The sequence below is a fragment of the Tribolium madens genome, unplaced genomic scaffold (assembly GCF_015345945.1).
Source record: "Tribolium madens isolate multiple individuals breed KSU strain unplaced genomic scaffold, Tmad_KSU_1.1 Scaffold_91;HRSCAF=231;Tcas5.2_LG7, whole genome shotgun sequence".
In the NCBI taxonomy this organism is placed as follows: domain Eukaryota; kingdom Metazoa; phylum Arthropoda; class Insecta; order Coleoptera; family Tenebrionidae; genus Tribolium; species Tribolium madens.
Genome location: NW_025401063.1, coordinates 9769266 through 9841354, shown reverse-complemented (window position 1 = coordinate 9841354; position 72089 = coordinate 9769266). Strand labels below are relative to the sequence as shown.

Genomic DNA, 72089 nt, shown 5'->3' with positions numbered 1-72089 from the left:
CTGGAAGATTTTCGAGTGGCCGATGTGTGCATAACACAATGCCCCATCGTGTATTTACATTGACCATCGGCTGTGCAGTTGTTGACTCGGAACCGCAAAAAGCCTACTTTGCCCACTCATTACCATTGTTCACGAGTGGGTCGGAAAAAATTCATTTATAATTCCTATCTTCTGCTTGTACCTGCGATTTTACGTCATTATCCCGTTCACATGGATATAGAGGGCAACCCCCTGCGATGCGTACGTTCGACCGTCGTTGGTGCTGCTGTTTCTCTTGTCGGACGTTCTCTGTATAAATAGGGAGCCGCTTGCTGATATCGAATTACGCCATTATTCTGCTCCAGCCACCCTTACCTGCCTCTCTCTGCCTCACCTTTGCACGCACACATGACGAGCTTTGCACGATGCTCATTTCGGAGCGATCGATTCAATGCACTCGCTCCTCAAATATGCACCACGAGGAAATTGGAAGAAAATAAGAAAAACGAATCAAAGTGCATAAAAGAACCAAAAACTACAAAATATAGGAAAAATCGCTAATTATGTATTTTAAAATTAAAGGATAGTAGGTATGTTCTTAGACACTCATTTTTTCTTTTATACAAAATTAATTGAAATAAGTTTCCAAACTATTACGTTTGAAATATGGGTGTCTTTCATTTATTATCACTTGTTATATGTACTAAACATATAGAGTGATTCAAAAATGTGTGGCATAATTTTATAACCACGAATACCCCTCCACAAATGATAATAGCATAGTATTTATTGACCCACCTCATAAAATAGCTTTCCAAAAATCTCATAAAAAAGTGATTTTCTGGAAAATATTTTTGTTATCGTTTATAAAGACATTAAATGTGACAGCATTGACAGCAATGTCATTCGTAGTTGATTTTTTCCAAGGTAACGGCACGCTCAAAATTCATAAATTCTGATTTTGCAACGCGGTGAAGTTTAAAACAAAATAACTCAAGAACGGTACCTACATTTTGGCGATAGGAAACAGAGTACCTTTTCATGCAAAAATAATTGGGCTTTCAATTTTTGGCATCAGTAAAAAGGGGTTAATAGGCCGAAAAAAAGTTATCACTCAAAAACTGGAATACATTGCCACCGGAAATGTATAGCTTTTACAAAACTCCCAACCATATCAAAGAGTGTCTTTTCGTCCCTTAACATGCAAGGTTTCATAATAATCGGGTAAGCGATAACAGAAATATTTCTAGAAAATCATTTTTTCAGACCGATTTTTGGAAAGCTGTATGCTATTTTTGTGGTGGTTCAATAAATATTGGGCTATCTATTCCCATTTGTAGAAGGGTATTCGTAGTTAAAATTATGCCACACATTTTTTAATCACCTGATATCTGGGAGTTGCAATTTAATTGCAATTGAGTAATTTAAATGGTAGTTGGTAATTTCTTTATGTAGTAGATATGATAAAGAATGATTTTTGAATCAATGTATAAAAAAAAGTTATTAAATTGGTGACAATGTTTGTTTTTTTATTTTGTTATAAGAAAATAATCAATGCTTCAACAATGGTTTGGTTAAGTTTATTTTCTTTTTGTTTATCGGCTGTCAGTTGTTTAAAAACATGAATCAAAATTACAAAAACAAGATGTGTATTTCCGACATCATTCCATAAATTCTTGTCATTTGCTTGTCATTTAGTCGAAGACAAAATCAAAGAGTAATTCAAGAAAAAAGGTTTTGGAAGCATGCCAAAGATCGCCTATGCTCACTTTAACGTTATTTAAAAATCGTTTATTTATAGATAATTGACAATGCATTTCTTGTTCAATTTTTTTGGTACGGTGTGAAACAAATTCGAGATAAAATTATAATAGAGAAAAATCTAATTCAAAAGTCGTTTTTTGTTATTTTGCATTCCATCAAGCCGTAGGATGTTTCTGGCGTAGTCATCAATTTTTGATCAACATTTTAAACGGCTGACTGGCAAAAGCGAGCCTGTTGACACTGCCCCGGTAACCTTGAAGCATTTTCTAATATGTACTCGTCTAGAATAAAAATTCCACGTTTAGCACGCTGCATTACTCTTAAGGCAATCTTATGCACATTTGAAATTTTTTATCGCTGAAATAAGTGAAGTGTATGAATCTTTGAGGCGAATAGGTGACGTAGGTATTTGCACTTTGCTGAATTGACGTCGCCTATAGAGTGCGTAAAAGAAACTGGAACGGAGTCATCAAAAATTTTAGGTCAACCACCATCATGGGAACTGGCAACTTCCGTTTCGATTTTTCCGAAAAATGTAATCACAAGTGGAAATATTTTGTTATATTACACCGCTGGGTAAATTCACAAGCGACTTGAATGACCGATATGCATGTTATATGCGACGTGCGATAGGAATTTATCAACAAACGCCGCTACTGATCTAATTCTTCTATTAATCTCCTCGGTGGTATGATGAACGACATCATTAAGCAATAAATACAACGAGTGGCTTTTATAACTTCCGTATGTGTGTCGGTTTAAAATATATGACGTTGACGATTTCTAAATCAGATAAAAAAAATATTCCCCGATGTATAGGGTGGTGCGTCTATAACGAGCCCCCCAGCGGCCGATCTCTTCGACTATAAATTACTCTTCGGGACAGCTGCTCCGAATCTAGCGAGAGTTAAAAAGCGTCGTTAAAAAATTCGATTTCTTGTAAAATTTAGTTGGAATAGCGTCTCAAGTTTGGCTTTTAGGTATTATAGAATATAAAAGATTGTCGATAATAGTTAACATACTCGTAAATGATAAAGGAGTTATTGCCAAAACTGTACCCCATGTATTTATGTGCACCTATTCGTATATATAGCCATAAACGTCAGTATGTCACCTGATATTCTCTCACATTTAGACATCACACGTTCGTAGGTACAGGAAGATCCCCAAAAAAATACAAATATATGCCAGGAATTCCTACAAATCAGGGGTTAATGCCACATAAACTATCAACGTTCTAATAGGAAGACACCACAATTTTTTAACGCGCACACAAATATAAAAATTTGGAGGAAACCCTAAGAAAGCGAGAAATTTTGGTGGTTTCAAGTTATTTTCGTTTAAGTGCGCAACGTACTGATTAACAAAGTCTAATTAAGCCTTTTTTGATTTTTCAAGATTTACATCCACAATCTACAAGGGAGTGGACCAAAAAAATATAAACAACACTTCTGCTCTTTAGAATTACACGCAATATAAAGTTACATGAAACGCGTTTCAAATTCATGTATGGGCCTCAAAACACATTACTTTTAAATATAATATAGCAGTATCCAAATTATACTAATGTTCAAATTATTTTGACATGCAGTTGCGTGCAAAAATTTTTTTTTTATGTGAGATAAATTATGATTTTAGGGTAGCTATTTTGAAATCGAACTTAGACATGTTGCAAATGTTTGCTTGTTTTTCCATTAAGTTCTTGATTGTACTTTAATAATTTTTAAAAACAGATCATATTACCTAACTGTGACTTTATAGTAGAAAAAATTTCTTTACTATGTTTTACTGTAATTATACATAAATATAAACATTAGTTTTTAAAGGTAAATTAAATATAAGATAACAAAATATTACAGTTTAATAATACAACAATTGAATTAATAATACCATTATTATCAAAGGCCGTAGATTTTCGGTTGTCCGCTTGACCTTATGAGCTGACAACCGAATTTTCTTTTGAAAATAGTGGCCTTTCTTTTAAATACATCGGAAAATCAATTGGATTTAGGCTGTAAATGAACTATGACCAATACATTAAAGATTCTCCTGCAAAAGTTATAGAACTGATACCATAAAAAAAGAAAAACTAATATTTTATTTTATTAAGTCAATTTATACGAAAATAATATTTTACAATTAAGATATCGTTAAATGGTTATAAGTTATACTTTGTCCATAGCTTAGATTAAGTTAAAAAAAACTCTTGAATAAACTTGAATATTATTAAAATTCATATTTCCTCTACACAAAAGTACGATTTCCAAAATGTTTTTATTAATTCTTTCTTATACTTAGACTTACTGCACTCGTAAAAATAAGTGTAACTAATTACATAACCTATTTTAAAATTTGAGACTAGTCATCGTTTTGACGAAAACCTTTAGCCCTCAATCAGATCCCATTAGTCTCGCAAAACTATCCTTCCCCGACGTCAGATTACATTATTCGCTCCCAAGTATTGCTCAGAACTCATCCGTTTGCCTCGTTATGCTGCAACATTATTAAATCGTCTTCCACCTCATCGACTCATGTTGACTTTGGAGGCGACTTGCGGTTTCGTCCGCATTGTTGATGCTCCAACAGGTTCACCTTTTCAAAACGATTTTTTCTGGCTTTATATAAAACTCGCCAGAGAACTGTTTACCAAAAAAATCCCGCATAGGCATGTTTGGGAAATCGAACAAAAAGAAAAGCATCACAGCGCCCGAGGCGGTTAAGCAGACGCTGCTGTGTAAATCTCAACATTGAAAATGACAGCCACATGATTGACACGTCCAAGCGACCGCCAGTTTCCACACTGACAACTGTTTCCGTTCTTTCAGTCACAATCGCGTTTTTGTCCCGCATGTAAAACTTTACAAAACAACCATTGAAAATGGACGAGATCCATCATGGGAAATCAGGGTCAAGAATTTCGGCACAAGGGAGAGAAACAATCGTTGAAATTAGGAAAATTTGCATCCGTGGGGTGGTTGTAGTGAGACAGCAAGTTGGGATTATAAGGCGGAATGACAAGCCAATGCGTTATTCAACACCTAAAAACATGGCAATAGGTATTTAAATTGTTGTACACACAAATTTGTCATGCGATACTACCAAACAATATTTCACAGTTGATGTTGCCACTCGTGTGTGGTGTGGTCATTCAATCCTTTACGAAACACATAAATCCGTTTTATTATCACTTTATCTACAAATTAAATAACCTAGCCATTTGAGGAATATGCCAAGCGGGACAAATTTTTTAATTAATTTTTACTTTTACTTTTTATTGTTATATTCTAATACCTTGTTGCATCCTAGTAACTTAAAATATTTCACATGAAACAATAAAACATACTCTTTTATACATGTATGTGAACGAAACGCCGTTAGCATCACCGAAGACTTTTATTTATATGCTATGCCGTGTAGGTAGAAAGAAAGGTATACCGGTTAGAAAGAAATATCTGTGTTGGTTTATCATAACTTTGTATAATAATGAATAGTTTATTTTTAATCTGATAAAAACAAAAATTTCATGTTTGAAAGTTGGTATTTTATCATTATTTCTCATGTAGTACGAAAATTACGTTACGTTCATAATTATAATTATTTAATTATTTTACAGCTATACGTCTGGCGTGGATACCACTAGAAATGTAGTTACTCATTATAGAGCTGCAATATCGCTCTGTTTTTAACACACGGGCGCCAAATACAAAGGGTCGTATACAAGCGAGGGGGATTAGAAAGTGTCTATCCAATAATGGCACATAATAGAGTCCACAGGGGCTAAATTAAATCACAAGAATGATTACACCGAACCCCGACGGGATGGTAAAAGTGTTGTAATTAAAACGTGCAAAGCTTCTTTATTGTAATTAGTTTCGGAAAAAGGCAGAGTTCAGAAAAATTCTTTTTACCTAAATGCCCGAAACATCAATAGGGATTCGTGTTACATCCTTCGAGAGCATCACAAAAGACATAGAAATGAACAACAATCAAAAGACCATTATGTCGGAAGACGATGGGGAAATCCTGTCGAAATTTTTCTCGGTCTTTAGGTAAAAAAATAGAGGAGGTAACAAACTATAAATCGCGATTATGTACAGAGTACAGCTATTTAAACTATTAGCAAGGTATCGAGACAGCTATCGACAGGCCTATTGTCATCATCTTGACAAAAAATGATCACAATAGACTTGTACCGGTGATTACGAGGATGCTCGAAAATAGATCGAATTACCTCGACCTGTATTAAGCGAATCAGCAGAGCTTGCTTGATCCTATCAAATTTGGAATCTACAAATTGTAGTCGGCTAATGTGTCCAAAATAAGTTTTCGGACCGACAAAAGAGAGTGATAAATGCAAAGCAGATTTCGTTTTAATTTCCCTAATAACAGAGATATAGGCAATTGACTGATGAACTAGATACCACACATCTGTTGTTACCTTGTATATCTAAAACACCCACCTAATATTAGCAAATTCAATTGCGGAGTATAACAAGGAACGAACCGAGACGTCCTCGACAAAGCACTATGAGGGGCGGCAAGGGGATTGTACAGACGCGGAGCGTCGCTACGGAGGTTTCCGATTACAAGGAAATCCAATTGCAATGGAATTTATAATTGTGTATCAGATCCAGTGGCAAATTTCATTATCTAGAGCGATAAGTGCTAACGTTATTAATACAAAGCTTTTACGGCTTAAGTATTTCGGTTTTAATAAGCTGAAATTGCGAGTGTTGTTGTCGTCTGTTTGAAACGGAAATAAATGGGCCGTGTTAGATTTTTTCAGCAGTAAATGTGTCGCTTTACTTTGTGTTTTATCGATAGTCCCATCTCAAAATCCCTCGTTATATTTTTGGGGGTACATAACGAGTATTATGTTGGAATGCTTTGCTGAATATCGGACGCTAGTTTAGATTTTTGATAATGTTATTTAAGATGTAGAATGAGTGATCTGGTCTATAACCGGTAGAGGTAGCTGTTAATATGGTGTCAAAGATCAAAATGCTTTGCTTTGCTTTGCAGTGATATTTATATTAATTTCTGATACATCAATAAAATATGGTCAATGTATTTACATTTTTAACAAATTTTTGAAAAGTTCAGGAGCATGTAATTCTTTTATAAACTTTATAAAAATAAATGAGGATATAATATACTTAATCTGAATTTTGTAAACCATTAAAAATTCTGTTTTGAAGAACAAAAAAACGTGTTTTTTTTATATGATTGAAAAGAATTGGTAAGTATATTGTTATATTCTTTCATAATAGTTATTTATAAATTATTCAGAAATTTCAGAAAAAATAATGTACCTAATAATTTTATCAACGTAAGAATAAATAATGATTATTCAAAAATAGTACCTATAAAATATTTAAGCATATACAGTGTGTTCAGCCTAAACCCCACTTTAGAAGTATTGGGAATTCGAATAATCGTATTTATTTGAAAATCGGTACATAGCCATAATCCATTAAGTCCTCCTAAATGAAAATATTTTCAAAATGGCGGCACTTCCGGTTATACCGGAAGTCGGTCTCAACTTTGTTATTTTAAATGGAAAGGTATATTTTTACTGCGTTTTTGGGGGTTTTAAGGGAGTTTTCATCAGCTTCCCTATACCTAATTTTAGACGTTTTTAAAGTTTTTCAATAAAATTTTGGATCTGCACCTTCCACTTTAAAAATCGGTAACTCTGTCATTTTTTAAAATTTAGAATTCGTTTTTTCGGCGTTTAAAAGAGAAAGCTTATATCTTTCCTCTAGTGTTTTTAAATTTAGAAAAAAAAAATAATAAACCCCTAAATTTTAAGGTTAAGAAAATAATGGACAACACATTGAGCATTAGTAGAATGATTTTGAATTTTTTTGTGTTTATTATGTTCTCATAACTTTGTTTAATTCTCCATAAATACAAAATAAATCCACTAAATCCAAGTTTGAGTAACTTTGTTTCTCCATATTTTGGCACTATTTGTCAAATAATAATTTACTGGCGACGTCAAACGTAAAACACTCAAATTTAAATTTTATTGAAAATGTTCAAATTGACCACCATAACGCTCAATGCATAACTGAACCCAGCAACATCTCGACAAATTTTAGTGCATAAATCGGGGGTAAAGATTGTTCGGAAAACCTCCTTAACATATTCTTTTAGGGTTTGAATATCAGATTATTTTGTTGTATTGGGTTTAACTTGGTTTTTGGAGTTTAATTTGATTTTGGATCATCTAAATAAACCAAGTCTCAGAGATTCCCCAAACTGAAAAATCAGGTGGAGTCCTATCACAAGACCTGGCAGACCATTCAATTGACCCCCTACGACCAATCCAAGTCACTTCTCCAATGGCTTAGATATGGTTACAGTTATACAGTTTTTAAAATTGCTGCACGATTGGGTGGTCCGTGGTTATAATTGTGCCTAAATTTGTCCTGGACAATTAAAATTGTCCCATTTTCTGTTCTACTGTCTCTTGCCATGTAAAACCATTTACCTAAGTATGTTTACTCTTTCTTAAATCCATTTTTTAGGCAACGAAATGTCAAAAAATTACTTTTGAAAAAATTTTAAAATTCAATTGCAACATTGAACAAATTTGGTTTTTCGAAAGTGCCATCTTGTGACACTTTGTATAAAAATTGCTACCACATTTCTGGGCAATTTGTATAGTTCTTCAAAGGTTAGATCTTTGGGTTAATTTTTGGCCGTTCAAATGATGTAATCTTGAATTTATAAATGTGCCGGCAGATTTTGCAACATTAAACTGATACCTGTTAAAAAAATCACCAATTTGTATCTAAAGGTGTATGTATACAAAAGATTTAACAAACTATAAACTATATCAAAGCCATCGCCGTCTCGATAAAAATAATCCTTTTCTCGCCTGGGCATTTTTTGAGTTCAACTGATTCCCGTTGGCGCTTTAATCTGGGGAAATTTTTTGACACATCAAGTTTTTTAGCTTAAAGGGTTCAACCTCATAATATCAATTCTCCCTGGCGTATCTGGTTTTGTTGTATCCTTCCTTCCCAGCTTTTATTAATTGCGTTATTTTTCTTTAATAATTAAAAATTAACTAAAAAAAAACTCGGAATCACTGCTTCAATGCATTTTTTACGAAATGCCTAGGCGGGATATTGATACATTTTATAAAGTGGCGGTGATCGAAGCAAATTCAATAACAAATTAAATCCGACAACGTCGGAAACAAAAGAACCTATACTTGAAATATTGATAGGTAGTACATGGAAATTGTCAGAGTTGTCAGCTCAGTTTTTTCTCAGAAAAAAAAGCTTGGGAAAAATCTGCATTCATTTTTATGATTATAGCTGAAGGTCTTCTATCAACATTCGATACTTGGCCTGACACTTTTGAATCATCCTATATAAAGCAATAGTCATAGTTAGATTTTTCGATGTGTGGTCTAAGTAGGTAATACTTAAGCAATCAGAAGATATTTTATATTAGCTACATTGAACCAATTATTTCAATAAATTTTTAAATACATAATTATTTAGAGAACTTCTTTCTCTTATTGTGTAATTAAACATTTTAAGTTCAAATAAGTAGGTGCAGTATAAATAATAATAATAATAATAATTAGATACAACTTAAAGTGCATATTTATTTTTGGCAATAAATTATTTAATTTATAGTTAATGTATAAATTATTTAATAATATTTATTGAGCTATCTTTTAATTTATTTCTTAATTTATAAGTAAGATCATTGAGTAAGATACATTTTAAAAATCATACGAAAATAATGTAAATTAGTGCTGGCAACCAGTTTATTTATACAAACATTAAGATTTTTATAAAAATGTCCCACTTTATTATAAAATATTTAAAATGTATGAAAATGAATACCCAATTTATTATGTAATATATGTGTCAAAATTAAAATTAAAAAGAGTAGGTACCGCTTATAAATACCTATTCAAAATTTCTGGTTAAATGATAATATAATGAAGCGAAGAATACCTATGTACCAACAACATAATATTGAAGTAAAAGGCAATCATTCATTATTTTCTTACTTTGAAATTTAAACGTATTATACTTTTTATTTTTGTCGCAATTAACCAAAAAAATAGTAACAACCTATAAATCATGGTAAAACAATGAAAATTAAAAAGCTTACCTCATCATAGGAGGGCAGGGGAGTGTAATCGGAATAGGTCGAAATGTTGAACAACATCGAACCCGAATGAACTAAAAGTCCGTCAAACCATACCACCAAATTGTAGTGAAAAACCACCCCGACAATTTAACAAACGATAGGTAATTTTCGTTTAATCGAAATAACCAACACGTCAGTGGGTAATACGAGACTTTCCCGTCGGGACCCCCCTGTCCAATTTAAAAGTCAAATATATACATCTACACTCTTATTAGCGGCTTTAAGTGAACAATTAAATTACAAGCTTTGCCGATATAGCTTACAATTTACGGGCACTTGTCGTCGACGACAGCGCCGCTACTTTCAGTGTAAAGACGAGCAACTAAGAGGAGGGGATGGAGGGGAGGGTGGCTTATGATGGGGAAGGTGGAGCGAAAAGACATTTTTACACACCCTGATTAGTTTGACACGCCCAGATAGGCGGGGCAAGTTTTGGGGGTCCTGAACGAGAAAAGGCGAAGAATTAATGAAGAGAGGAAAAATTCGACAGAGATTTTGCGCTCACCATATTACCGCCAATGCAGAGATAAAGACAAATTGAAATTGAATTAAATTTTCGTTGTGTTTAGTTATTGGAGCGAATCTGTTTGTGCTTGAAGCTTCCAAGCTAATCAATAAAGAGACAGGGAAGATTGTAAGGTAACGGTGTCGGGTCGATGTCATTTCTAAAAAAAAATATTTTTTTTCTGCCGAAAAAATTCTGTACACATATTATACCTACGTAAAACACATCAAAAAAAATTAGAAATAAAACTATGTTAGTTTTCTAGCACAAAAGCTTTCATAAAATTATTTACTAAGGACACCTACCTAAATCAATATTGCAGCTATACCACGACTTCATACAACGCTTTTATATGCTTTATTTAAATAAATAAGTATCTGTTAAAATATCTTAGATACTTGTGCAATGACTTAATAATTGTAATGAACAAAAATAAAATTTTATACAAAAGTAGTTTTCTAATTTAATTAATTTGGGATTGTTTTAGGTTAATTTTTGATTTAATTTTTTTATGTTTACCTCTTTTTTAATTGAGTTGCAAAAATTTTTACAAACCAAGAATTAGCTTACCTATACTTAGGGTAATAGAAGCAGATTTATTTCATTTTACAGACGTAAGAAAGCTTACGAGACCTTGTCGAGTAAACAAACACAATCCTTTCTTAAGTGAGTTAGGTATATGCAGGGTTCAGAAGGCAATCAGTGAAAATCACAATTTTCCTCAAAATGACCTATGTAGACGACACTGCATTGTAAATCTTTCAATTGACAGTGCACGTACGTTCCTACTTTAAAGTAGGTATTATCAAATATGTTTCAATTTTTTTTCACCTTTGCAAGCTTTGCTGTTGTAATAAATTTTTAAAATGCTTAATTAAGTTGACTTACACTGATTAGGTTTTGAACTCTCCATATATTTACAACAACCCACGAGTACCTACCATATAACATCTTATCCAGTTTCTCGACATTGCATATTAATATTTCATAATATTATTTTGAATTTACGGACAACAGTGACAGTGGGTAATCTAAAAGAAAACTTAGGTACGTTGCATGTTCTTTGTGTATCGTAGCAAAAAAAATCGACTGGATTCAGGTTCTACGTAACAATTAGGTTATTTCGTTATCTGCTAGGTAGAGTAGAATTTAATGTTCCAGTAGCGAATTTACGTAATTTAAATATTACCTAAGTATAGGCAAAAAAAGATATTTTTTTTTCACTTTCTTATTTGTCGTTTTTGAGTTTAATATTATACCTAAATATTACCATTAGTGAAGGTATTTTACTAGTTTTTGGCTTTTCTGCAATTTTTTCTCTACTTCAACCTGTACACTCATACACTGATGCGAACAAAACGGCATAGATGTACAGGGTGCTGCATTTTGGATGTCCGAATAGGGAATGTCCGAAACTAAGAGGTTTAGCCAAAAACGAGTAATACATTCTGGGGCTCATTTTTTGAGAAAATAATATTGGTTAAATCCGCATCCCGCTATCGTCTTTTGTTTTCGACTTATAGACAAAAATTGACATTTTAGCGAAATCTAAAAAAATTCATATCTTCGTTATTATAGAAGACACAGATTTGAAATAAAGACATTATACAGGCACTTTTTTACGTAGAATTTAATAATGTAGTTAACATTTTTTTTCAGTTGTTTGTTTAGACGTAATAAAATAAACTTGTATTTTTTTAAATGAGAATCATAGATGGCTATGTCATTTTTAAAAAGCTTGTTTTTTTCTTATCTAAAAATATATATTTGTAACAAATTATTATAATACATTTTTAGCAAAAAATTATCTTTGATTTTTGTTCGCAGTTGGCTATGAAAAAATGTTGCATCTTCAACTAAAAGGATTTAAACTGTATTATATTCAACCAGTGTCACTAATGAAAGAGTTTTCTAAGTACTAAGTGATGAAAAAGATGCAAAATAAATTGTAAATCAACTTATTGGCGACTAATAGCATTTCTTTCTTTTTAAACAAGCTAACATTACCATTGCAACTTCTAGTGCTACATAGAGTGTTGAAAAAAAAGCCGCTTTAATTCTTCAATAAAATATATTTTACATGACACAAAAATGACGATATGGCTATTCAAATACCCAAATTCCGTCTATGTGAAACGTTATCCTACCTCCATTAGATCATCAAAAAAATGTTTTTTGTAATTGTGTTGACTGTTGACACATTTGTTTTTCCTATTTTTTGATTTTTTAAAAATATGTAATAATTTTGTTCTGAGGCGCTCGGATATTTGTTCAATGCTTCTACCGTATCGTATTTTTTAAGTCTTTATAATTTTATATATTTTTTCATCTATTTTACAGTTCACAACACTCTTATTGATTATTATTTACACATTTGGAGTGAAATAGTTTTTCCATGGCCAACTATTATCTCACAAAATATGTTTTTCACTTTTTAAGTATAGTTATAAACAAATATTTTGTTACAAATATATATTTTTTAAATCAGAAAAAAATAAGCTTTTCAAAATTGCCATAGCCGCTTATGATTTTCATTTAAAAAAATACAAATTTATCTTATTACGGCTAAACTAATAACTGAAAAAAATTGTTAACTACATTATTAAATTCCTCGTTAAAAAGTGCCTGTATAATGTCTTTATTTCAAATCAGTATCTTCTATAATAACGAAGATATAATTTTTTTCAGATTTCGCCAAAATATCAACTTTTGTCTGTAAGTCGAAAACAAAAGATGATAGCGAGATGCGGTTTTAACCAATATTATTTTCTCAAAAAATGAGCTCCAGAATGTATCAGTCGTTTTTGGCTAAACATCTTAGTTTCGGAGATTCCCTATTCGGACATCCAAAATGCAGCACTCTGTACATACCTACTTATTATTTTTTTCCTACGACCCTAGGAAAGTAGCCAATTACCTCCCAGGGAGGTAAAAATTTTCTTCCCTCATCTGTCAAAATTAGATTTAAAATAACGGGTGTTTATTTAAATTTGGCGTCATAGTTGGCGATGATATGAGTGTATTGTGAACGGACCACAACTTTTAATACGCCCGACGAAGTGTTAAATGTGAGATTAATGACTTTCAATACGATGGTTCGTTCATAATCGAACTTTCATGAATAGCTTTGACGCCAAATTTTAATAAACACTCGTTATACAAGGACACATAGCCCTATGTATACTTTAAAAAAAACCGGGTCAATTTCATAGGGTAGGCGACCAACATTTCAAGCTTTTAGAGGGTACTAGATACAGGATTATTCACAAATATGAAGCAATATTTGAACTTCAAAAATGCCCTATAAAATGATGTTAATTTAAATAATAACTCGTGTCCTATCTCTACTGATAAGAATTTTACAGCCCTCGGAATGTGGGTATGGAAATTTGATTTTTTTGTAATAACTTTGGAACTATTTGACCAAATATTATAAAATTTGGAACATTTACCTGTGACAACATACCCTTTGAACTGGTAGTCACGTTTTTATTCTGAAAAACTAAATACAATTTTCTTTATATGCAGCCAAACATAAGCATCTGCATTTTGGATTGCATAACCACATCAAGTTGATTTTTATTGCAATTTTGTAGGTATAAAAAATATGTAGGTAGTTGAGCAATAAAAACATTCTAAAATTCCATTTAACAACTTTATTTTTTCATGCATTTTCCAGAAAAATATTGGACCAATCACATTCACCTTCCAATTTACTTTTAAAATACTTTCCTTCACTTTTACAATCATAGAATAAATCATAATCTATAAAAACTTCATCTTCCGGTTTAAGTGTAAAATAAATCTCGTGTCTTTTACCGAAATCTAAATTAAATAATTTCACATTATGAAAATCATCAATGTTATCAAGTTGTGGAGCTAAATCAAACTTATCTTTAATAAAACTTAAAACGTCCCTAAAACTCTGAAGATTATTAAAAATACGCTTTTCTGATCTTGTTAAAAGTTTCTCCAACATAAAAACTAAGTGGTGATGAAAACATTGGAACGTTAAATTATTCGGTTTTTCAGAAATTGTGTGAACTCTATTAGTGTCTCTAAAATCAAGTGTTGTGTTGTAACAGATATTGAGCCATCTTTGAATACAATCAGTAGTGGTGATAGAAGAACCCGTAAATAATGTAGGGTTTGTAAGTATACCATTAGCCACCATAATTCCTGATGTAAAAAAAGTAAAATATGTTTTCCTCATTCCATTTTTGTGTACTTACCTTTACAGTTTGTTTCTTCTTGTAACGCCAAGCAATCTTCCAAAGATTTAACACCCCCATTAGCAACAACTGGTATATTTACGCTTCCCACGATTAAATTCAATGCTTCTTTATTTATTTCCCCTGTTAGTTGGTCAGGTGTACGTCCATGAACTGTTAAATAACTAACTCCACAACGCTCCAGTTGTTTACAAATATCAATACTTTTTCGCAAATCCTTCTGCAGCCTCATTTTAACACTGACTGTAAATGGCTTTGTTATAGCATTCCTACACTGTCTGACCAGATCATAAATTACTTCGGGCTTTTCTAACATTATACAACCCAAACCTTGCTGTTTCGCCCATCTTTGAGGACATCCACAATTTAAATCAACTCCATCACAAAAACTAAAAATATAACTAATAGAAGCTTGAATAATATGAACCTGAATTACTAACGGAGACACCATGTAAGCTGCTCCTACAAAATCATGAACTTTATTAGCTGCAAATTGGGTAATTAGTGGTGTATCATCTAAAAATGGGACCAACATAAAAAGTTAATTCAGAATAATATCTAAACTAGTTTTACTTAAGTTAGTTGTAAATTCATTAACTCTAGCCTTGTCACTCTTACAAAACGAATCTGCCAGAATCATGGGGGTATAGCAAAGATCACAATTATAAGATTTGACCAAATTTCGGAACTGCAATCTAAGAATGTAAGGTTATGTGGAAAGTTCATTAAAATCAGTTTTACTTGCTGTAGCGTACCATGGGGGCGCAAATCTTCACCATTTCTTTGCTTCTAAAAAGTTCTATCACATCAGTGGAATGTTTTAGCGTTCTATCCAGTTCTTGATCCATTTTAAAGTGAGGTTATGCTGGCGACATTGATATTACCATAGATGATATTACCAAAATGTGCTCAAGCACACATTTCCATCCGATAGAATTTTGAAACAAAAATAAGTAACGTTTAACAAACTGCGACAACAATAATATTTTACAAGATAATAAATTATTTCTGTTTCTATTCGGGGTTAGGTTCTAGTAATTTTTGTCTTTTTTATGTTTAATTGTTTAAGTTGGAGGTTAAGCGGCAAGCTTATAAATTCAAAAAGCTCATCAAATTCATTTTTATTTTGTAAAATTATAACAGTACATTCTAATGTATGTTTTACAAAACGATTTATTGTTTATTGTTAAATTAAATTTTTGAATGAAATCAAAACTCTAAAGTGATTGGTTTTTCACATTTTTGTAATGGCCGACTTAGAATTGACCAATCACATCCAAATTAATCAATTGTATTAAATTTTTTAATGAATCTAAAAACTAAAATGATTGGTTTCTTACGTTATTATAATGGCCGACCCCTAAGAGACCAATCACAATGCTTACAAACTTTTACAATTCCTACGTTAATTCATTAATAATATTTGTTTAGCGTAATTATTAACCCATTACATTTTTGTCTGACTTGTGAGGAACTAAAAAATAGTCGGTTTATATTTGTCTCCAAGTGATAAGCTTTCACGATGTTATGTTAAAATAATGATTCGATTTATTGCTAGGTATACCTTTCTAATTGCAACAAAAATTATAATAATTTCAACGTGCAAAGAGTGTGATTTTAGTCCTTTGAACGTTTTTCGAATTAATTAAAATTTACCTTCTGCGTTATCAACTTTTTTCCCTGACTTAAAACTTGATTCTCAATCAACGAAGAAAAAAACACGTGGTAATAATCATATTAAATATTTTATTGGTAAAACAATATTACTCATAATATTATTATTAATAAAAATATTTAAATTAGATTTAAGCGCATCTTCATCTTAACGTATTGTATATAGCTTCATCCGAATCTGACTGCGTCACACTATCTCCATTTGAGCCCAATTTCACATAACAATACTCCGTCTCCTTCTTAGTCCTTTTACACTCACACAATTTACTATTATCACATCTTGTACACGTGGAACTCTCGCAGATCTCCGCATAAATATTCTCATCTGTACTTTTCCCGCCACTGGATCTCTGACACACCTCATCAGCCACATGACTGTATGGTATATCATCAATATTAACAAAGCCATCGGGCTTGACCTCGTGCACCTGCACTATCACCGTTTTTTGAGGTTCGTACACCGTGAGCGCACTCTTCGGATATCGGCCACTCAATCGCACTTCCATCTTGGAGCACTTGGGTTTTTGTACTTTGGTTTTGACATGAAATTCGGAACAGAGCCTCTCGGTGATGTAGGAATGGTCGGGGTCGGCTTTCGGTAGCGTGGGGATAAGGTCTGGCTTGGTCTTCTTCAGCTTAACCTCGGAGACGGGTTTGATTTCATTGAGGTTGTCTTTACTAGTACTTTCGTCCAAAATACACATCTGGAAATCATAACTTCGAAGAGAACCACGTTCTTGGTTTAATTTCTGAGTTTCAGCAATAGAATAGAGTTGGGTGTCTAAACTCTGACATTTGAGCAAAGCTGGATTGTTTTTGAGCTGATGGTTCGTCTCCTCCAAGTCAATTCGCTTAGTAGAGAACATGAAACTGGCAGATTTTTTGACCGGGTTGTAACTTTTCCGGCCGAATTTTTCCTCGATTAGTTTTGACATGTCTTTATACCTTTCTATGCTCTTGCCTTTTTCCATGCCATCGAGAGGGTCCTTCAGGTCGGCAAATTGGGGACATTCGTCGCTCTTGCTTAAAAGTTTAAACTGTTTGTACCATTTTTTCGGTTTTGGGAATTTTTCCAAAACTTCTTTTGTTATGATTTGTCTATTGTCGAAGTCTGGGGCAGCACAATTGCCCTCACATTCACTTGAAATTTTTCTGCATTCGGGACAAAGTTGTTCCTGTTTGAAATCAGGCGCTAGTCGAACTTCTCGATACCAACTTTCGACGTTTTTGTGGCAAAACGCTAAAGCTGCTTGAAGTCGTTGTGACTTAAAGAGGCGGTTTTCAGTGTCAAATCCCAAGGTACTTTTTGATAATTTCACATTAGAGTTAAGGTTGATACAACTGATTTGGTGTTGGATGATATCTTGATTTGGAGGTGGTAAAGTACAGGTGACCATTAAGGGTTCTTGAAATTTGTTCTCTAGGATAAAAGTGTCTGAAAATAAAAACTTTTTTAAGTGTGTTGATTCTAAGAAACCGTCATGAGGTCATTATGTGGACTTGTACTTGTTTTTTTTTTATCTTGTAAGAAATAAATTGAAATGCAATTTTGTTGGTGATTTTTTGTGTTGCTTCAACATCATTATTATAACATCAATCTGATTGTGACAAAAAACTAAACGGAACATCCTTCTAACAGAGTCCATTAACATTTACAGGACGCTTTAAATTGTGTAGGAGAGAGAAGGAGATGTTGCGACAAGTCAAGTCGTCTGGTCGGCTCTAACAAGAATTTTCTTTCATTTCTTCAATAAATTATCCAAATATGGGTGAATCGCCGAAAATAGAAACAGACAGACGAAGGAAAAAACCGATGAATATTTTACACGAAATTCCAATGCTTTTCAGAGAAACATTTAATGATTAAGTACTCGCCAAACAAAAAATAAAATTTTGAAAAATCCTTCTTTTTGTTAATTTATGGTCGTTTAAATTCAATAAGAGTGAGAGTTTTTCTTTAATCACAGTTATAAATAAAATTTAATGACCAACTCTTTGAAAACATTCATTAGAGATATTTCGTAAGTTTATAACGAACCTCAAGCCGCTAGTTTCGGCACAACTTTTACAAAAGCAAGACGCATTTATTAAACGTTCATAATGATTACGATTAAGAAGCGTAAATTACCTGTAAACTCTTTGGGAAGCCCGGGTGGCAGCGGGCCGGTGATCAATTTGACTTTGACTGGAAGTGCCACTCGTCTTAGTAAATGCGTAATTCGATAAAGACAGTCTTTGTCAAGAGCCAACGGTCCAGTTTTGTCCAACATTCCGGGAAAGCAGAGCTTTGCTTTCATCGAGCTGTGGATTTCGTAGAATTCCCCTTTCGCCGTGAGTGGGACGTACAATTCCTAAACGGGAAAAATTAAAACTTATAGAATGGGTTATGGTCAGTGGGTACTCACTTGGTTGTTTTGACTGACGAGTTGAGCGTAACGGTTTGCAAGGTCTTTGTCACGGGCTGAACGAGGTATCCTGGAGGACCTTGTCGAGTTTTTGCCGCCGTCGGGGCGCTCCTTGTGCTGGAAAACCGCCCTCAGTTGGAAGAGTTGACCCGCGCGGACTTGAGTTTTTAAATATTGCACTTTGCCGCTGCTGTCTGAAATTTGGATTCAACAAAATGTTTTAAACAAATTCCAACACAAATACATAAACATTCTTTTGAGGCAGAAATGAGAAAAATTTCGTTAAAAAATGTTGAAAATGCTATAGACAGATGACTGCACATTTATATTTCAGCCTTTAAAGAATTTCATAAGACGTTAAATTTACGGAACAGTATCACAGCGTAAAAATGCTAAAACAATTATAAAAAAAGCAATTTAAAAATATTGTACCACTTCTGAATCAACTGTTTTTAAATAAAGTTTATGTTAGAAAGACAATGAAAAAAGTTTTACATGTACAAATAAGACAATCAAAAAATTTGTTACATAATTGGAATATTAGTAAATAACTTTTCAGGTATAAACGTAGATACTTCTAGGTCCTAATAGTGAAAATAACTACTTAGAAATAATATTGTTTTTTTACGTTTTAAAGTAAATTTTGTAGTCGCGACCTGAAAAAGTTTTCAGCATCGTAATAAAGGTGAAAAGGTATATCATTCTTTTCCTGATTTTATTTTAGAAATGTGTAATTGACAAATTTCTTAAATTAACTTTGAACACAGACCAGTTTTGCTAAAAAAGTTTTTGAACAACTTTGCTTAAAACGAATAACTTCCATTAGAGAAGGCGAAATTCAACATTTGGGCAAAAGTAGATGAAGTTACCTGTAAGATCTGCCGTTTGTGTGGCATACGCCGTGAACGGTTGCATGCTGACGAAAGAACAGACTTGTTCTCGGACGAGTTGCAAAACCGACGTGTACACTACGGCGCTCTTTTCACCTTTTTCGTTCGTTAAAGAGAACCAGCCTGTAACAAAAGAACGGCTTCAACAGCGCATATAACTGTACATCGTTTGATTTTGGAACCATTAATGTCAATTAATGTTCTTCGGTTTGTTGAATTTCTATAACGTTTGATAGACTTCATTAAATTTTTAGGCACAATACTTGTCATGTATCATTTGGGTTTTATTGCGCCACGATTCCAACACTTTTTAACACTTTGTCTTTTGTCTGCTGACATTTTTAATTTCTTTATTAAACACGAAAGCTATTAATCTCGGTGTTGTGTAAATGTCGACTACAGTCGGCATCGTAAATGAAGAGTTTAACTGCAGACAAAGAATTTTAATTTATAGACGACAGAAGACAAAAATTTTAATAACATTTTCTTTGATTTATTCATTTTCATGACAGACCTGTAAGCTGAGCTTTTCCCGTACAATGGAAGGCTCAAAAGTGAGACCTTACGGCCATTGCAATCGTAAAAATAATCCCTCATTAGCCCAGTAGAGGCAACTCATTGGGAACTGGGTAATTAAAAACTCGCGTATTTTAATGCAAAAACGGTATTTCCGAACCTAATTGGCTTAATGCCATGTAATTTTTCCATTGCAGAGTGCAACTTAGCAGTGTTGCACAACGTTTTAATGAACAGTTTCGTTAAATTTAACAACTTCTCTTTATGAATTGGCATAAAATGTCCCATTTCTCTCAGTTATGCAAGGACTATGTGAATTTTCACTGTTGGTATGAAAAACTATGTGATGACAACAGAATGACGTAATGAAATGACCTGATTTTCATAACTAAAGAAACATGGAATTATCATTGCATTGAATTTTCATGAAGGCGATGCAATCATGGGAGAATCCGATTTGATTGTTTTCGGTGGGAGAATTTGCAATTGCGGTGTCATAATTTTTCCTACTTATTGTATGGGAAGTGTTTAGTGCTTTTAAGACAGGATGTTCAAAATTACGTCTCGTTATGAAATCAGAACAAGTGGAGATTATATCCATGAAAAATTAGAAAAATTTTAAAAGTATCATTCCCAATCATAGATTAATTAACGACACGTAACATGAAAATTTGAATTGCAAATTCGTATTTTTTTCATAAGTCGGCGTATTGCTCGTCAAAGACAATAGTAAAAGTTGATATTTTTATCTATTTTCGCATCTTACAAATTAATATTTCTCCTTCCTTGTTAAAAATAGATTTTATTCGAGTTTTATGTAAATTTTGATTACCGTTAAATTGACTTTTGACCCTTGTCTAGTGCAAAAAAGTGCTATTTTCGTACTGTTAGACCCGCAATAACCATAAATTTTGCTCGATCCTAGGATTAAATTAATCTTTTTTTGTTTTATTGAGCGAAAGTTATTTACGTAATCAGATCACAAATAAAATAATTCATTAATTCTTTGTTTTTGTTTGGTTTTGCCCGCATGGTTGCTCTTATCATCTGAATTATGGCAATTATGTGGTGTTTAAAAATTTCGAAAAAATCCAAAGATATGTGGCATAAATTGCTGGTAATCGACGGTTGTGCAACGTTGTAAATATAGGGCGAGTACGGACCACGCATTCTCTTATGATTTATCGAGCGTTCTTCAAAAAGCGAACGAAATCCTGGACGTTAAATTAATAGTCAATCATCAAGACGTCACAGTTCGTTAGATGCATTTTGAAATCAGGAACGGGGGCTTGCCCACTACTTCGTTCAATCGCAACATCGAAATGACAGTCATTAATTAAAAAGCCATTTTGCCATTTGTTTTATTTTTATTTAACAAAGAACGCTGATGGAAAATTAGGTAGCATAAAGAATTAAAATAGGTGCCGGCAAGAATTTGAAAGAACATATCTTGACGTTTTTGAATTCTAATAAAAATAACAAAAATTGAATGATAATTTCTGTATTTAGATGTTTATACTCGTAGTAATATGCATTCGAAATTGTTATAAACGGCTCTAGAGCATTTGGAAACAGAGGTTAAATAAGTTGTTAATGAGTATATGTTGATTTACTTGTTTCCAAAATTTCCCATTGAAATATAAAAGAAACACGTATTGTGTTAATCTTTTCTTCTCTTTATTGTAACTTAAATATTATAATTAAGATTAAGTTGAACAGCCGGAAGATAAAGTCCGCCCAAGGTCAAACAAATTGTAAATTATGGGTAAAAACACGTATCATTACCACTATTAACTCTTAAATTATAATATTTATATCTTCGTGATACCTCATACTATTCTTCATGCTAGTTACAAGATAAAAAACAAAAATTAAAAAAATATATTTCATGTATGTAGCAGACTTTCATTAAAAATTTGTGTTTTCGTTTGTTTTTTTGCATATGCTATTGTTTTTGAAGATAACAAGATTTATGTACGTGCGTCATGGTCAATTTCAGTGGAAAATGACTGAAATTATCCTAGAAAAACATCGCAAAAACGATAAATAACTTGCAGGTTCCGTTAGATTAAAATATGAAAGGATAATTAAACAATGCATCACTTAAAAATAAGACATTTTAAATCTGTCTCAATTAAAAATTAAAGGATATTGATAAAGCTGCCTCTGACGAGCTTCTTGTTGTAAGTTAACTTACCTGAATACCCTTCAGGAAAATGTAAAATTTGCCCATCAGTCTTCTCCTTCCCTTTTTTCCCGAACACTCCTCTAGCTTCAATCTTCGTAAAACTATCAAAGCACCGATACAAGAGCAAGGGTTCTCCTCCGCTCACTCTCACAACTCTTGGTAAAGAGTACCTCTCTAGAAAATCCCTGGCGTCGTACTCTTGCCCGGATTCCGATCCGGTACTAGCCCTACTTTTAGTCGAATCCGGGGTATCATCTTTTGAATCTATTCTCACATCATCAAAATTGTGATGGGAGTCATGGGAGTGGTACCGTCGCAAAATGGGAGGATTCTTCTTGTCTTTACGTTTTTGTTCTTGGAAGACAAAGTGCGAAGCGTCAAAACTGGTAAAAGCGTCGGAGTGGCGGAAAAGAGGGTTATAGGAAGTTTTGGGTGAGAGAGGGTTTCGCATTCGAAGAGAAGGCATCGAGGAGTCGCGACTGCAGCTGGAACTGCTCCGTGAAGAGATGGTTGTGTTGGCAAACATTGCAGAGTTGGTAAAAGTTTCTACATCGTCTGAAAAAAAGAAATTGGAAAGGTTAGAACTGAAAAGAATGAAAAAAGATCATTAGTGTCGCCTTGGCGGCAATTGCAAAAGTGCTAAAATAATACTTATGAGAAAATGAGAATTTCCATGAATTAATTAATTAAGACCAAATAGCTGAAATGGTCGTCGATTTTTGTAGTAATTGTCCATATTTAAGTTTTCTTTTTCCTTGGTCTACTTAACCCAGGTTTAAACTACCGCCCGAAAAAAAATCGTAGCAAGGCTGCGGCGTCGTTTCAGCAAACCAATAATAAAATATGAAAAATGTTCGTGTTACGAAACTGGTTTCATGTACTATTGTTATTTTCTTAAAAAATAATAAACAAGAATAAGAAGTAATTCAAGGACGTGTTGTTCACACACTATTGAGCACGTGTTCAAAACGAAAATGTTTTTCTTCAATTTTTTTCTTTTTGGTTGAAATTTTCTCAAAAGAATATGACACGACCTTGATTGTGATTCATGATGTGGAGAACCTACTTGAAGGAGTAACCTTGAAATCCCAAATGTGGGTAAATGGACTTATCCTCGAGAAGATCAGACAATAGAAAATATTAGGACTTGGCGGGTTTCAGCCTCCACACGTGAATACTTAGACGTTTCCGTGTACTTATTTATAACAAACGATACTGCAGTTAATGTTTATGGAGTTAATTTGTAGTACCTACTTTTTCTGCTTAGGTATTATTTACTTGCGTTTTGCCGATATTCTGGCGCCTTTGAAGATTCATAATACATATAGCATTTTTTAAAATTTCTTCAACAGTTCGCGTGTTTTTTGATCACTTGAAAGTCCAAAAAACGTTATTTGCATCTATTGTAAAATTTTAGATTTGTATGATTATGGGTATGAGTTTTCTCCCAATAACTCCAGACCTATTATTAGTCGTATTGATTTAAGTTTGACACCATCTCGGTTTATTAATCGGCGAGTAACTGCGAAAATTGAATTTTCATACATAGAACGACAACTTCTACTTACATCTAAACTGTCCGGAAATTTCCAGTTTCCTCATAAAATGTTTTCCACAAGATCATTATTTTACAATTGTGTTGTGCTGTGGGTGTTTCAAAAATGTTTTCACGCACTTTTATTTGCGTTTATAAATAGATGTTGACAGTCAAGCTTTTGTCTTGCAGTTTAATGGCAAGGATTGTTATGTGGGTGGACTATCCCACAATCCGGAAACAAATCAATGATACTCTTTCGTGCGGTCTATTAATTATAGCCTCGTGGTGATGTGTAGACGATTTTTGATGGCATTGTTCTGTCAATAATAAAATATGACGTAGCAGTTATGTAACAGTTCTTGTGACTTATGAAAGATTTTCAGATGGTACAGACGATATACTTTCTCTTGTTATTCGAAGACGTCTGTATCGACATTTTTATTATATATTTTTTGTTACCATCTGATATATAAATATTGAGACATATTTTTAATTTAATAATTTAATTAAGCTGTCAATTGGGCAAAGTTATGGTATTGGGAGCGAAACGTCGATGAATTAATTGGTTGGAAGGTATTTGCTAATAGCTCAGCCAAACTGTGATTAGTAGCCGCGCACCAATTAATTTAAATTAACCGCTTGTGGAATAAAAATTTAAATGCGCCGTTAGTCGATGAGAATTCAATGCTAGGTCAAGAAATTAACCGAAAATAAAGCATTAATAGACAAAGAAAGTCCAACAAGGAAGCTGATGAATATTAATGAGATATCCGAGAAAAGCCCTCCTACTGTTTTTACTTTTTTACTGCCAATAGTACAGAGTCGAGACAAAGGCTATTAATTGTGTGCATCTATCTAGCGAATTTCGAACCTTGTAATTATTGGTGGCGGTTGAAAAATCCAAATTGCAGTTCTTCGCCCATAAAACTGTCAAATATTTGGCCGGAGCCGATTATAATCGTCTGGTATAATAAACCCTTGCAATTGGCAATTAGGTCTTTGTGTGGGACTTGTTTTTATTATGCATAAGATTTTCAATCGGCAATTATGTTAAGTGACTGTCCGCTATCAAAAAATGGATTAATGTAAGCGATAAGTTACGACCTCGGCGTAACAGTAATTTTATGAAAAAACAAAGAGGTCAAGAATTTGCAGTGTGGGGGCTGCTTTAGAACGAAGTAAGTCGATCTAATCTGCAAAATGTAATGAGAAAAAAATCCTCTTTGGCCAATTGTCCAAGCTTTTGCTGGAATGATATTTCTTTATTTTTACCGAATCCAATAAAATTTTATTAAGTCATAAATTCCAAGAGATACCTATTGCATAATTCGATTATATGCACATTACATTACAACAATAAGTTGTACAATGATACCCTTTTGCACTTATATGGTACGATTGTCACTGTGACTTTTGGTATTATGATTCATATTCAATTAAATAAATAAAATCGTGTTTTATTTTCTTCAGAAAAGAGAAATACATACTGCCATGATAAGAGCGGGCACAATCTCATACACATACACAGTCATTATTGTAGCATGTTCGTTTCAAGGATTTTTACCGTCAATACCTCAAGCATTAGAAAAATAAAAAATGCCCAATACAGGTTTTACTCAATGTGTATTACTACGAATGAACGAACACCTGCTATTGCTCACCTATGTATATATGTAAACAAAGAAACGCTCTAAACCCACTTAAAAGACTACACTTTTATTTCAAACGCGAAATGCATACCATAAATATTACCACGATGGTCGGGGAAAAATCCGCGCAATTTACCAGCTGCCGTTGCTAAGACGTGAATGCCCGCCGCCGATAATATACGAGCCTTTTCAGAATTTATGGCTTGGACACCCATTTCGTAGCACCCGAATCTGATCAGGATAATATCGTATGATCATATTTGAGGTTGTAGGTACTCCACTTCCAGAAACAAAATTCGAGTCTTTGCTTGATTCAAAAAAATTGTACTGTCACTATTTGTTGGAAACTTAAAATAATTTCACCAAAAATCAAAAAACTTTTTTCAAATAAACAATATTTCGTAAATTCGTAAATATTTAAAACTTATAAAATCAAGTTCTAATTTACAAATTGAATTATCTTTCATTTGACAAATAGTGACAGTATAAATTTTTGTGAATGAAGCAAAAACTCGAATTCTGTTCCTCAGAGAAACGACAGTTTCCCAAAAGAATTAAAATTATCTTTTTACTCGATGAAAAAAAAACATTTTGATATACAGAATGTTTTAGAACTCGCGTCCTAGAGAAAAATGCCAAGCAAGATAAGATGGAACAACATGGAAAAAAAAACATAATATTAAACTTTTTGGTCATTTCTTGTTTCATGATTTTGTATACATATGTTTTTTCATAATTATTCAATAAAGATACAAAAACTTTGCCATAAAAAGCCAGAAATAACGATAAACATAGTTACAATTGAGGATACAGTTTACAGAATATTCAGTTTTAATAACCTTTATACACCTAAACAAATTCAAACATCAAATGTCAAAATTTTTAATCAAAGACATCCTAAACTGGAGGGGTATAGGATAAAAAGAGTTTTAATTCTGTTTATATGATGATCTGTAACACAAATTTTATATCTACTGATTTTACCCAAAAACGGTAGATATAGGTTGTATCGAAACAAAGCAAGAAACCTCTTTTTTGTGAGAAACTATGCAATTCAGGATTTTGTTGTAGCAAAAAACTACATTGTTAGGATACTTTTTAGTTTAGGACACCTATGATTAAAAATTTTGATCTTGGAATTCGTTTAAGTGTAGGTATAAAGGTTATCAGCTATACAAAATTATGTAATTTAATCTAAAATCTAATCTAAGGTATTGGAAAAAAACTCATTAAAAGACGTATCCTTTTCAAGGAGCTGTAGTTCCCTTATATGCTGTTTTTTGACACATGTTTATACGAAACTTTTGTCTTAAAACTGAATATTCTGTCACCTGTTTTTTAAGCCTCTTTAATTTTTCAATTATTTAAAATAAAAAAGGAATTTTTTGCTTGTAATTAGCAATAAAAACGGAACACCTGTATATTGCATGCGACTATGAATGTCTACAAAAATTTATTAAAAAATCAAAATAGGAGTTTTCTTCTTTGTGCATTATTTAACTTGTAGTCTTTAGTTTACACTTTCTTGTTTAAAATGATGAGCATTTATAATTTTAGTAGCTTTTTGATTGACATTTATGAAAATTGGAATTCTTGAGTTCTATACTGGTATGTACTGTCTTCTTCTCAATTAACTAAAAAATTTTCTTCAATTTAAAGACTTGTTATATTCCTTATAGAAAGTTGTTACAAAGCAATAAGCCTTTAACAAAAGCGTCAAACCTACCAGCCCACTGTCGCCCATCCCGTCTTTTATAGCGCTGTTTGAGTATTCAAATAAGCAGCTACCGGCACCGACATCACGCGAGGAAACCTTTTGAAAGAGCATTTTATTTCCACCCATCGTCCACACCTCCGTCAGACCCGTCCTTACATAATTAACCTCTAGCACACTTTTACCAGCAGATGCGTATTTTCACGTACTTTCCCTCTCGATGGCATGGGCGTTCGTCATCCCGAAAACTCTCTCGCCCCGGTAGCATCTTCAGATACCACAGATTGGGACCGATAAAAGAGATCAGACAGCAGCGCCCACGCGAACCAGAATCACGCGTTCCGAAGTCATTGCCATCGTGACCTTGGCTTAACCCGTGCGCCTCTGCCCTCATGCCCAGCATGGCCTTTGTCTAAAGGCGCACTTTTCCATCGGAGTTTTCACCGAATTTCGCGTTGCCGTTAATCGTCCAATTAACGTTTAACGGTAAACCGCAAAGAGAGGCGCGCATTAATTGATCGTGGTGGCTGTCCGACTCCCGTTTGGATTAAATGTCGCCGAGTGACGATTCGGGTTCAATAGCTTGGATAAAAGTGAAACCTATTTGGTTAATAAAGGTAACGAAGCGTGTAATCCTCTTACGCGACAAATGCGGATGGATGGTCGAAGAGGAAAAAACGATAAGAGACAACGATGGACGCGAGTCTTTGACCTACAGCTGAGGAATTTCATTGACTTTTCACATTTAATTTTTTCGACCATGTGGTGACTGTGTCATTTAAATATTTGTCTTGACGCACCAGGTGTGGGCTTGGTTTAATAGAACTTTTGGTTCGGCAAAATCTTTTATTACCGACAGAGCTTGTAACCAAATTAATATTTTTAGTAGGAAAATGAGTCCTGCATTTGATGGGGTTTGATATTTAATTGATTTTTTGTAAAATCCGTATTTGTGTTTTTTTTTGACACTTTTCCTCCAGTTTTTTTGCGCTTTAGTCATTTTTCCTTTTGCATCTCTGTTCGTTTTGTTTAACGGCCAAGTTCGAAGAGAGGTCGATTTTAATTTATGGAACGGTTGTTCACTCTCGGCGATGAATTATCGGCGTCTTTGCGGAATATGTAATTTCCCTACATATTGTTTCTCAAGGTTAATTGTTCGTGTCTGTCGCTAATTCTACCTCTTCATCATCGTTCCAATCGTACAAGAGATCGCAAAAAAACAATTTACCAACAAACGCTTAGTATTATGTCAAATTTATCGGTGCGTTGAAATCCGCATTCGAAGATTTCATCAGGAAATTTTCACGCTTCGTGCTCTTGTCGATAAAAAACGAATCTCTTATTTCCAGCGTGAAGCATTCTGTTTACTCGATTAACAAAGAAGGAATCGATTATGGCTAGTACGAAATCGCGAAGGGAAAAATCGATGACAAAGCGTGTGTACGCAGAGTGAATGTTAATGTGACGAGACGTGTACTGTTTATTGCCACAGTAACACACTTTTCATAATGGTGGTTTCTTGTCGAATCAGTTATTCAAAGTTGTGACACAAAAGAAAATCGTCGGTAATTATTTGTTGTGGAAGCCATATGGAAGTATGTCCACAAAACTAGTCAACATGATGGCGTTTCTAACTGCACATTGAATTATTACTGAACGCTCCTGTAATTGCTTGCTGTTATGGTAATATGGGTTTCTGCATGGGTGAGGTTCTTTCAATCACCATAGGCCATGTGATTTGACTCGAACAAGGCAAACGTTCATGATGTCGCAGGATTGTGCTTAACTTGGGCTTTGATAATGCCACAGTCCATTAATCATCATTTATCTTCGATGTCGTTAATGCATATTATAACAGTTAGTTCAAATTAGACTAAGAAATCAAACTCAAAATTCCACATATTCTAACTCAAAAAAAATACATAGAATTATCTGAAGATTCGTTACAATTAATTTTCTTTCTATTTTCGTTTATTATGTCATTAACTAAAAAATTACAAACATTTATCACAAGCTCTACGACTGTACAAACAGTGGTCAATAAAATGAGACCATGACACATAAAATATAGAAGTTATTACTTTAAGATGATATTTTTGACACTAAAAACAATACAAAAGTGTCACTTTTAACACAAAACAAATCAACTGCTTTCGCACCTGTATAACAGTAAGTATATGTAGGTATATTTTATATATGTTTGAGATGTACATACAATATTTGCGTAGTTATTACTGTTATATTTTACTACTGAATGATTGAACTGTGGAATTCAAACTCTGCTTTAAATGTTGGTACAAATCTAAATGCCGGTATCGAAATTCAAAAAAGATTACAATTAATAAAATACATATTTGTTAAAATTTATATGCTTTCTGCAGTAAGTGTTCTGATATGATTTTAACTAATTTGTTCCTATTATGTTTTACTTTATCGCACATTTTTGTGTTGTCACATACAAAAAGAGTAAAATAAGAGGAATCACCAATCTAAGTCAGTTTTTGAATAAAATACAAAAAACGCTTTATAGGGCGCTATTTTGAACCGTTTCTGGAGGGTGGAAAAGAAACCACAGTAGGTACTTTTGTGGTTTTTTACTGTACCGGACTATACAGGCTGTGTGAGAACTCGAGCCCTAGAGAAAAATTTAATGCCTTAAAATTTCAATGCCTTACATGGCATTTTTTTGTGTGGCGCAGGCTCTGGCGCATTCTGTATTGCAAAAGTTCAGTTTCAAATAAATCATTTTCAAAATATATTTACTTTTGATTTCAATTCTAGTATAGGTAGTAGTTAATTAGTAAATATTTACGTTTCCAAAAGCTTACACTTTTGTAGAGAAGTAGGTGAAAATGTCTTTGCAAAAAATTATTTAGAATAATTAATTCACCCATTTACAATAATTAAAATAGAAATGGTTTTCCGAAAGTGGTGCATACATTAAAACTTCAAAAAAATACAGATAAATAGTAAAAAGAAGAAAACAGACCTAGTTCTGTCACAATGTTTTATGATAACTTTCCTTGCAGTTAGCATCTTAACAACGATTTTCACTTTATCAAGAAAAAGACTTGAAATGGTGAAGAACGACAAAAAGTGTCATTTTGTAATTTCTTTACCTTACGACCTAGAAATATGAGTAAAATTATTAGAAAAAATAAAACGTACTCGCGTTGGCGGAGATTTTTTACTTTACTCAAACGGAAACGCTAATCTTGATGACGCTTTTCCTTCCACTTTTTACACAAATAGTCACATCTACTTTTATAATTAACTCATTGAACTAGTTTGCTTTAAAAATATTTACCTTGTTGTCACGTAGAAACATCTTTATCTTGTGAGAATCTTTACATGTTTCAGCAAATATTTCGAAAAACCTTCCAATTAGCAAATACCACAACCATAAAAGCTCTGACCACACTTAACACGTTGCCCTTCCTCAAGCTATCGCAATTCGCACGTGCTTCTCGACCAACTTTATCCGACTTGACTCAAGTCCTAAAGGACTTTGTTATGCAAATTGCCGGTTCGCGGGCAATACGCGGAATTTATGTACGTAATTGTGCGTAAAGCAGGATTTGAATACTGCAAAACGACGGGATTTACTGGAACGGTGCGTAATTGAATTTCGACTCTACGGCGATCGGCTGGTTTAATCATCGATGGACATTTTTCGCTGTCTAAATGTCGAACAAACCGGTCACTGGCGGTGTCCAGGTGTTACTAAACGCACCATTAGAAGGTGGGGCTGAGAGGTGTCGAGAATTTTTGCGTACGATGAGAAACTTTCGGTTTTTTCGTCTTGGTTACCGCCAATTAGCGCTAATTAGAAGTTTACGGTCAAATGCATCTTTCCGGTGCTAAATTGTTATTTAATCGTTAATACTTGTAAGTTTGTCGTATTTTGAAATATGCTCTTGGTCTTGGACAGGACATAAGAGTGAATGAGGTTCAAGGAAAGTTTGCGAAATTTTGGCATCTTTAACATCCTCTTCAACCTTATTTGCATTGTGTCTACAGACAAAGTAAACCTTGAAAATAAAACTTTTAATAAATTATTTTGAGCAAACATTTTCATGACAATGACTCAACAAATGAAGATTTAAATTGATTTTTTGTTAATTTGTCTAAACCAGTTACCGGTAACTGCCTCTCATACATCTACCGTTAATTATGTGGACTTTTTATTGTATAATAATTAATCTGCTCTTTTCTTATGTATTTTTGAGACTCAAAGAGAATTAATTTGTAAGTTGATTGTAATTTTATGCTATAGATAAAGAAGTGCAAAGACAATTTGTATATAATTTATTAAAAATTTTTGTACATTAATTTTTATTTAGCTTTTTTGTTGTTGATACTGATTTATTTTTTGTTGTAATACTTAGTAATTAATAGTTTTATTTTAATGTGCTCACTAACATTCTTTCCCATATAATTGCGAGTTTTTTAACTTTTTTTTCAACATAATAAAAATTTTTGAATTTTTATCTCTACAGGAATTCTTTAAGTTAATTAATTAATTTGGTTACTTAATTTTCCATCAGTTAACGGTTCCTATTTACACATGTTAAAAGTTAAAAAACTAATTGTAAACATTTTCTTAGAATGTTCAAAAGATAGGTAAATTGAGTAGGTAAATCCTCAAATTTTAGAAAAAATGTCTGAAGACTATTCTAGTTGAACTAAGCAGGAATCTGATTTTTTAAAGTCAACTTGGCACTAAAAAACACATTCTTTTACAGCTTTTCACAAAACTTATTCCTAGTACCCTAGTTTCATTTATCTCTATAAGATTACAGCTCGCTTAGTGTCAATTTTATATATTTATTTTTAATTTAAAATTTAAAAGAAACTGAAAGCCTGAGAATGTTAAAATAGGAGAGCTGAGTTGAAAGTTTCTTATCCTGCAAAATTAGCAAATTGCTTGCAAGTTATTCCAGACAAGCTTCTTTCAAATCATCTTTGTCTCAGTGCATCGCACTACAAAAAATGAACCTTTTTTTCGGTAATTAAGCGATCAAGTTGATACAGTCTATCCGTGAGAAGCTTACCGACTTTACAGTTATACTTCGCGTCTCCATCCAGGATCTTGCTATGGCAAACCTGCTGCAGCAACAGCAACGTTCATTTGAATTTGTTGACTTTAGCAAGAAGATTAATCTTGTCTGAGTCGAACGGTAGCGCGCTTTTCGTCTTGAGATAAGTGCCACAACACCTACACACCTGGCCAATGTGAAAATTTGAGTCGAAGACAATCGATTTAAAAATACAGTTAACTCGTTAAAGTCACAAACAAATCGATATCCTGTCGCGAATTTTCCGAATCCGGTAGACAAACGGATAGTAAATCACGTGCACACGGGCATAAATTCAAAGTTAGATCCGTTAGGTTCAAAGATCCACCGAAATTGGAGAATCGAGGAAGCATTGTTATGGCCTTCAACTTCCGTTCAACCGTTTCCGGCGTTCAACACAAACAAAACATCGTTATTACCACTCCCACACGCGTTTTTCGTGTGATAACGGACCAGAAGGCGAACTGTGTTGGGAAAACTCGGCGAGTGATTAACTTTGTTAGATCAATTGTGGAACAAATCAGATAATAATCATCGTTAATAACTCTCATTAAAGTTGTAGTTGATGACATCGCTGGCCGTGCAAGAAACGATAATAATTATAAAGGAAAAGTTGAAAGCCTACGCCCCTCGAGACACGAGAGAAGCGACCTACGCGGCTTATTAAAGAGCGAAACTGTCTCAAATGTGATATGCAAACTGGGGTCAACGACAAAGTAATCGATAGCAAAACTTATCGAAATTTTTCTCAACCGATTAATCGGCAACTTAATCACCGAGCCAATTTAATTCATGACTGTGCATCCTCCAAACTCTAATTAATACTCCCCAATTAAAGATATCCGGTATCAACTCGCCGATTATTACGGTACTTCTTCTCCAGTCATTTGTAAATGTTTGTCCCGAGCAAACAGTACGGGACCAAATTTTCAATAAAAAAAAACTTCTCGATGACCTCCTGCGTAGGGATATCACCGATAACTGTACGTTTTGCATCCGCTGTCTTTACAAATTATCATAACGCTAGATCCTCGACAACGATAAAGACCACAGATAGAAAATAATAGCCATAACAGTCCATAAATTTCGAAATTGTTTTAACGGTTTGTGTAAAATCGATAATCGTGAGATATTGGTCGGAGTTCTCATCTTCGGATTCACATAGAATAATTATTATTGGTGCGATATTGCGTGTTTGTACGTACGCATTATTTATTTAGTCTTGTTACCTTGATTTACTCTGCTTCGTGCAGGATTCACACCGGATTAACTTAGACGTAATGGATCTCATTTGCAGATTGCATTGCTTGCTGCAGGAAACCAGAAGCAGCTTGAATCCTAACAAAATGTCTTCAAGTCAGAATAAAATACTAAATAAAATGCGTTCCTATACGCGTTGTGTCTAAGTGACAAATATCAGATAAAATAAATTAATGACCGGAACATTCTGCTAAATTAAACATTAGGGTTGTCATAAACTCGATATTTAAGTAAAAATTAATAGTTAGGGTATTATTATTATTAAATAAGTCTGTTCACCACAAAATTATTTTTAGATGTAAAATCTATCGATTCTATGATTACTAAAATATATTTTAAAAATTAAAATTTCAAGGCGATTTTACTTTTTTTATACATAAAAGAATATAGATTAAGAAAGTTAAGATTTTAAGGATTCTCTCGGTTAGTTAGTCATATAATGAAAATTAAAATATTAACATATTTTAAACTGTTTTAGTTTTTTGTAAATACCAGCTCTAGTTATTGAAATTCTACCCTGATTTTATTAAAAAATTAACTAAGTGGAGTACACGTAGTTGACTAAAGTGTTCTAGAAAAGGAGTAGTGCTCTCTTTACCAAAGTTGTTTCATTGCCCAATAAATTAGGATAATATGTTTTTGCTTTAGTAAAAATAATTACTTGCAGAAGTCATCTAACTTTAAAATTAATCAAAAACTTAAACACTCACAACCGCAATTTATTTGAAATTTAAAGATAAAGAATATATTTTTTGCTGCACCAGGATAGTTCATATAGTATTATGTTATATATGATGGGCTTAAGTTGTTCTAATATACAAAGCACATAATCGTAAAATCCAAGTTCGGCAAGGATTGAGTGTCTGAAGTTCCGATTTTCAAAAAATAAATGCATTAAATTTTAACTTTTTTTAATATACCTTAAAGCAGGAAAAAATTCTTAAAATTTTAATTAAAAAAGTAGATTTTAATAATAAATTACCTATAACAATTCCTTATTCCATGCTTATATTAATTTTTTCTATAGCTATACAGGCTGCGTCAGAATTCGCGCCCCAGAGAAAAATTTCAAGCAAGATAAGATACCAGGAACATGAAAAAAATGTTTAAAAAATTCTATCTGTCAAAAAATTTTGATATTTTTTTATGTCTATTTGATACTGATGATTTTGTATATGTTTTTTTACAATTATCCACTAAAGATACAAAAATTTTGCCAATAAAGTTACAAATAACATAGAACAGAGTTACAATTTAGGATACAGCTTTCTTGTTTCCTCTTTTAATAGTTTGTAGCAAAAAAACTTGGAGAATTATTTTTCCAACAGAAATAAATAGAGTGAAAGTGCAAAATTTAAACTCTCATAACTCCGAAATTTTTATAGATAGAATTTTTTTAACATTTTTTCTATGCTCCTGGTATCTTACCTTACATGGCATTTTTCTCTGTGGCGCGAGTTCTGGCGCACCCTGTATAATGCACTCAGAAAACAATTTAAGTTTTAGAATTTCATTAGTAAATTTTGTAACGTAGGCGAATTTTACTTGTCAAGGTATTCATGCATGGATACCGTTTAACTGTTAGTTTGACAAAGCTTAATTTGTCAATAAATCTTATTGAGATCTCTAATAATGAATGATATTAATTACGATGAATTGGTAGATCAGCTTGAAGTGTTTTTCAAGTGCAGTAAAAATGGAGCGGAAGCTGAAAGACAGTTTAGAGAAAATAGAGTTCACCCAAATCGTTGGAAGTTTAGTTGAATTGAAAAACAACTAAGACGAACAGGTTCGCTTCTTAAAACTAAAAAATCTGTGGTCTGATGAAAAGACTTTCACTAATAGTGAAATGTTTAACAGATTAATTCATTATTATTGGTCCGAAAATAATCCTCATCTCGTCAGAAAACAAAATCATCAAAAGCGATTTAAAGTAAACGTTTGGTGTGGTATTTTAGAAAATCGTTTGATAGAACCTTACTTTTTCGATGGTAATTTTAGTGCCCATAYATATCATGAATTCCTCACTCAAGACTTATTAGAACATTTAGAGAACACGTTCCTGCAATCCAATATGTACAAATGAATTTCCAATAAGATGGTGCACCGCTGCACAATGCTAGGATTAACACAAATTTTTTAAATAATACTTTTGGACAGCAGTGGATTGGAACACCTGGACCCGTTAGATGGCCTACGAGATCAACTCTAGATTTTTTTTTATTGGGCTATGTTGGTGATCAGGTTTATTATCTTCCAAATGCTCCCAAAAATATTCAAGAGCTAAAAGACAGAATAACAAACGCTTGTGCAAACATTAATGATTTTTATTTATTAATTTTTTTAACATTTTTTCCGTGTTCCTGGTATTTTACCTTATATGGCCTTATATGGCCTGAGGCGCGAGTTATGGCGCATCTCCTGTATATACATTATTTAGATAAAAATCTCCGGCATAAGTTGTCTTTCTTTCATTATTTTATTTTTTCAAAAATAAGTAAATATTAATGTTTGTACTTTTTGAATTAACATTGTAATAAATATATCTTGTAAAAAAATACTTTCAATGTTTAATAAAAAGTGGTTTTCAGTTTATTGTCCTGAGAAAGTAATTTAAATATAAATATAATTTAGGTATAGGCCGAATTTTTTTTTATAAATACGTTTGTAAATTATGACAGTTAGCTTTATGTATAAATCCATCAAAAGTTGGGTTTTGTATCTAAAGGTTCATTAAAATAAAAGTGAATTTAGTTCAAATTCAAAGCTTTCTCAAAATATAAGAAATGTTACACAAACTATGTCATTTGTTAATTTTTAAAACTGTTTACAAGACCTTTTTAGGATTCTAGATTTAGACGCCATTTGTTAGAACCTATAATAAGGATCAAATTCTCATAAATGTTTTTCAGTAAATAAAATATTTTATTTAGAATATGATTTTGATTTTGCTTGTATCTTCTTTGTTGATAACACTATTATTATCAAAAGAGTAAGATAAATCTTGTACGAGTACTTAGAATTAATAATGAAAGTTTATACAATTTAGTTAAGTTAATTGTTACAATGTTTGTACCAAATTTCCTGCTTTCCATTACAATAACACTCCAACGTACTTTCTTTTAAAAACCTCACTTATGAAACCCTTTGAACGCGTTATTTTCTTGTTCCCACACTACAATAAAAAGATTTGTGAATTTGTTTAATATTCCACGTGCCGCCCTCACTTAAATTTCACTTTTATTAATGTCGTAACGGCATGTTTTTAACGAACGATTGTTTACAAACAAGGCAACGTCCTTAATGATAATCGAGTGAAAATTCGTCAATTCCATTGTCGAGTTACCATGTTGACCCGAATTCTTCAAACCACGGCGATTTTCCACCGGAAAAACCGTTACGAATCCATATTAAGGCCAATTATGATTCGTAACTGTTCCATTCCTTCCGCCGTAACGATGTGCGTTTCAATTCGCGCCTCTACACGTTTAATGTCATAATAAAACTTAACTGTGGCCGCGTTTTAGTATGAAATAGACGATTTCCAGCAGCACTTCGACGGTAATCGTGATGTGTGCAAAAAGCTCTTTATGTAACGGTGATACTATTATCTAATTATGCGGTTCCCTAGTTTCCATTTGTGTCTAAGTATTGACGATTAATTTATTATTGGGTCACTATATAAATCCATAGTTTATCACAGCACTTCTCGAAATGAGGCGAAGCTAAATTAGAAGCAAAACAAATCGTTTTTCTTTGGTTTTACTTTCATTTCTAAACTAGTGGTCTGATTCCAGGCGAAAAATAATTTTTATTATTTGTTAGCGAATTAGACAAATAAACATTAATAGAGTTGATCAGTTACGCAAATTTGCTCACTTTACTCAAAGCAAATTGATTTTTGTGATTGAAGACAAATACCTAGTATACACGCCTTCACTCACACCTTTCGACTGCTTCCAAATCGTTGAGATTTTTTATGCTAATTTATAGGCAAACAATAGAACGGTTTTGCTCCTAATTAATTATACCGGAGTTAATAAATTATGAGCTTAATTTTTTAAGAATTTCACCGCAAGGAAAGTTTATAATTAAAATGAAAACGACATAATTTTATTGTTGTGATGATTTTAAATAGAGAGTTTGAATAATTAGGACCAATTATAAAGTGTTTAGCATGGAATTCGCAAAAACTGGACAGGAATGCACAAGTAAAAGCATTGTTTGTCTTTGTTGAAAAAATTGTTTTCTATTAATTGAAATAAATCCTAAGATATTTTAGAACGCGAGGCGAATTTGTGAATAAACAGTTCATACACCTTTACTTTTTATGGACTCAGAATGTGGACAACATGAGTAAATAAATATGTCTCATTAAAAGTATTAATGTAAATAATTTTTTGACAAAAATAGTAAATTAAGTTATAATCCATTTTTTCTTGTTTACTCAAAAACAAAGTCATAAATTTAGAAAAAAAAAACATTCAAACACTGAACACAACCTCTATTTTCACCTCTTATTTTTGTTTATTATGCAAATTTTACTGATCCTATTGGTGTTAAATTTTCCACAAGCAATTAGAAACGTCAATGTTCAAGATTGGCACAAGGACTTGGACGCCTGGTACATATGTATAAGCTAATTATAATAAAAATAACATAAAAATTAACATGCTAATGTTTTTTAAATCGTTATTAAAATTATCGACCACTAAGACACTCATTGCGGTCCATATTCAGGTTGAAATATGTCCATAATGACTTCCATTATTATAGTACAACATGTTTTGTCTTTTCCTTATCTATAAATTTTGTTTAACAACCTAATTAATGTCTAATTATTCGACATTACTAAATTGTAAATTGCAAACAAGATTTTAAATTAAGTGTCATAAAATGAATCAAAATATGAAAAAGGAAGCATAACGCACTTGGCTTTACAAACTATCTATTTAATTCTCTTAATAATAAAACATGCAAATTCCAAAATCGAATTGGTTAAAGATTTTAGAATAACGTTACTAAGGATGCTAAAACTGTGCTATTTTTATACATCATCAGCTGAATTTAGTTTTCAAATGGAAACTAATATTTGAAAAAGGCGTTACGCGTTACTGATTTCACCACCTTGCACTATCTGATGCATCGCCTTATGCAGAAATTTCTTAACGATTCCTGGAAGTTCAGAATCATAAACTCTCTATGATTAACACATGTTGTTCCTTTTATTCATGTAAAATTTTGCCTCGTTGTTATCTTGCACAAGTGTAGAAATATTTACATCGTTGTACATTTCCTCCATGATGCAACACATTTCTTATCTTGTTTCCTCTCTCGAGGGAGATGTACAATTACATCACGCGACATTGTGGTCGGGTATTTAGTTAAAACGAAGTCGGCGTGTAGGTGTCCATACCCGTTTTATGGTTAACGTAACCTCGCCATAGGGCAAGTGAAATTCTGAGATGGGCGCTGCCGTTTCCGCATAGACACCGGTCTTTGAAATGTCGTCGTTTCGGTCGACGCTCGCTTTTTGCAACCACTATGCAATGATACAGTTAATGTGCACCATGAGAAGATCCAATTTGAATGGAATTGATAAATGATAATTGACGAATGGAACGGATTCGAGCTACTGACAGCGTAACAAATGAGCGAAGATCTACTTCGACGCCAGGTGTGGATCTCCGTCTTGTGGATCGATTATGCGGAATCATTAATTAAATCCACTATTCATTAAAGGATTAAATATATTGTTTATATTTACTCCAATTAATGTTTTTTTTTTTTGAATAAAAGTCTGACAGTTTTGTTATGGTTTATACACTAATAATTCCTACTCTCTGATATTTCTTTTTTCTGAATAGGACGATTCGTCAATTTTAACTGAATCTCGTATTGTTAAACCGTAAAGAGTTGACTCATTAAGTGAATCAATAAGCTTTTCGTATTATTACTGGTACATGCATTTTGAATTATTTCTAATGTGAAAAAAAAATATTTGTCTTTAAAATAATCAATACTAGTTGGTAGTTGCGTTTGCATAAATACGTGACAGCAATATAGAAGTCAAGCTACTTGTTTTAATTTCATAGTGTTAAAGAGCTTTTATAAAACAAAAAATTCTAATGAAACTGCAGTTTACACAAGTTTGTACTATTTACTAAAATAAAACAGCGTTACTATCTCAAATGTTTTATTTGGCGGCTATAACAAAGTGTTATTTGAGTATTGAAATTGCCATTAAAGCATCCATTAAAGTACTATACAATATTCTTTACGAAGCAATACAATGCTCACTTCTGCCATCCTAATAACCGTTACAAAATTGATCAAAGTGGAAACTGTTTTAATTCATTTATTTAAAAAGGTTTGGTCAATTTGTAGCGTAAATTTGGTCTTATACCACAAAATCAATTTTTCAATATACTATTTTTCAAGGTAGTCATAATAGTCTAAGAGCCCGCGGTCGCCAGACCTTCGTCATTTTATAAAAGTTGAAAATTTGTCAGTGCATATTACCAACACAGGTAGGAACGATGGGCAAGTATGAAGTTTGGGTCATCGTGGCTTTGGGAGATAACATTTTCACTTTCAGTTTGTGTGGAAAATTTTATTTCCAATTTATTAATCATCGCCTACTCTAATTTATTTTTTTTCGATCGCACTGTATTAGAAGATGTATTCTCAGTAGCCAGACAGTTTCAACAGTTCTAAGTGCAGTTTATAAAATAAATTTGATTTAGTTTTGACAAAGTATCATCACAGGAGGCCTACAGATACCCTATATGTTTGTCTGGCCGGGGGTTAGAACTGTCAAAACTGTCTGGCTACTGAAAAAACATCTTCTAATAGTTATCCAAGTAACATGTCTAAAATTCAGCTTTTACACTATAACGTATAAGTACAGTTACAATTTATTAAGTTTAAAGGTGTCTGACAAGAGGTTGCCACATCAATATTAAGTGTCTGGCAATGGATGAGGTGATTTCTAATATTATTCGGAAGAAAATATAAAAAAAATACGCTTTTTTGGTTGATAAATTTAAGTTGGTATTTTTTACCTCGTTGCTACCTGTTATCTTCCAACGCCACGATGACCCAAACTTCATACTTGCCCATCGTTCCTACATGTGTTGGTAGTATGCATTGACAAATTTTCAACTTTTATAACATGACAAAGGTCTGGCGACCGCGGGCTCTTAGACTATAAGTCATAACGTTCAGATTGTCATTTGTGAAGTATTTTTGATAAACATTTTTACGGTTGTAGAACAATTATTGCATAGTAAGTGTGCAACAACTGCTTATCATGTATGTTACATACTCCATATAAGTATTTCCCCTAAAATTTTAATGAAAACACATACCATACCAAATAAAAAATAAATTAGAGAAGGCGTCGATTAAATTCTACAGTTGACAACACATTGGCTGGGAATCTGGGATGGCAATTTTTCACAGAAACTGAAAGTGAAAATAACCATCCACCGTTTTCCTCTTGTACAGCAATAAAAATTTTCTGCTCTAAAGTGAACATTATTTCACTCAAAAGGAATAAAACGCAAACTTTGATGTCAAAAATCAGGATTGCCATCTGAAGGACTTCAATCACCGCCCACTCTAATTTATTTTTTTTTGATCGCACGGTATTACAGATCATATATGTATAAATATGATCTGTATACACAAAATTTTATATATCATAAAATGCATAAAGTTTGTTTTTTTTTTTAATGGAAATTACCAAGTCAAAATTTTGGTGAAAAAATTGGTAGCAGCTTGTCTCCATAGCCACACATTTTGTTTGCTCTTTGTTTTTGTCCCTAGAAATTTTGTTAAAAAATTATGGTTATGCGTTCAAATCCAGATGTTGTCAAAATTGTGACTTTTATGAATATTGTGTGCCTGTTTGCTCTTTGAAAGCACTATAATTGAACATCTGAGGACAGACATCATTACCTAAGGTGTAAAGACAGAATTCAGCGCTAAGAAACACACTGCAAGTAAGTACAATTTTGTGGACAAAAATGAGGATCTTGCTACAAAAACTTTGAAGAAAAAGGATTATTTAGCAAAAGATACAAGTAGGTATTATGACGATTGGCAATAAATTTTGTGTAATTTATTGAAATGAGCTCAAAGTTGATGCAATTTTTAAATGTTTCTTCACTTTAGTTTCAAAATTGTTACTTTTTCAACTAGTTTCTCAAAAACGATGCACAATACACTAATTTAATTGCATTCTTTCCGAGGTTCTTTCTCATTCATGTTTATTTTGTTTTCTTGTCGATTTCTTGCTAAAAATTAAGAATATTTAGCAAACCTGCATTACAAATTGCGTCTACATTTTAACGGGTCCTTGTTCTAACTTCCTGCTTGCGAACTACTCGTTTCCAAATTTCTAAAAACTGTTAGCGATACCGAATTTGTTTTTTTTTTGGTGTTTCGTCTCTAAATTTTATTAAACGATTTTTTGTGACATTGTCTTCAAATTAATTCAAAAAACCAGAACTGCCAACTTCTTTTATTAAAATTACCAGGAATGAATTTACTAGTGGTGCCAACGTTAAGACTCTTTGGCATTTCCATTAAAAAAAAACAGACTTTATGTATCTAACGAAGTTACAAAATTAAGTAACTAAAAAAATACTTTCTTCTTCATAAATAGAGCATTTTAGTTTAATTTGTCTCATAAACAAGGCAAAACAAAGTAGTAATAATAAAAATTGGACAATTTTAAATGTAAGACATTAACTTTTGGCATTCTATTTGCTATTTTCAAAATTTGTATACTGTAAATAAGGTTTTCATCAAGGATGACAATGTTAGTTTTAATTTTTAAAATTCAAATGGTGTTACAATAAAATATTGTAATTATTTCTGTCTACAAAACTTAAATTCATTGTTTTGAAGTAGTTTTATACTCTACGACACTGATTCGTAATATTTGAATGACATTTTACAAACTTCAGTTTCAAGGCATTTAACAACAACAAAATTTTGTATTTGTCAAAGTGTCTTAGTTTTCAACGGCCGCAACTGTACATAATACCTTAATTTAAACATGGATATATAGATTTTGAAAAATGAAAATTTGCGAAGGCAACAAAAGGGTCGTAAATTAAAATACATACTTACATATTTCCAATCGTATACTTGATGATTTTAAAGTATGTGCAAATATTTTAACAGGTGATAGCAGAACTTAAAAAAGGTCAAAATAACTAAACTTGCCTTATACGAATGTTTTGAAATTCGGTGCTATTTTTAACAAAAAAATAATGTTACTGTTTTATGATTGTTTAAATGAGAACATTTTTTTGTGTCTGTTTTTGCTAATTTTAACAATTTTTTTTTAAACAATGTAATAAATTTTGAAGACCTAACCTCAGAGATCATATTTGTTTACAATTTTAGTTGGTGTAATTAAAGACTGTCCCGCAAATTTAAATTTATTCCACAAACTCCCTGTATCTCAAAAATCATAAACATTTAGATGAGGCAAGTAGACTTATTTTAACTTCTTTCTACTATCACCTGTTGAAATATTTGCACATTAAAATCATCCTGTATGTTTTTGTAATTAAAACCAATTTCTTATTATCAAGCAGTGCAGATTTAATCTACTTTAAAGCTAAAAATTTAAGCGCAATAAAAGAATATTTATTATTTTGTACTTAATGTTAAAGAGTGCTTTTATCAACTAATTTCAGTAGATAAAGTAGTCTAGTCTATCGTCTAGTGAAAGAAAGTAAATTCTATTTACTGTTTATATTCAAGAAATTCTGGTAGGTGAGTACAAAATAAAACGAAATATTATACACGACGATAAAGATTGTTTATCTACTCGTGAAAAAAGTCCACTCGTGACTTCGTCACTCGTAAACTTAACATTTTTACTCGTAGATAAACAATTTCTTTATTGTCTTGTAAAATAAATGATTAGAATTATTCAAAAATAGCTATTTATATAAGTATCAAGTACACAAAATAGGGTTTTAGGGGAGGAATCGTAATTAATGACGAGACGACGTAGGAGCCGAGTCTTTAATGAGAGGAGTCACCTAAAACCTTTTGCGTACGTGGTGCATACAAGATTTCTTTGTTAAAGCTGACAAAACACGAATTCACAACTCTTACTAATTAAAAAAATTTCGTTACCATAGTAACCAATTTTATTTTTTAGTCCGCAAAAACTGTTTTTGGGGACTGAGTACCTAAAATAACCGTTTTGAGTACGATTTTATTGAGTCCGGAAAAGACTCATTTTAGGGACTCAAATGAGTCCGCAAAATAGCTATTTGTTGTTGTGTTGGATATTCAATGGTGTAAACATTTCACAAGAAAAATACTTTTAAATATCTTGTCTTGGATTTCCCCCAAATTCTGCTAAATTGTCAAAGAAAATACCTCTTTCGTCACATTTTTTTTTGTCTGTTTTGGGTAGTTTGAATATTAAAAATTTGCAGTGTTTTTTCAATTATTTAACACATATGCATGTATGTATCTACTTTGCTGGAGACAAGATGTGTGCTACCAACAACACACAATGATTATAGTTAAATACATTGATTTAACTATAACTAATAAGTAATAATATTAGTTATAGTTGAATAACTGTATGTTTATTGAACATTAAACAAATTATTCATAAAATTATTTTTCCACTGATAGAACAAAAGGAAAAAACCAAACCATCTTAAATTTTACACAAAATAGTACAAAAATCTTCGAATAGTTTCGAATCACGAATAGGTTGTACATTGTCATGGTGCGAGTGTTGCATTTGCATTGCAAAAAATTAAAAATGTGGGTAAGTGCAGCTTGCGGCGGATGCATTGCCCCCTCGTTCATTACCGGATCCCTGGGTGTGCACATTTATCTCTCTGGCTAGTCGGCTAATTGTCCGCGGTTGACTTTTCTAATAAAAGCTTAATTGCACAAAGAAGGGCACCAGCGGCCATTTATCTCCGCTTATTTATCGTGTATCGGTTAAATAATGGTCCGGCCTAATGGCAATATTAATGTTAGGAGCTGCGACCGAGACATGCATGCGATTTACTGGCCAATTTGCATATTATGCCGGTCTTTTGCGTTAAGGCTATATTACTCAGTCAAGCATTTTGATTGAACATGTGTCTTTGCTTCATTTATTTATTGCATCGAGTCGTGCACCATTTCGCATTTCTTTTGCTTTCTTCTTGCGCTGCAAGGAGATTTTTAATCGGTTTTGGTGTCAAGGCGATCGCTGCATTTAATGCCTACATAAAGCGGTTCTAAGTATGCGCCACTCCGAGAATAAAGCTATAACTTTCGAATTTTTGTCATTTAATCACTGACGTAATCTAGGTTTTCGAGGGATTTTTACACGTTTTGCGTCAAATATTAATTGATCAAGAATGTATGGGAAAAACAATATTGCAACATGTTTGGTGAAATAACTGCAAAAAATGCAGGTCACACAAACACAAAACCGGTGAAGTTTTGGAAAAATTAGCTTGCTCAAGAAACTCTTTTTGCTTATCAGCAAATATTGCCAAAAATTAGAAAAAAAACCTACGAGTATTTTATATTATTTTATAGAATAGTTGATATTAAATTCTAGAATTTCTAACTAAAAAATAAATATGTTGATGCATACAGGGTAATAAATTAGCATTAGATAAAATAAAAGTATTAAAATAAAACTAAATTGTTTAAGTATGCTTTGTGATATTCGCTATCTAATATCTTTTCAACATTTTAAAGCAAATGTTTTTCTTAAACTTCACGCATCAAAATTATCCAAAAAATCTTGTAGCAGTAGAAAGCGTTATAAAACGCTCCAGAAATTACTCTTGTTAGGGTTTCTTAAATTGAGAGCACCTTACAAACTCCGAAACAAAATTTTTAAAGAGTGATTTTGTTGCTGACGGAATCCTGCAAGTGGTTCTATGGAATTGTCGTTAAGCAAAAGTATTCTCAGGAAACCTATTGGAATGTTGTTAAACACTAGTCGAAGATGGAATTTCCTGTGTTGCGGTAAAAATCGCCTCGGTACGAAGAAATTTGTTCATAAGCAAGACAGATAATCGTGACGTACGTAATTAAAAGAACGACCTTGATGCATTATGGCATAGCAATTAAAAGATTGCAACCGAAAAAGTAAAACTCGACATAGACCAATCCATTTACATAATTCTCATTTCGACATAAATAATAAAAAACCCACGCAGATCTGACGGATAAAATTCAACAATGGGTCCCATGGCAAGAAAAAATTAATTAAAACAATATAACGTTTCGAAACGGCGATGTATTCTCAAGCTCTTGCCAGCAGCTTTAATTTAATTCAGACTGTTTAATTCAATTAGGCAAATTTTAAAATCACACTGGTAATTACAGAAGTTATATAATTTAACCCCGGACAAACTTTTTTCAAGTGGGAATTTTGAAGACATGACTTGAAGTTTTCCAATAAACGGATCTAATAATTTCTGTTTCAGTCAAGCCATAATCGATTTGCCATTCATCTAACAAGGAAAATAAAATCATATCGCTTTTTATTCGCTGCGGGCAAGAACACTTTTCTAATCCATTATCAAACGTGACAAGAACTCTCTAAGCAGAGTAGGCGCTAACTCAATGCAACCTATGTCAATAAAATCCTTGATCACAAAGGTGTGTGTCTATATCTACGCAAAATTGCAGTCAACAATACCCCGATTTAGTGCTAGACTTACACTTCTATCAAAGAAATTCGACGATAAGTCACTAGAATCACCCAAAATGTGCACTTTCACAACCGATCACTGAAGACTTCAACGTACGATCAAGCGCAAAACCCACAACAAAAGTCATCAGAGCTATTTAATTATTGTAGATATAGTCATTATTTGCTACAATTGCTAAGTTCACTGCTCTCCGTCGACTCCGCGACTGCTACGACGCGGTTCCTGCAAGAGATGTGAATGCGAAAAACCAGCGCCGTTGTGGAGAAGTGAGCAACTAAAGGCCGGTTGTTGGCCGAGTCCGGGCGCCCGGATTTTGGCGGCAAAAATCATTTAACTAAATTTAACTATACTCTAAATTTATGTATGCTAAATGTAACAACGTTACTGCAATAAAAATTTAAATCAATCCAAAAAATTACTTATCTTATTAACAAATTATGATGTATCTGAACATTAATAGGTATTTTGATTCTTTAGACTGATTTTGTTTACAGGCAATGTACGTAACTAATACACAATTTTTTAACATTCTAGGAAAAGTTTTTTTTAATTAATTACTTTACTCTTACTCAAGTTAGCTACCTACACACTTTTCATCATAGCCGTCTCGATAGAAATAATTGTTTTTTCGCCTGGGCGTTTTTTGAGTTCAACTGATATCCGTTGGAGCTTTAAGCTGAAGAAATTTTTTGACACATCCAGTTTTTTAGTTTAAAGGGTTATTATATCATATTATTATCAATTATCTCTTGCGTATCTTGTTTTGTTGTATCTTTCCTTCTCAACTTATATTAATTGCGTTATTTTTCGTTAATAATTAAAAACCATTGAGTTTTTATTTTTTTTAACTCAGAATCACTGTTCCAATGCATTTTTTACGAAATGCCCAAGTGGGATATTGATGGGAGGCGGTGATTTTTATTTTGGGTAAAGGTAATAGAAATACGAGTAGAAAATGTAGTCAAATGGTTCAAATTCAGCCAAACTATGTTAAAAAGTTACAGTCATATAAATGAAGATAAGTAAATAGGCTTGTAACGTAATTCTAAACATAAGACACAAAACTATACCTACATTAAAAATTTTATTTTTAATTCTGCAATTATTTTTATAATTTTTTCTTTCCTACTTTCCGTTTTTTTATTAAGGTACATTTTTGATAACACGCAGCTTTCTTCTTCATAATTGTAGATTGGACTATTTTCCATTCATAATCAGTAGTTGCAGCTATTTTTGATAGGTACAATTCTCAGAGCTTTCACGTCATTCCGTTTACGATAAACTTTCAAAAACCTTCCATTTAAACCGGAAAAGACATCATTGGCTCTTCCCAAATATCGCCAGTAATTAAAAATAAACGTTAGATAATTACAATTAAATAAGTACATACGTACATACACGTTACCATTCCATTTAAGTCGGTTACTTTCTATAGTGTCAAGTTTTAATTAATAATATCGTTGCAAGGACAAATCAAAGAAGTCGGCAATTTTATAAATTGCATTTTTTACCTTGCTAATGTCGCGATAGGTTGAAAACAAAACACAACCTTCTACGGTGCAATTAATCAATTTTCATGCGAATTTTCAGCAAGAGAAACAGAGGAAGGAAACAGTTAAGGCTGATGCGCGTTTATTTGGTAGGAACTTTCTCTTGGCAAGGTCGGGAATTAAGCAAATTTTATGGGACGCTTAAAATAAATTTACTTGTTGCTCAATATTCCAAAAACGAATATTAAAAATTAAGCGAAATAATGGTTTTGATTAGAGGCAAGTTTCCATATTTGTTAAACAAAATTACATTTTGGGTAAAATAAGAGCAACAGTGTCCGCGAAAATCTCATTAAGATAGTATCGAATTAAATATTGATGAGGCAATCGGTAGTGCTGTATAACTGGCACAAAGCAATTATCTAAATTAATTTGTGTTGCTATTATCAGCGTGACGAATAATCGATTAAAAGTGAAACCGAAACTGTTTTACTGATGTAGGAAAAACCTAGAAGTTCCTACCAGTGAGCGTCATCAATTATCGCGCACTTAACGATGTAAGAAAATGCATGGTTAATGGAATGTAAAACATTTTCCTCGGCGGTAATAAGAGAAGTTACAGTGCAATATTGCTTTAATAAATGGTGTTACCGCGCGCAAGTGAAATTATATATAAAAAGATACCTCATTTAATTTACCGTAAAGGTCATGTTTAGTAACTGAGAGCTATGTCTGCCAATTACAGGTCCCTTTTTCTATATCCATATACGAACATCGACACCCAGCACTGATTACCCCAGCTAACTGTTACCGATAAATGAGAGTTCGCGAAGTCCTAGGTGTGACCCGCAGGTTTATCAGCGCCGACCTTACCCATCTAATGAAACGCGAAGTTATTATGGCCGATGGGGTTTCTGCCATTAATTTTTATGTCTTTTTGATGTTATTGAACTTTTCATGAGACCGCACACAAAGCCAGCGACACTCAATCGACCAATTACACCGCATTATGCCCATAATTTGGCAGGAATTTTACTTAAAAACCGCGAACGCCGCTAATGAGATTTGTGCGAAGATTTTCATCTCGGGCCCACCCTCTGTTCAAGGCTGTAATTGTAACGTGTTATAAAAATAAAAAACTATAAGAGATGAACGATGCATAGTCACGTTCACCAGACTCGGACGCAGCGGGGTAGTCCACGTTTTGTGCTGAAAAAAACTCCTGAAACGAACTCAATTTATTTTAATTTCGCTTCTTCGCTCTCATATCTGCAGGTTGTTTTGTGAAAAGACAGCTCTACCATCACCGTGTGGTTTATGGCCGCGATAAATATGTCCGAAGCGGATGCACCTGCAGCTGCTACACCTTTCAGGGGCTTTGCTTTTCTTTTTCGATATGCGGATGAAATATTTGCAAGAGACGCGATAGCAACCGGTTATTGATGTGTATTACTGGCTGCCTCTCAACTAACAAATTTTTCGTATAAAGAGTTGCATACCTTTCCTAAAATAATATTCAATACATCATACACAATAAAATCTAATATAAATTTCGTGACTCATTATTGGGGTTAAAATATCTGCGAATGATTTTTTAAAATTTACATTGTTGTGAAAAACCTATTGTGGAAAAATCAGATATGTCAAAATTGTCAAAATGACACATCAAACTTTTAAAAACATGTAAGACTTTTGAGGTTTCTTTTTGTATTGTGAAGCAGCGAAGGTGTATATTTTATACTTAATATTTTTAACTAAAGAGACTATTTACAAGTCAAAATGGATGCGGCAAATACATTTGAGGAAAAAGGAAATAATGCGGTGAGACTTAACCTCTATCGTGTCATGTTTACATGTTTTTAAATTATAGTGCGGTTGTTTAATGCTCAACAATAGAATTTATCCAGTATTTGAAGGGCTAAACACCATAGGGAGGAACCCGGAAGCTGTTATCAACATAAAAAATTCGGTAAAACAACTACGCACTTCCAATTTTCCTAACCTTAAATTTTGGATTTTGTAGAATGTTAGTAAACAACATGCTATCATTACCATAATCGACGCAGACACACATTTTATCAGCGACTTAAAATCAGTAAATGGTACATTTTTGGATAGTACGAAATTAAGTCATCTAAAATTGTATTCTTTAAAAAATGGGGCTTCAATCAAGTTTGGGGATGTTTTTTGTACATACAAAAAACTCGACAGTCATGAACACATCACAAATAACCACGATGAGACTCAAGATTTTAGTGAGCCTTTTTACTCTTCAAATACTCAGCAAGTCGAGGTGCCAACCCTACCAGAAGGAATTAATTTTAACGAAATGCCGACTCAAATTTTCGAAGAAAGGGCAATCGGTATTAATGAACTGCCTACTCAAATTCATAATTTTGACGAAGTCGGTGATGACAGTAATGATTCAATTGATTTTATAACAATGCAAAAAACAACAGAATCACAAACCCTGGCGAATTCGCCCCCAGAACCGTCTACACAGGTTACATTGAATTCTGGTCGTTCTGTAGAGTCAGACGATGCGCCGGCTATATGTCCTGTTAGGAAGGGGACTCGTAATATAATTGAATCTGATTCACAATCGTCTTCACAGGTTAAACAGAATTCTGATCTTTCAGCAGGGTCAGATGATGAATCGGTTATATGTCCAGTCAGAAAAAAGGCTTCTAATGTTATTGAATCTGATTCAGATACAGAAGAATATGAACCGAATCAAAATAAGTCAAAATACGTTCTAAGCGATGACTCTGAAACTGAAATCGAAGATAATGCTACTGATAATGTGGAAAATTTAAATAAAAAGATAAAGGATGACTCTGTAATGGATAGTTTAGTTTTATCAGTTGATGAATCTGTTGAAAAAAATACGGAGAAAAAAGAAGAATCAACGGTTCAGAGTTCATCTGAAAATAAGGAAAAAGATTTTAAGGTAAATGAGAAAATATTGGATCAAGAAACTCGTACTGGCGAACAAATGAAAAATCAAACTTTACAAAATGAATTTGAAGAAAATAAGCAAGATGTAGAATATCTTGTGTTAGTTAAAAAAGACGCAGTAGAGGAATCTATTAATGAAAAACACTTCTCTAAATTAATGGAAATTGAAGAAATAACTGAATTGCCAATAGATAAGGGTGGCTGCGCTGCTACTAAAGATAAAGATAGTGAAGCTACGGTAAGTGATCTTGGTGAAGAATCGGAAGATCTTAAATTAAAATTAAATTCAGGCGAAGAGGGGAGTAGTAAGGAACAGGAAAAGAGACAAAATGAGGAAGTTATAGATGAATTTGTTCAGTCAATTCCTCAAAATAATTTTGACTTTGTTGAAGAAAAAAGTAAAATTGTAGATGTGAATGATCAGGAAACGGAAGATTTATATATTCAGCCTACTCAACAAATGGAAGCAAATACAGTGTCTGATCAAATGGTGTCCACTGGTGTTGAAGATGACGAACTATATCTTCAACCTACTCAAACGTTGGAGTTATTAGAGCAAATGGATGAAAATCCGGATTTGGAAGAACAAATTGAGCATTCTATTAGTAATTTAGAGACATCCCCAATTTGCAAAAATACAGAAGCCCAAGATCCGCCTCCAAATGCTTTGGAATCTCTACCTAACGATAACAAGAGGAGTAATTTGCTTGAGAAATCTTCAACTTCGACAAATTTAAAAGACGATATCTTTCTTCCTCCTACTCAAGCTTTGGAATCTTTACATGGTGGGGAAGCTTCTGAACAACCTAAAGATGTTTTTGCGATACCGAAACAAAAAGACGATGATGCGTTTTTACCGCCTACTCAAGCTTTGGAAAGTATGCTAAGTGAAGGCTTATCATCTAAGAAACAAACGACAGAAACGTTGGGTAATAAGTTAGTAGTGGGCGGTGACTACAGTTTTATTATTCAACCAACTCAAGCTCTTGAAGAAATACATAGCGATCCTAACAATTTGCATTTCAATAAAGTCGAAGATCAGTTGGCGGAAATATTTGCCAGTCAAAGTATAATGGCCACCCAGCAGCTTGTTAGTGTTTTGGAAACAACCCACGAGGATATTATTGATGATAGTATGTATGAGGAACCGGACAAGTTGGTTAGAAGAAGTGTATTTAGTATGAGTTTTAAACAGTCTAAACCGCTTAGTGATGAAGCGGTGAAAGAAATTTTAGGAGAAGGGATGGAAAAGGAAACACAGGAAATACAAAATGTGCATAATGAGAATGTTAAAACTTATACGAGGAATAAGTTTTTGATTGGAAAAGAACCAATTGAGAAGAAAATGTTGGAAGAAGCCACATCTGGTTTTGATACAGAATCGATTAGTAGCTCTTCACAAGCAAGTCAAAGTAAGGAAGATAATAGTGGGAAAAGTGGGAAGGGAGGAAAAAGTAAACAGGACTTATCAATAAAAGATGATGAAGCAGAGGAATGTAGAAACAAAGAAAAAATTAATTTTGACAAGGATTCTATTATGACTAGAAGTGGAAGGAGAAAACAAGCACTAAATACTCCAGATGCGGATGAAGCGAAAAACAATGAACAGGACAATATTGAAAATAAAGCTGATGTGTCATTGACTGAACCTGGAATTGTAGATGCAAAAAAGGCAAAAGAGGACGATCATACTAAAAATATATTGAAGCAAAATAATAGTGCCTTTAGCAACTCGACTAATGATGTGGTGAAAGAAAGTAAAAAAAAGGGTAGGCCCAAAAAGAAAGACGATTTAAGTAATGAAAAATTAACTCTTGTGGAGGCTAAAGGTGATGACAAGGAGGATGTTATAGGAATTACTCCTAAAGGTCGAAAAAGAAAAGGTGGGAGAGAACAGTGTAATGAATCTCAAAGTAGTAATAGTGATGAACAAAAAACAATAACAAGAAAGAGGAAAAACGAAGAAACTCTCACCTCTACAGAAACATCTAATAAATTGAGAAAGAAAGTAACTACCAATACTGCGGAAGGTAGAGAATCACCTCTCAATAAAAATCTTAAAGTTCAACCTGCTACAAGTACTCCAAGGAAACGAGTTCGTAGAGGAACACATGATTCAGAAGACGCTTTTGAAACCAAAATTCCGAAATGTGAAGAATCTGCTATAAAGAAGCTTCCTGCAACATCAAGAATGAATACAAGGAGAGGAAAAGTAGAAAAAGACGAAGATGTAGTGAGTATTTCATCAACTTCCAGTAATCAGGAGCAAACAGTTGATAACAAAAGGCATAAATCTGACGAATCTATTAAGAAGGAAAAAGCTGAATCTTCAAAAATGACTACTAGAAGCGGGAGATTGGGAAAAGAGGATGATGTTGTCAGTATCTCGTCATCTTCAAGTAATCGGGGACAAGCTGTTGATGTCAAAAGCCCTAAATTTGATGAATCTGCTACGAAGAAAACGTCAAAACTATCCAAAATGACTACTAGAGGAGTAAAAATAAAAAAAGAGGACGATGTAATGAGTATCTCGTCAACTTCAAGTAGTCAAGATCAAACAGTTAAAGAGCCAACAAAGAGGGGAAGACGTTTGAGTGCAAATAGTAGACGATTGAAGAGGGAGGAAGAAGAACAAGAGAAAAAAAATAAAACTATAACTAAACAGAACTTAATCGAAACCTCTTCACCAACAACATCAGGAAGTCCACAGAGATCCAAAAGGCAGTTAAAACCTAAAGTAGTGTTTACAATGATGGATAATCCTGAGTTAGAATCTTTAATTCGTCATTTAGGTATGCGAGTTGTGCAATTTTATTGTATTCTTTTAATTCATCATTTGATTTAAGGCGGTAGTATTGTGGAAACAGTTGACGCCTGCACCGTGCTGGTCACGGAAAATGTTAAGCGTTCACAAAAACTGCTCTGTGCAGTGGCTCAAAGCAAACCCATTTGTTCGCCACAATGGTTACATGCATGCAAAAAAGCATCTGTATTTGTCGGTATGTTCCATTCACGCATATAGGACTATTCAACTTGAAGCTTGTTTTTGTAGATCCTTGGGATTATATTCTTGAAGACAAAGAAGCCGAGAAGAAATGGAAATTTTCGTTACGCGAATCGTTAAATCGCAGTAGCAAGAAGAAATTATTAGAGAACCATTCATTCCAGTTGATTGTGAATAATGCAGCAGATGTATTGAAGGGTTTGTAATTCAAATATTTGTCTTTTTGGCTATGATATTTGTTCTTTTTTAGGCGCCATTGAAGCATGTGGAGGCAAATGTTTAAGAAGTTTAGCAAAAGCTGATTCTGATAATTTATATATTGTGTCATGTGAAGAGAATAAGAGTAAATGTAATAAGATCGTGAAACAGAATCCGAAGATTAAAATTGTTACGGCTGAAGCCATTTTTGATGGTACTCTGCGACAAGAATTTAAATTTAATGATCATGTACTGATGTAATCTGCATTTTATTTTGAAAATAAACAATATACATAAAATATTTAAAAATAATTGTTGGACAGCCCCATCTTTTAACTAAGAAGTCAGTTAGTTTTATAGCAGACACCTGTAGAACGTTATTATGCGTCGTTTGGCTTATTATCACGAGATGTCGCCGTCTATTATAATTCGAAAAAATATTATGTTTCCTAATTATTACAAATATCACAGTACATTGTAGGTACAAACTTGAAAGACCACAAAAACATCCGATAAACCAATACATGTAACTAAAAATTTTTTTCAATAAATTTTCAAAACACATGAATTGATTATTTTGACCTGTACATCAACGTTGCTTAGCGACCGACGTCTCCGTCGAAGTAAACAAATATGAAAATGGCACCGGTCGAGGTACGTAGAATCTGTTATAAAACACAAACGACTTCTTATTTTTCCACAGAATCCATCTACCGACAACAAAAACACAATCATTTTCAACAATTCAAAAAAAGAATTGTTTAAACTCAATGAAAATTACAAAGCTTTTCAGCGAAAGCTAAAAATTTATTGGAAAATGATAATGTAAGTAATAAATAAGAATTTAGGAGTTTTTCTAAACAAATTTGTAGAAATAAAGAAGAGATAAGTTCGCAGTTGTTACAGAATTGTACTTTACTGATTTTGCCAGGATGCCAGCAACCTTTCGAAGAGACCGAACTGAATTGTTTAAAATCATTTATCAAAGATGGAGGCCGAATTTTGGTGCTACTGGCTGAGAGTAACCACGAGGATGCCAGTAATACCAACATACTCTTAGAAGAATTCGGGATAATTCCAAATATGGGTGTGTTTTGTTTGAACTTTTATATTTTGTATTTGCGCCATACCTATAAAGAAAAACGCGACACTTTTGAAAATTTACTGTAAACGTTTCAGATTCCTTGATACGCACTCACTATTACAAATATTTTCACCCCAAGGAGTGTTTTATCGGCGACAGCTCCATAAATACCTCTCTAAATAGGGATAAAGTTAACATAAATCTCGTATATCCTTTCGGTTGCACGATGAACGTTAGCAAACCCAGTGTGGTGGCTTTCACAAGTGGATCTGCATCTTTCCCCGTGGATCGCCCCCTGGGTGCTTTATATTACGACCCGAGCAGCGGTGAGTGCGGGCAGAGGCATGGGCGGCATTCTCACTCAGTTTCTAGGGGGCCGTTTGGTGGCCGTGGGCTCCGGTCACATGTTCGCCGATAAGTACATCGACCAGGAAGCCAACGAAAAGTTCAGAGAACTTCTCTTCGACTTTCTCACAAATTCGCACAGCGTCAGGTTTGCCCCCTCGGATCACGATGACATCGACGTAAGTTCCATCTTTGAGATAAAACTGCAGGGGTGATGAGGCCTATATCTGAGTGATGTTTTGACGCCCCCTGTTTCAGATTTCCGACCAGCATAGTGTGCCAGACACGGCGGAGTTGGCCGAACGGCCCAAGCTTTGTCTGACCGACGCGATAAGTCATACTGTTTCCATAGATTACACCCAACTTTTTGACCATAAAACATACTCAATGAATACAAACTTGGGTAATTCTCTATGCTCGGCTCGCAATGTTCGAGCGATATTATTATTTACAATTTAATGTACAACACGACTCTTTGTTTTGCAGTTCCCGAAGCGCTCAAACTCTACGACGAATTGGGAGTGAAACATCAGCCCCTCAAGATCATTACGCCTAAGTTTGAAGCGCCACTGCCGCCCCTCCAGGCGGCGGTACGTGAAACTGAATACTCATTAATTTGATTAGGTCACAGGCATGGCCAACACCGCATGTCATAATAATGAGAAAAACACATTTAACTTTTTCGAACTGTTCTATTAATTTTCGTCACCACATCGATGATGTAATTAACTGGCGTAATTCACTAAAATCAAAAAAATCCAATAAGTATCTACTTTCTAATAAAATGTCTTTCGACGTCTTTCGAATATAGATAAATATTGTTTTTGCTTTGTTCACTAGTAGATGATGATGCAACGCAAAACATTGCTGTCAGGATAAATCTCAATTTTCAACCATCAAATTTTATAAAGTAGTTACAAAAAATGTACTCATCTTTATTTTAGTAATTTTGAAATTTGTTTTTAATAATTTTAATTCTTAATTTTATACTTATAAAAGCTTATGACAAAGTTTAATTATTTTTTTTTAATTCCGATAGTTTCTAAAACAAAGCTTATAACTTATAAATCTTATAATTATTCACTGACTTTCGAGTTCTAGGACAGGTGTATTAATGATCAAAATTTATATTTTTTAAACAAAACTTGTGTATTTGTGTGTCCATTATTCATTCAAAATAATACGCCCTAAGCAAAACACACATATCGTAACAACATATTTATTTCGTATCTATTCTATGATTAAATACATGCATCAATCGTCAGCTTAACGATTAATTAGTATAACTTGCTTATAACATTTTGTTGTTGGCGGGTTGATGCGACTGTGCGACTTCTTCAGCAAGGTTCCGAAAAATTATTTTGTTAAACATTTCACATAATCACTTTCTTATAACTTTCCTTTCTCAGTCCTCGTCATTAATTCTTGCAACAACTCTCTTGTTTGATTTGGTTAAGTCGCCGAAGCGTGGGTGTCGGGTGTACTTAGTCGCCGAAGAGGGTCCGTCCTTGTCTAACGTCAAACTAACTTGCAGGTATTTCCCCCATCATTCCGCGAGTTGCCGCCTCCTCCTTTAGAACTGTTCGACTTAGATGAAGCGTTCAGTTCCGTATTCTCAAAGTTGGCCCAGTTTACGAACAAGTACACGATGACAGCGACCAAAATCGACGACGACGATCTGCAATTTTATATTAAAGAGTGCAGTAAAATTGTCAAAGTGGAAGGACAAATGGACGGGGCGGCCAGCATTCTTCATCACATGGGGGAGCAGATAGCGAAGTTTAAGAGTATCGATACGATAAAATGAATGTAAACCAAACAAAAAATGAAATAAAGATTGCACTTATTTCGGAATTCATGATAGTCCCTGTCAGTGGCATTGTGTTTTATTTTTCTTTAAGTTTTTAGAGGATTCCGCGCTTTCATCCCCCATATCGATGCAGACGTTGATAGCGAAGCGTTTTTTTATTATTATAGTTCCAGTGGAGCCTTGTTAACGTCGGAATAACCAGAAGTGAACCGGAGAAAATCCATAAACATAAACCTGTTGGATTAAACCGTTACAACGTCTAGTTGGATGACGTTCGTGGCGTATCCAGCTTCAGCGGTCCAGTAGCGACCTCTGACCTATCAACCCTTTCTATCTGGAACTACCCCAGCATCCCGACGTTGTAGTATTTCGGACTCAACCTGTTTGCAGAGCGCACAAGCGATCTGCGACCTTAAACACGACGCTCGTCAGCCACGATTTATCAACCGATGACGCCCCGGATCTATTCACATGCTGCGACCTTGTTTTGCGTTTTTAACCGTTTCCCGACTACCCGCTTTGTTGGCAATTATGTGTTATCGCACATCACGAAAAAATGCGGACAATTCGGGAGTTCGGGGAGTGGTAATAGACTCGCGTCGGTGAGGAAGTTAATGAAATCAAGCCAATATGTCCCAGCAGTAAACATTTCCAGGTGTTTAAAACTGCTACATCTTAATTTATTAAGAGTTCCTCTTAATTCATATCGCTAAATTTCAAATATATGCCGTGTTTAATTTTTAGGTAAGTAATTGAAATGTATGTACGGTTCGGGGGACGCGAAAAAGCGCAACGATTTAGTTAATCGATATTTTTTCTGCTTCTTCACGGAAATTAACAGCCACTTTTAAAAGCGAGAGACGTCGACTTGTGGTTGTTTTTCGAGTACGACGAGTTTCAATGTGAGGTTACTTTACTGAAACATTTGCAGCTTGCTTTTTACTGAGATGGCAAAAACTTATAAGTAAATGTTTAGAAATGTGAAGTTGCACTGTTTACCTATTTATTTTTAATGTAAACTATTTAACTCGTAATTTAATAAATTCGTATACTTGGTATACAGGTGTCCGGAAAAATACGTTAAAGATTTTGGGAGGTACATATAGTTTCCTTGGAAAAGTAAGAAAAATAGTTCTTATGAACTATATATGTTCAAAAATGTTTCCTGAAGGAGCTAGAGCGATAATTTAATCTTATACAGGGTGTTCGGTCCAAGGCTGATAACAACTCAACTTACTTCTTTTTTCAGGAAGAAAATATTTAAGTAATATTATTCATTCTTGGCTTTCTTAATAAATGTAGCAAATTTTTTTAGCACATCCGATGTTGCCGGAAATGCCACCAAATTTAGTTTTTCAAATGGAACACCTATGGTTTTTTTTTCTTCGAAACAATAATAATTGACATAAAAAATACAGTAACCACAGTTTATTACATTTTGTTTAACACAATACAATCAGAAAACATCTTAAATCTTAGATTTTTATAAGGAAATTGGTCGCGTAGCCTCATTTTTAATTTTAAAGGAAAGGTGTGAATAAAAAAATGCTTGGATACAGTTTAATTGTTGGTTTGACAAATCTAATTTGTAAGTTTTTGACAATTGGTAGACAAGTTTGAAATATTTTTCAAATGCAATAAAAACGAAGCAAAGGCTTAAAAAAAGTCAATAGTGTAGAGAAAAATATCCAAATAGAATTCACCAAAATCGTTGAAAATTCAGTCGAATTGAAAAACGACCAACATGACCATTTCTTATAAGAAAAAACCCAATCTTTGTTAGTGAAAAACAAGAAAAAAGAATCTTAATGTTTGGTCATCAGTCTCGAAGAATATCCAAGAGTTGCCAGAGAACTTTCTCATCATCATGCTATTTCTAATGATTAAACCGATTCTAAGAGAAAGATAACAAACACTATGTGAAATTTAAAAAAGAAAATGACAATTTACAATAAATGTTTAAACTGAAATTCGTTATTTTCAATACATAAATGGCATCGTTGTCGTACACTTGTAACTACCCGCAGTAAATAATCTTCATGAATGTTTGCACAAGCGTTTGTTATTCTGTCTTTTAGCTCTTGAATATTTTTGGGAGCATTTGGAAGATAAACCTGATCACCAACATAACCCAATAAAAAAAAATCTAGAGTTGATCTCGTAGGCCATCTAACGGGTCCACGTGTTCCAATCCACTGCTGTCCAAAAGTATTATTTAAAAAATTTGTGTTAATCCTAGCATTGTGCAGCGGTGCACCATCTTATTGGAAATTCATTTGTACATATTGGATTGCAGGAACGTGTTCTCTAAATGTTCTAATAAGTCTTGAGTGAGGAATTCATGATATRTATGGGCACTAAAATTACCATCGAAAAAGTAAGGTTCTATCAAACGATTTTCTAAAATACCACACCAAACGTTTACTTTAAATCGCTTTTGATGATTTTGTTTTCTGACGAGATGAGGATTATTTTCGGACCAATAATAATGAATTAATCTGTTAAACATTTCACTATTAGTGAAAGTCTTTTCATCAGACCACAGATTTTTTAGTTTTAAGAAGCGAACCTGTTCGTCTTAGTTGTTTTTCAATTCAACTAAACTTCCAACGATTTGGGTGAACTCTATTTTCTCTAAACTGTCTTTCAGCTTCCGCTCCATTTTTACTGCACTTGAAAAACACTTCAAGCTGATCTACCAATTCATCGTAATTAATATCATTCATTATTAGAGATCTCAATAAGATTTATTGACAAATTAAGCTTTGTCAAACTAACAGTTAAACGGTATCCATGCATGAATACCTTGACAAGTAAAATTCGCCTACGTTACAAAATTTACTAATGAAATTCTAAAACTTAAATTGTTTTCTGAGTGCATTATACAGGGTGCGCCAGAACTCGCGCCACAGAGAAAAATGCCATGTAAGGTAAGATACCAGGAGCATGGAAAAAATGTTAAAAAATTCTATCTATTAAAATTTCGAAGTAATAAGAGTTTTAAATTTTGCTCATTGACTCTATTTATTTCTGTTGGAAAAATAATTTTCCAAATTTTTTGCTACAGGCTATTAAAAGTGGAAACAAGGAAGATGTATCCTAAATTGTAACGCTGTTTAAGATTATTTGTGTTTTTTATTGGCAAAATTTTTGTACCTTTACTAAATAATTATAAAAAAACATATACAAGATCATCAGAGTTATTAAATAGACATAAAAAAATGTCAAATGTCAAAAAATAAATGTCAAAGTTTTTTTAACATTTTTTTCATGTTCCTGGTATCTTATGTTACATGGATGGCATTTTTCTCTGGGGCGCGAGTTCTGGCGCACCCTGTATAAAGTAAAATGTAATAAATAGTGGTTTACCGTATTCATGCCAATTATTATTGTTTCGAGCAAAAAAAACATAAGTGTTCCATTTGAAAAATTTGGTAGCAAAAAATTGATGCATTTACTAAGAAAGCCCGGAATGAATAATATTATTTGAAAAATAGTTAAAAAAAAAAGTAAGTTTAGGTGTTATCGGCCGGGGCGACTTGGACCGAACAGCCTGTATGTGAAAACTTTTTTCTCAAAAACGGTACGTCATACAAAAATATGACACAAACATTTTCTGAAGGAACTTAGCCAATAAATGCGAATGTGACAAACAAAATATATTATCAAAAAACCTCTTCCAAATCAAAATTTTTCGCTTTAAATAGATTAACCCTAATACCTCCGCTCCCTTAATTAGTGTACACGATTTTTCACACTCCATACAGTTTCAACACCAAGAAATTACTTCAGATGCAAACTTTTATAAATCTATGTCTACCAATTTCTGAGATAATTAAAAAATATACTTTTTTGTGTCTTCAGGAAGCTCTAACTCCCACAGGAAGCATTTCCGGACATAGGTCTGTATAGTAAATATTGTAAAAAAAATTGTAAAAAGTAACTACAACTATACAGGATGATTCTTAAATAGACCGACAAAATTTTATCCTTGGTGGTATCAAATGAGAACATACTGGAAAAAATATTTAAAAAATTCTTTGTTTAACCGTTCTCCAAATAACATTTATTTAAGTGATTTTCGAAGTAAAGCGTACGCCACTGATGTGTTAAATAGTAAATAGTACTAGCACAGGTAGTGGAAACCATGGTATTAATTTGATAAAAATGTACTTGATTATTGCAACAATTCATAAACGCCGTAAGTGGCACGGATTAAGGGGGTTTTGCCCCTAAAAGATATACACCTAAAAATTGTACAGTTTGCCTCCATTTATCGTTGTGAAGCTGTGATAAAATTTTGTCGGTCTATTTAAGAATCACCCTGTAGACAGAAACAAATAAACCTTATTTTTTACCAATAATCTGAAATAATTGAAACGTAATTTTCACGATTATTTACCATTAGAAAAAATGAAGGAATTTTATCATGTATAGAAGTTATTTCAATTAAATATTTTTCTTTTCCAAATTCATTAACAAAATATTGAACTTTAAATTGTCAAACCGGACAATTTTGATAACAGTTATACAGGGTGTTTACAGTCTTGGAGTTGAAAATTGACCTAGTAATAGAAGAGTACAGAAATACTCTAACCGAGAAAAAAAACTAACACAATTGTTATTATCAAGAATGTTATTTAACTCCAAATTATTGGTACACGGTTTGAGGGTCACTGGAATTATTTCCTTGTTCAGATAAAATTGTATTGATGCAACAGATAAAAAAATCGTATCCATGACAATGAAAGAGAAAAGTCACTTTATAGTTTTGTCACTGTCATCATTTGATTTGCTTTTGTTTTAGTTTTTATCAAAATTCCAAGATCTTCTGTTTAATGTCTTTCAGCGAATGGTTTCCAATAGGTTTGATTCGTTTTTCTTAATTTTTCTCCAAATTTATAAACATGTAAGGCAAAATATTAAACTAATAAATTGGTTGTCGTGATTATGATTTACGGTGAAACACAAGGTAATGAGACTAATGACTAATTGTTGCAGCCGAAGCAGCAGTTCTCAAACAAATAGTGTAAAATGAATAATGTCCTTTAACAACGTGAATTTTTGTTTTATATAGCGTATTAGTTTTCTTCTACCATGAATATCATCTCATTTAAATTTCAACCTCAAGACCGTAAACACTAAGTAAGCCTAAATAATCGTGATGTGTAGGTACGTGTATTCACATTCCAAATGTTTAGATACTTAAAATCGATGCAATTTGAGTTTACCAACTTCTGGTTTAATTTGTTGAAGTAATAAGACCTAAGGTTTTCATCGCTTCGTAATGTTTGGTATTTTAGCAACTTCATTCCAGTCTCTATTCCGAAAATGTGCCAACCTTAAAAGTGTTGCGACCTTTTGTTCCCCGGTGCAAATTGCTATCGTCAAATTAATAATAACGTTGTTTGCTTTAATTAGCCGCTAACCGTAATATCAGGGAATATCCTCCTGTTCCTGGTAAAGGCGACAGCGACGCACCGAACATGTGCAGATGTCGATCGGATGGCGTGTATTAAAAACAAACAGTGTGGCTTACTAATTTGCGAGCACCCTAATTGATAATTACCGGGGCATTATTTTTGCGGTCTCGTTAGCTTACTAATGACGTCGTCTATGAAACGGTGCAGTGGCGGCGGCAGGTGACGCTTGGGACTCGCTGCTGATCTTCAGGATGGGATAGTCGCGTCAAGTGTAGACGAGGCGCGGTCTGTCGCGACAGCCGCTAACAGCGGCGGCCGTGAGATCGCAGATCAGAGGATCCCGCTAATTAGGTAGCAGACCGGCTCTTGAGGCCCACCACGGCATACACAGCGGCGTACACAACCCGCGCTATACGTATACACCACCCCTCTTGTGTCACCCAGCGAAGGATTAAATGTACTCAGGCCGAACCGCAACAGCGCTCTTGGCGCCACATTCAAATTAAATTCATTATTTCGGGGTCATTACTGCGATTTTTAGTACTTGCATCAGATAATTTAGAAGGAACTAGTGGATATGACAAAATTAAAGATTTTCTAATATTTTTGCGTGTTTGTTTAGCGCAGTGCTTTCCTCCGCCTATGGTCTCGAGATGCCATTTGATCTCCATCTCCGTCTAGCAAATTACACTGCTGGAGATTTGCCGCAGATATTTCCAGTTGAGCTTTTTACTCGTGAATATCTGTGAACCGTGTCTTCTTATAACGGGAAAGCGGGTCGCAGGCAGCGCAGCTCGAAGAGAAAGAAAAAAAACAACGAAAAGCGCCGACGATTGTTCGCCCTGCAACGGACTCCTGATAATACCGACTAATTAGAAAAGCGCTCTCGCTTGACTTGCACTCTTACTCATACCGAAAAACACACCGTATTAGTTCTTCGTGCAGACCAATTAAGAAATTCGCGCGATAGCATCCAAAAACTAGTTAACGTTATTTTTTGGTTTAGTGTTTTGCTTGTCATAATTGCCTGAAATTTGGGATTTTTTGCAATCGTCTTGTTTTCGTGCGTAAATTACTAATTCGAATGGCCAAAAAAACGAGCAAGTTCACCTTCGATGGCCGGATCCGGATATCAGAATCCGTTAGAGGCCCGCGCATAGCACATAATCAATGACCGTTACTGCGGCGCAAGATTAATTCACCGGAACTGGTCCAGTCTCAGCATCCAAGAACCGTGCCGGACTTTGTCCTCCCCCCGAAGAACCACTCCATTGTTTGAAACATAAGGGCCCGGACAAGCGACCGGACATCATAATAGGGTGCCAGATTAATAGAAAATTATACTGCAACCCCGCTCATTACAAACAACACTGAGAGAGCTTATCACGTTAAAAAACTGATAGCAAAAATGGAATAAGAAGAACAGTGGCGTCGTGTTAATTAATAGCAAACACAGATACAAAGAGTACTGAAGAGTTAATTTACAGTTTACAGTTCTAATTGTAGCGCATAAATAAAATGACAATTTTCAAAACAGACTCACATAGGTATCAAAATATCGAATTTTGTGTAAAAAATTTGGAATTTATATTTCTAGGGTAGTCTAATTGCCTAGCTCTTTTTTTTCAGTGACATTTTTGGTTTTGGAAAGGAAGAGACCTTGTTTTTTCATTGTGCAATTCTTATTTTCTTTTAATTACGCCACTTTGCTGTAATTTTCGCAGATTTTCAGCGTGTTGTTTCAGGTGCGCCTTTTCGAAAAAAAACTGATCGGTTTGTGAACAAAAGCGCATGCATATGTAAGGGGTGAAGTCGTCGGCATGAATAGAGGCCGTAGAGCTAGATGAAAACGAATCGGCCGGTGATAAAATTAATTCCGTAGATTGGATCTCGCCTCCTAGTCGGATGCATGGGTGAGGGGCACTTAATTACATCCTGCGGCGGGCGGGTCAGCGGGGGCAGAGCGGGTAGGAAGAGAGCGGTGACAGTGGCGACCATCTGCTTAGTGGGGCACGGCCGAGCCGTCTTTCTGTGTATTCTCCACAATTAGCTAAGTGCAGCCGACAACCGGCTCTTTAGCCGTAAATCCGACAATCAGCGCGCACAGTTCGACACCCGCTCAAATGCCATATGGTCGCAGAGGCAAAGAAAAATCGATCGTTGATGACGGGTTGGGATTTTTAAAAGCGGGTCTGGGTTTGTAAGGTGATACGGGGCAAATGGGTTGAGTAAAAACTGCAATCAAATGCGATAAAATGACATCAAGGAGGTTTCATGATTTTCCAGAAAGCAATTAATGAAACAGTTATTACGTATAGTATTTTTTTATTTTGTTCTATACCAAAATGGTAGACATAAATTAATGAGTATTTATATGGACTGAGCTCTTCTTGACAAAAAATCCATATGTTTTCTCATTATTTTTGAACCCTCTTCTTCTAACTTCTCTTAGGTACAATTTTTTTCCAATTTTTACTTATTTACTAGCATAGTATTTCTCATGTTGCAATAATCTGATTGTCAAAATTTTTCACTAAATTAAATTTTTACCTTTTTTACCGTTTGTAATTCAAAACAAAATTTCTCAAGGTAGTATTTAGATATTCCGATGCTACATTTTTACTAAATTGTTTCTATTTTAGATCATGCGTTTTTTCACAATATTAAATTAACCACCATGCTAAAACAACCGCTGTAGCAACTATTTATTACACTCCACTTCAAAATAGTTTTGCTAACATTTACTTACTGGCATAGTAAGAAATACATTTGACAAACGGCATAACTAAAAAGAAGTAAAAAATTAAGAAATACTAATTGAAATAAAGAGCGGAATATTTTTTGTGGGATAGATCTATTAGTACGAGTAAGATTATAATAAGATAAAAATATCCTTTAATACCTACTACATACTTGCAGATAATTAAACTAAGCACTTTACGAAAAAAATAATTAGTGTAGCGTAAAGTACAATTAAAATGTGACCATTTATCAAGAATAACATTTTTTCGAAATTTCTTTTAGTTTTGGAAAAAACAAATTTTAATGGCAACCCACCATGATCATTTTTTTAATTATGATCTAAAAATGACTTCTAATTAAATAAAATTGTCTTTTAGCCAGTACTTTTTTTTAAATAAATTTTTAAAGTTGCGTTCCGAGCTTATTACGAAGGTTTTCCGAACTTAACCAAAGTGGTTGTTTCATGCATTTCATCATAGGAGAGCCCTGATTTCTATGCAGGTGCTTTGGGGTGGTTTCGAATGTACTAAAAATATAAGAAAACGAGATGTTTTAAGATTTTTCGATCCATCCGAAACCACCCCAAAGCACCTGCACAAAAAAACGGGATCTCCAAAGACCAAATGCATGAAACAACCCCTTCGGTTACGTTCGGAAGATCTTCGTGATGAGCTCGGAACGAAACTTTAACAATTTATTTAAAAAAAAGTACTGACTAAAAAACAATTTTATTTAATTAGAGGTCATTTTTAGATTATAATCTTCAATTAAAAAAATTATCATGACGGGTTGCCGTTTAAAAAAAAATATTTTCCAAAACTCGATAACTAAAAGAAATTTCGAAAAATGTTATTTTTGATAAATGGTCACATTTCAGTTGTACTTTACGCTACACTAATTATTTTTTCGTAAAGTGCTTAGTTTACGAAAAAAACGCTTGGTTCCATACTTTTTATTCACCTGGTATGTGTATCAGTGTATCTAATGTAGTCTTGTTACAACTTTTCCAGCACGTAGGTATATGGGCCCACCAAACTTATAGTTTTGGTTTTTATATTGGGTTCCTTATCAATTATTTTTAACAATGAACGTAGATGGTAGTATGCAGGTAGTACTAGGCGCCCTGTATACATACTCGTATATACAGGCTGTTTCACAAGTAATATGAGCTTGAAATTTTTTTTTTAAGGAACCAATTTTACATTTCAAAGATATTGTGGATCTTCAAATACTTAATTTTAATAAAATAAACATAGTGACTTCAGTAATTAACTTTAATTTATAAAAAGTCAAATCTAGTTATCCGTATTCAAACCTTAGTGAATTTGGTGAGATTTACTAAAATGTTTATCACGGCGAAAAAACCGAACTTGATTCTCTTTTATGAAAAATGTTTAAAAGGTGTCTTGCAGGCTGGAGATCCAAATAGACGAGTATAAACGTATAAACTTTGTTAAAAGTGTAAAATACTATTACTATATCTTTAATTAATTAAAACTAAATATTCCAATATCTACATTATCTTTGAAATGTATAATGTTGGTGGCTTCTAAAACTTTTTTAGGCTCATTATTACCCCTAAGATAGCTTGTATACTCGTAACACCCATAAATAAACACAAACTTGTAGTTTAGAGACAAGAAAAAGAGTTGGTAAAAGCGAACAATGTAAAAAACTAGATTTTTTAGTATTATAATAAGACAACATGTCAGAAAGTAACGAACTAATAAGTTTGTGATCTGTTTATATAGCTTTAAACATATGTGATACGTATACAGGGTGTTGTTTTTTCGAGCTCTACTATGGGGATCTTAGTTATTATAAGAGATACGAGGTCGGTTAAATTAGGGCAAAGTTGCGCATTTTTATGCTGAACAATAATAATCTGAAAGAAAATTTAATGTGTCATTTTTAGTTTTTGAATTATTGGAAAAAACGGAAATTTGTAATTTTCGTTTTTATTTTTTCAAGCAAAAACTAAAAGACCCAGACGTTTTTAACTTGGACGTTCCTAAGGCACTTTTTTACAAGGAATCTAAATCTGTCATCGTATTTTTCAAGGCGCTCTTGATATTAGAGTTACAACACTCAAATTTGGATTTTCTTATGAACGCCATATTTGATTTATGTATTTTTGAAAAGTCTTTTTGATCCTGATTACAACGATGTTATCACACGATATGATCAAATTTTACATGCTGATTAAAATTAAGAAAAAGCGTTTTTGCAAAAGGTGCTTTGGAAAAAATGCCACCATTTTCTAAAAATAATAGTAGCCTTGAAATGTAACAGTTGATAGGATAGTTTTGAACTATACCTTAGAAGATTTTTTGGAACTCATTTTGATTATTACATGCAAAAAAAAATATCCAAAATGATTCCAGAGCTGGGATTTTTTGAATGGACCTACGCAAATAAAAATTTTGACAAAAAATTGACATACATTGTACATTTTTTTTATTATTCGCTGATGGGGATATATAGTGGTGTGAATCAAGAACACGATATAACCTGCGTCTTTTTTTGAGATTTGACAGCTTTTTACATTTTGGTACTAAAGTAAGAAAATTAAGTTTCCTATATGTTTACGTACTATTTTTTGTTGCATCATGATGATCCCGTCATTTTTTTATTTATTTTTTTAATACTGCATATTAATAATATGTAGGTATATTAGAAATAGAAAAATTCTAGCAATGACAGGACCCGGATTCCTTATACCTGCTGATCAGCAGGTACTTTTCGTACTGAAGCTACTAGAGCTGCCCGTTTGTATAATTATTATATTCTAATAAACTTTGCAAAAATATTTATTCGCGTTTTCCCATTCTCTTTATGGGCTTAATCTTCAGCCTCCACTAAACTTCATTTGTTACAGTAAATACTGATTTTAAAAAATTGTTTGATGTTTTGATTTGTGAATGAATATGTGTAAATTATAATGGAAAATAGAATATGTATTTAGATTTGTGAGTAAAAAAAGATGATACTTGTAGTAAATACCATTTATTTTATGTTATTTTAAATGCAATACCATGAAATTCAAAACTGTGGCTCAGTGGCGTGATGTCGGGTGCCAGCATCCGACAGATTCTTGTGTCAGGTGCACTGAAGCACTCATATAGTCGGCGCCTATGATGAGAACATAACTAATTGTATTTATTTATTGGAGTAGTTTTGTCATGTATTGATGTTCTCCTCAGTCCTTTACTACAAAACCTTGAACATGAACCAAAAATTCGTGCCGCTAACACAAACAACGAAAAGCAAAAATGTGATAGTACCGACATTGTAATTCTATCGGTAAGCTTAAGACCGCCTTAAATGGAATTGTAATCGCATCACCTGCGAAATTTCATCCCTCTAAACCAGTGCAGTAAAAAACCGTTACGCAATTCGTCTAATTCTTAATACGGAGTGACCTTTTATTTTATTTCACATCGACAGCGCGCGAGACCACACCGCTTAGCGGCGCCTACTGCGATCCCTGCACGGGCCGGTGTGTGCGGTGGTGGGGATAGCCGGCAGAGGGTCCCGCGACCATGTCGGTGCTTCACAGAGACGCACCAGTACGGGATAGCCCGGCGTCCCGATCTTATCGTAGTAACTGTTGACTCGCAGCTCACTCGATCCGCGCGAGCGTTCGTAACTTCGTAAGTTTTGATGCGCTATGGGCGCAGCTCCCGCTCTCTGAACTCTTTGTGTTTGTAAACCGAGTGCTTGGACATGGCCACTGCGATGCTCGCCGACCGTGGAGTGCGCCGTAAGATGGCCCAGGAGGAGTCCCGCCCCAAGAAGGCGCCCAAACGCAAGACGCCTACGCCCGCGCCTAAAAGCCGCGCTGAGCAGAACAACAACGTCAAAAGGCAGCGCCTCTCCGTGGACAACAAGGACGACATGCTGGCCACCTACCAGCCCTGGGTCATCCAGACGTACGGCGATTTGGCCAAGACAAAGACTATCACGCTGAAGAAGTACGCGCGGATCTTGCGCACCCTCCGCGGGGAGGAGATCGTCAGCGCAGATAACTCCAAGTTTCGGTTCTGGGTTAAGGCGAAGGGCTTCCACGTTGGCAAGCCGTCGGGGTATGAGGCCAAACCCGCCGACGCGATCGTGGGACGATACAGTGTGTGCGACGCCGACGAGGGGATTCCCGCAGTTAACGAGAAGTTGGCAGGATCAGCCAAGGATCCGCCGCTCTACGTTCCCAATGCGCCCTTCAAGGTACGTGGAGTTGCCAGTTCCCCGGGGAAACGTATTATGGGGGCGGGGCCCTTTTTCTGTTCGGAGGCATAAATAAGAAGCGACAAACTTCTTGCCATGAAAGATTGACTACATACGGAAAGAGTGTACATCCAATTTGACAAATTTCTCTCATGATATATGATAAAAATATTTTGCCATTTATACCTACAGTTGTAAACCGATTGTTACTATTCTATTAAAAATAGTATTTTAACATCAACAATGATCCGTGTGTTCATTTTCAGAGAATTTTTGACAACAATTTTTATTTAATGAATTGTTGTAGAACCAAATAGCAATGAAACAAAGTCACAAAAGACAAAAAGAGATAGAAGGGACATTTCATAAAAGTTTTTTTTACCAAACAAAGGATTGATGATCGTTTTTTTCTTTGTAAAATATATATTTTGTATTATGTTGGGGTATTTTCAAATATAGGTAGTGGGAATTATATAATTTTTCAAAAAGCAATACGAAATAAAGCATAAAAATTGTCGTTTGTATCTATAAATGCGTTATTGTTCTGTACCGGATTCGTGATTGGCAATTTGTTTATTTTCTAATTTGTTGGCATTGTCGATGAGAATTTACACTAGGAATTTTTTATATTAAAACTTTGTTTTATTTCTTAAAATGTGAGACGTGAAGACCATTATGCTATTTTAACAATTTAATTTTAACAATTGGTTACATTAAAGGGTAAATGAAATGCAACTAACATATTCAACACACGGAATAAAAGAAAGTGAAACTGATTTTGACCCAATGCTTCCACAATTAATTAGAGGTTAAAAAATACTGTGTATTGATGAAAGTTTCAATTAATTCCTTTGTTTCACGTTTCTGGTTTATTGTAAAATTGATTAGTCCAGAAATGAATATAAAAAATTTATACGTTAATATAATAAATTTATGTTTATGATTTTAGTTAATAATTACGCACACAAAAGTTCTTCTTTCTTTAAAAAAATAATTCATTCTGATGTTTTTCTTGGATACTCGATATACCTACTATCCTCAAAGTGGAGGAGATAAATGTAGTCACAACCCTGAATCGTAATCTAAGCTCTAATAGGTATAATATTTGTGAATAATGCATTAGTTGCGGAAAAAAGAGGATGACATTTCGAAGTTTTGGTCAGATTAAGCCATTTTTAAGTTTTGTGTTGGGATGAATAGGTATGTAGTTACTTCCATCAATATCTGTGTAAAGTAATGAGTGAGTTGCAGAATAAATTATCTGTGCAATGCAGCAGTAAAGGCCGTAAAAGAGCAAATTTACTGCTTTAGTAGAATTCCGGGACTGAGAGTTAGGGGTAATGCCTTTCAGACACTAAACTAAATGCATGTCAATAGTTATTTTGATTTGAAAATTGGTATACATTGAAATATCATAATTATTGTTTGTTAATTGAATTTATTTTTTCACTTTGTTTTTATGTTGTCACATATAATTATTTTGATTCAAGAATTACGTTAATCTAAATCACAACATGAAATAAACTACAGAGAATCCATGTGACACAATAATTCTCGCAATATCGTAATTATTATGAATGAAATTTGCAATATGTGGGTGTAATAATATGTAGATTTATATATTGTCAATCAATGACAACACGAACATATTCTTTTACTGAGTGAGACATTAGAAATACGTAATATACCTAACTTTAAGTAATGTTAATCAATCGTTTAAAAATCTTAACAGAAACGGGAAACTTTCCGTCTGAAAAAGTGCCTCCGCCATGCACATTTCGCGCCTTGCAACTTCCGCAAATACTTCTCAACTTCCGAAATTCCAAGAATGCTTAACATTTTGGCATATGAATCATCCGTTTTTGGTTCACTCAATCAGCGTGCTAGTAGCCCCGCAATGAAGCTATCTGGGTCTCCTCGCCGTCATCCGAATGAACTCTTTCTTTTTCAGCGCGTGTAAAAAATCGCATTATCTCGTCGTACGTGGCGTAATAAATCTCACTCCGATCGATAAGGTTCCTATGAGTGAACCTGTTGTTTTCCGAGTGACCGTTTCCGGCGGCGCCTTAATTAAACTCTCATCCCCCTTTAAATATTTGCTCCGATTTCGGAATTAGGCGACGGCGAGACACAGGCCGGATATAACGATTATAATTCATCAAATGGTCCATGAAATGGATCGCGGGGGTCGTTATGGGTTAACGCACTCTTTTACTTATTCTTTCATTTTTCCATTTTTTTTTTTGTTTTTTAATGCGCAACGGCCAGACCAATTCTGGCAATATAATATATTTCACCTAGCTGAAACTCGTAACTTGTTTTTCGAATAACCTTATACCTAAAAACTTATTCTATGACGATCTAGTATGGTGAACACTTAGTCTATACGTCCATCCGAATTAACGTATAAAATTAGACGTCGTATTATAATCACAGGGTGATTCACGAGGAATGATGAGCCTGACCAAATTCTCGATGCAACCAACATTACATTTTCATAGGTCAGGTGTATTTCAAAGA

The 72089-nt window shown here is 33.6% G+C and overlaps 6 protein-coding genes across 12 annotated transcripts in view; 3 read left to right on the top strand and 3 right to left on the bottom strand.

Moving 5' to 3' along the window:
- Positions 1-10141, bottom strand: part of LOC123012097 (eyes absent homolog 2) — a 48277-nt gene extending 38136 nt beyond the window's left edge. Inside the window, exon 1 of one of the 2 annotated variants that reach the window (XM_044409892.1) lies at positions 9889-10141. In XM_044409892.1, coding sequence (XP_044265827.1) covers positions 9889-9945 — 57 coding nt within the window. In that variant the 5' untranslated portion in view covers positions 9946-10141. The remainder of the gene's footprint in view (positions 1-9888) is intronic. The other variant, XM_044409893.1, reaches the window with a different exon arrangement.
- Positions 10142-14086: 3945 nt separating this feature from the next.
- Positions 14087-15708, bottom strand: LOC123011084 (tRNA-dihydrouridine(20a/20b) synthase [NAD(P)+]-like). Of its 3 annotated transcripts, none has more exons than XM_044408359.1 (5): positions 15406-15708; positions 15238-15359; positions 15105-15180; positions 14665-15053; positions 14087-14611 (listed from the first exon to the last, which is right to left on the bottom strand). In XM_044408359.1, the coding sequence occupies exons 1-5, from the start codon at positions 15510-15512 to the stop codon at positions 14097-14099; spliced, it is 1209 nt and encodes a 402-aa protein (XP_044264294.1). In that variant the 5' UTR covers positions 15513-15708; the 3' UTR covers positions 14087-14096. The 3 variants fall into 3 exon arrangements, with proteins under 3 accessions (XP_044264294.1, XP_044264297.1, XP_044264296.1); XM_044408362.1 differs by having other exon boundaries at positions 15238-15352; XM_044408361.1 differs by having other exon boundaries at positions 15420-15708.
- Positions 15709-16390: 682 nt separating this feature from the next.
- LOC123011478 lies at positions 16391-46483 on the bottom strand. Of its 2 annotated transcripts, none has more exons than XM_044408924.1 (6): positions 46301-46483; positions 22347-22892; positions 19613-19756; positions 18744-18937; positions 18467-18689; positions 16391-17773 (listed from the first exon to the last, which is right to left on the bottom strand). In XM_044408924.1, exons 2-6 carry the CDS (start codon positions 22861-22863, stop codon positions 16482-16484), a joined length of 2370 nt encoding a protein of 789 aa, XP_044264859.1. In that variant the 5' UTR covers positions 22864-22892; positions 46301-46483; the 3' UTR covers positions 16391-16481. The 2 variants fall into 2 exon arrangements, with proteins under 2 accessions (XP_044264859.1, XP_044264860.1); XM_044408925.1 differs by lacking the exon at positions 46301-46483 and adding an exon at positions 30545-30632.
- A 2837-nt stretch (positions 46484-49320) lies between these two features.
- Positions 49321-54240, top strand: LOC123011950 (transcriptional regulator ATRX). Its single transcript, XM_044409677.1, has 6 exons — positions 49321-49602; positions 49652-49750; positions 49805-53531; positions 53586-53738; positions 53792-53941; positions 53994-54240. Exons 1-6 carry the CDS (start codon positions 49561-49563, stop codon positions 54200-54202), a joined length of 4380 nt encoding a protein of 1459 aa, XP_044265612.1. The 5' UTR covers positions 49321-49560; the 3' UTR covers positions 54203-54240.
- Positions 54241-54471: 231 nt separating this feature from the next.
- LOC123011952 (intraflagellar transport protein 52 homolog) lies at positions 54472-57222 on the top strand. Its single transcript, XM_044409681.1, has 8 exons — positions 54472-54595; positions 54645-54766; positions 54814-55028; positions 55121-55351; positions 55398-55549; positions 55629-55773; positions 55857-55960; positions 56905-57222. The coding sequence occupies exons 1-8, from the start codon at positions 54575-54577 to the stop codon at positions 57175-57177; spliced, it is 1263 nt and encodes a 420-aa protein (XP_044265616.1). The 5' UTR covers positions 54472-54574; the 3' UTR covers positions 57178-57222.
- An 11708-nt stretch (positions 57223-68930) lies between these two features.
- LOC123011951 (nucleolar protein 4) overlaps positions 68931-72089 on the top strand; it is a 118536-nt gene continuing 115377 nt past the window's right edge. For all 3 annotated transcript variants that reach the window (XM_044409680.1, XM_044409679.1, XM_044409678.1), the window contains exon 1: positions 68931-69569. In XM_044409680.1, the coding sequence (XP_044265615.1) occupies positions 69072-69569 (498 nt within the window). In that variant the 5' untranslated portion in view covers positions 68931-69071. The remainder of the gene's footprint in view (positions 69570-72089) is intronic.

Coding starts and splice junctions, on each gene's coding strand:
- LOC123011084 (XM_044408359.1), bottom strand. CDS start 15,512: ATGGATCAAGAACTGGATAGAACGCTAAAACATTCCACTGATGTGATA. Junction 15,360..15,405: donor CCCATGGTACGCTACAGCAA/GTAAAACTGATT, acceptor TTACATTCTTAG/ATTGCAGTTCCGAAATTTGG. Junction 14,612..14,664: donor AGAAGAAACAAACTGTAAAG/GTAAGTACACAA, acceptor TTTTTACATCAG/GAATTATGGTGGCTAATGGT.
- LOC123011950 (XM_044409677.1), top strand. CDS start 49,561: ATGGATGCGGCAAATACATTTGAGGAAAAAGGAAATAATGCG. Junction 53,532..53,585: donor ATCTTTAATTCGTCATTTAG/GTATGCGAGTTG, acceptor ATTTGATTTAAG/GCGGTAGTATTGTGGAAACA. Junction 53,739..53,791: donor AAAAGCATCTGTATTTGTCG/GTATGTTCCATT, acceptor TTGTTTTTGTAG/ATCCTTGGGATTATATTCTT.
- LOC123011478 (XM_044408924.1), bottom strand. CDS start 22,863: ATGTTTGCCAACACAACCATCTCTTCACGGAGCAGTTCCAGCTGCAGT. Junction 19,757..22,346: donor TTTTCCTGAAGGGTATTCAG/GTAAGTTAACTT, acceptor CTTTTGTTACAG/GCTGGTTCTCTTTAACGAAC. Junction 18,690..18,743: donor TCGTCAGTCAAAACAACCAA/GTGAGTACCCAC, acceptor TTTCCCGTTTAG/GAATTGTACGTCCCACTCAC.
- LOC123011952 (XM_044409681.1), top strand. CDS start 54,575: ATGAAAATGGCACCGGTCGAG. Junction 54,767..54,813: donor ATTTATTGGAAAATGATAAT/GTAAGTAATAAA, acceptor ACAAATTTGTAG/AAATAAAGAAGAGATAAGTT. Junction 55,961..56,904: donor TGCCGCCCCTCCAGGCGGCG/GTACGTGAAACT, acceptor ACTAACTTGCAG/GTATTTCCCCCATCATTCCG.